Source organism: Perna viridis, chromosome 3 (assembly GCF_037379345.1).
Source record: "Perna viridis isolate PV_CMFRI_1.1 ecotype Kerala chromosome 3, ASM3737934v1, whole genome shotgun sequence".
Taxonomy (NCBI): Eukaryota; Metazoa; Mollusca; class Bivalvia; order Mytilida; family Mytilidae; genus Perna; species Perna viridis.
Genome location: NC_142447.1, coordinates 40,194,157 through 40,266,245, shown reverse-complemented (window position 1 = coordinate 40,266,245; position 72,089 = coordinate 40,194,157). Strand labels below are relative to the sequence as shown.

At 32.0% G+C, this 72,089-nt stretch overlaps 6 protein-coding genes and 1 long non-coding RNA gene across 18 annotated transcripts in view; 3 read left to right on the top strand and 4 right to left on the bottom strand.

Annotated features, from left to right (window-relative positions):
• Window positions 1–6,729, bottom strand: part of LOC148622242 (uncharacterized) — a 6,895-nt gene extending 166 nt beyond the window's left edge. The window contains exons 1-5 of the mRNA XM_088571949.1: window positions 6,502–6,729; window positions 2,157–2,784; window positions 1,603–1,671; window positions 893–1,099; window positions 1–269 (exon numbers count right to left, since the gene is read on the bottom strand). The exon at window positions 1–269 is cut by the window's left edge and continues 166 nt beyond it. Of these exons, the coding sequence (XP_088428075.1) occupies window positions 61–269; window positions 893–1,099; window positions 1,603–1,671; window positions 2,157–2,784; window positions 6,502–6,567 (1,179 nt within the window). The 5' untranslated portion in view covers window positions 6,568–6,729 and the 3' untranslated portion in view covers window positions 1–60. The remainder of the gene's footprint in view (window positions 270–892; window positions 1,100–1,602; window positions 1,672–2,156; window positions 2,785–6,501) is intronic.
• An 876-nt stretch (window positions 6,730–7,605) lies between these two features.
• On the bottom strand, window positions 7,606–14,654 carry LOC148622241 (uncharacterized). Of its 2 annotated transcripts, XR_015920609.1 has the most exons (7): window positions 13,962–14,654; window positions 13,523–13,634; window positions 13,135–13,232; window positions 12,651–12,708; window positions 12,344–12,499; window positions 11,290–11,438; window positions 7,606–9,613 (listed from the first exon to the last, which is right to left on the bottom strand). It is a non-coding gene; the product is annotated as an uncharacterized LOC148622241 (long non-coding RNA). The 2 variants fall into 2 exon arrangements; XR_015920610.1 differs by lacking the exon at window positions 13,523–13,634 and having other exon boundaries at window positions 7,607–9,613.
• A 270-nt stretch (window positions 14,655–14,924) lies between these two features.
• Window positions 14,925–23,111, top strand: LOC148622240 (interferon-induced protein 44-like). Of its 2 annotated transcripts, XM_088571948.1 has the most exons (5): window positions 18,602–18,619; window positions 20,432–20,483; window positions 21,515–21,727; window positions 22,113–22,255; window positions 22,972–23,111. In XM_088571948.1, the coding sequence occupies exons 2-4, from the start codon at window positions 20,436–20,438 to the stop codon at window positions 22,206–22,208; spliced, it is 357 nt and encodes a 118-aa protein (XP_088428074.1). In that variant the 5' UTR covers window positions 18,602–18,619; window positions 20,432–20,435; the 3' UTR covers window positions 22,209–22,255; window positions 22,972–23,111. The 2 variants fall into 2 exon arrangements, with proteins under 2 accessions (XP_088428073.1, XP_088428074.1); XM_088571947.1 differs by lacking the exons at window positions 21,515–21,727; window positions 22,113–22,255; window positions 22,972–23,111 and adding exons at window positions 14,925–14,995; window positions 16,531–17,056 and having other exon boundaries at window positions 18,604–18,619; window positions 20,432–20,454.
• LOC148622239 (interferon-induced protein 44-like) lies at window positions 22,984–23,938 on the top strand. Its single transcript, XM_088571944.1, has 2 exons — window positions 22,984–23,149; window positions 23,452–23,938. Exons 1-2 carry the CDS (start codon window positions 22,984–22,986, stop codon window positions 23,742–23,744), a joined length of 459 nt encoding a protein of 152 aa, XP_088428070.1. The 3' UTR covers window positions 23,745–23,938.
• Window positions 23,939–25,956: 2,018 nt separating this feature from the next.
• LOC148622238 (uncharacterized) lies at window positions 25,957–47,699 on the top strand. 9 transcript variants are annotated; one of them, XR_015920608.1, is made up of 23 exons: window positions 25,957–26,014; window positions 26,532–26,602; window positions 27,514–27,599; window positions 27,807–27,844; window positions 28,269–28,851; window positions 29,177–29,250; window positions 29,873–29,944; window positions 30,159–30,299; window positions 30,717–30,839; window positions 31,154–31,225; window positions 31,926–32,059; window positions 32,271–32,372; window positions 32,636–32,722; window positions 33,279–33,392; window positions 33,689–33,869; window positions 34,355–34,501; window positions 35,572–35,657; window positions 36,468–36,538; window positions 36,920–37,026; window positions 37,614–37,755; window positions 38,362–38,448; window positions 38,640–38,793; window positions 47,376–47,699. XR_015920608.1 is itself a non-coding variant. In XM_088571934.1 (22 exons), exons 2-22 carry the CDS (start codon window positions 26,579–26,581, stop codon window positions 38,641–38,643), a joined length of 2,475 nt encoding a protein of 824 aa, XP_088428060.1. In that variant the 5' UTR covers window positions 25,957–26,014; window positions 26,532–26,578; the 3' UTR covers window positions 38,644–38,937. The 9 variants fall into 9 exon arrangements, 8 of the variants coding, with proteins under 8 accessions (XP_088428060.1, XP_088428068.1, XP_088428063.1 ...); XM_088571934.1 differs by lacking the exon at window positions 47,376–47,699 and having other exon boundaries at window positions 38,640–38,937; XM_088571937.1 differs by lacking the exon at window positions 47,376–47,699 and having other exon boundaries at window positions 25,966–26,014; window positions 27,421–27,599; window positions 38,640–38,937.
• LOC148622237 (uncharacterized) lies at window positions 41,822–49,215 on the bottom strand. The gene is made up of 3 exons (XM_088571943.1): window positions 48,440–49,215; window positions 47,166–47,255; window positions 41,822–44,256 (listed from the first exon to the last, which is right to left on the bottom strand). Exons 1-3 carry the CDS (start codon window positions 48,921–48,923, stop codon window positions 44,093–44,095), a joined length of 738 nt encoding a protein of 245 aa, XP_088428069.1. The 5' UTR covers window positions 48,924–49,215; the 3' UTR covers window positions 41,822–44,092.
• Window positions 49,216–54,082: 4,867 nt separating this feature from the next.
• Window positions 54,083–68,356, bottom strand: LOC148622236 (F-box/LRR-repeat protein 6-like). 2 transcript variants are annotated; one of them, XM_088571932.1, is made up of 10 exons: window positions 68,120–68,356; window positions 63,845–64,026; window positions 62,291–62,467; window positions 60,346–60,661; window positions 59,730–59,846; window positions 58,842–59,003; window positions 57,593–57,693; window positions 56,853–57,015; window positions 55,881–56,020; window positions 54,083–55,460 (listed from the first exon to the last, which is right to left on the bottom strand). In XM_088571932.1, exons 2-10 carry the CDS (start codon window positions 63,985–63,987, stop codon window positions 55,328–55,330), a joined length of 1,452 nt encoding a protein of 483 aa, XP_088428058.1. In that variant the 5' UTR covers window positions 63,988–64,026; window positions 68,120–68,356; the 3' UTR covers window positions 54,083–55,327. The 2 variants fall into 2 exon arrangements, with proteins under 2 accessions (XP_088428058.1, XP_088428059.1); XM_088571933.1 differs by lacking the exon at window positions 68,120–68,356 and adding an exon at window positions 66,327–66,459.
• Window positions 68,357–72,089: the final 3,733 nt, after the last annotated feature.

Genomic DNA, 72,089 nt, shown 5'->3' with positions numbered 1-72,089 from the left:
TTGAAAAAAAAGCACATTGAACTAAGTAAAATATCGAATTTGTAACGGATTTAGGGTAAACTATTCGAAATTGTTTATAAATTGAATTAATTGATCCACAGCCGTTGAAGTTAATTCATTTTGTATTATTCCATTCGCAGAAAGAAAACTGATGTCTACTATAACTCCAAGTCTTTTAAATTCCGGGGCAGCAAGCATTTTTTTCGCTTCATGGCTGGATTGTAATTCCCTCTTTGGGTGTAAAGCTACAAGAGCTATGTCCGGAGAAGCTGAAAAAATAATTTCGACTACATTTTACTTACTATATTAGTTAATTGTGAGAGTTGATGCATCATATATATATCGCTCACATGTATTGGTTTACAAAAAGACACACATAAGCCTAACTTTGTTCTTGTAGAAAGAAAAAGGGCTCACAAATATTATTTATATTTAGATTTGGTTATCAAAACGCGCAGTTATTTTCTATCCACATAGCGAGGACATTACTATATTGATTTATATCAACAATTAGCTGCTAACATTCTTTTCTTGAGTTTTTATGAGCAACTCGGCGGGTGTTTCTAGAAAAGCAGAGGACGCTTACCCTACCGGTGCACCTGGTCCATGATCCCAGTTTTTAGTGGAGTCCGAGTTGCCCATTGGCATTTGTTATTTTGTATGTATTTTTTTTTACTTTCTTTATATTCTTTGTTGTGTATATCTGTTTTCCATGTCTGGTCTTTGTCCCTGTATTATATTCTTTTGATTACTGCTATAACCTTGGTTCCCTTGATTACTCTTTCACTAGTACATAAATAAATACTAGTTCGAGAACAAATAAAAGTCCTCTATGTTCAAACGTTGTAACGTTGACGACTTTTGTCTAGAAAACTAAATATAAAATCTATACCATCTAGTCCACTTAGAGCACCTTTAGCATCGTCTGTGACTCTTGACAGGTGATAGAAGATAACAATTAAGGGAATATCTTTGCTTCGAGACGACTCTGGTATGATTACTAAATCAATGTTTGATAACTTCTCTTGCAGTAAAGATACTATGCCGGAAATGGCCTGGTCGGATTGTGGGTTTTTTAAGACACAACGAAAGGCAATCTCTGTAATGAACGTAAAGCTTGTCTTTAAACTAATAACTTTATTTAAAAAATATAATTTGATTTACTGTTACCCAAGACTTCCTACACCGAAAGCGTAAATATGGGTAACAACAAAATTATCAAACACTAATCCATTATCAAGTCAAGTCCACAATAAATTCGTTAATCAAGGATTTTTGCTTTTTGGTATCTTTAACACGGTTGAAATAGTTACATTTGGAAAACTGTTTCTATCAGAAAGACTATTAACTGGCTATTTTAATTGACGTGCATTTTGGCTGTTTTAGTTGTTCTCGCCTGTATAATTCATAATATGGCAAAAATTATCTTGCACAAAATAAATAAAACAAAATTGTTGTTTTATTATTGTTTTGTCCATTAACGCATATCATTCTTGCCTTTTTTAAGTCTTCATAGTCGAACTATTATTGCTAATGGATGAGATTTTCAACTATTTCAGTTTTCCAAACAAATTTACCATACTTAATAATGGTGTTACTTACTTCTTTGAACTTTTTGTTTTGACTTTTCCTTTTCGGTTCTCAGTGCATTTAATTCTGCATTTACAGAGTCTGTATAAGAAAATCGATATCAGTTATAAAATGAATGGTATATAAGTATCATGTATTTTATGTAGGCTTTGGTCTTTTTAACAATATTAAGCCTGCTAAAGCATAAACGTTTTTTGATCAATATGATATCCACTTAGAAAATTATGTTTTCCATAGTCTGTCATCAGTCACCTCAGAAGTGAGTGATTAAATGTTACACAAGTATGTATCCATTCTGAATAATGTTTAAATAACGTCCTTTTTTCATTTGTGTATTTTAGATTTTTTGTTTTCTTTTGATTGCATTACGATATGGATGCTTTTTACACGTTTTTTATTGTGTTTCATCTCATAATTAATCATACTTTTAACAATGTAGACTTAACTCATTCGGAGCACTCTGGTTAGTAGCATTAAAACCTTACAAGAGTGTAACCGAGAATAAAGAAAAAATATCTTGTAATGGTTGGACAGACAGATACAAATTTATGTAATAGGAATCGTACTTTCCAAGTACTCATACTGGGTTTCCTTCAACGCTAAGTCAGTTTCATACTTATTCAATCTGATTTTCATATCTTCGGTTTTGGCCTCAGCGTTTTTATATTTTGAAAGGAGTTCCTGATAGCGGGTCTTTTCATTTTGGACAATCGTTTCCAATTCTAACTGTTTTTCTTGCAATTTTTCTTGCAATTTTTCTTGCAATTTTTTGTTTTCACACCGTAAATTGGACAAATCTAGACGAAGTCGGTCTGTTTCTGCCGATTGTTCTTCAATCATCCCAAGACTTAATTTACTTTTGTCTTTTAATTGATCTATGTTCATTTCTAAATCCTTATGTTGTGTTTCTTTTACTTGTATTTCTTTTGATATTTCATAACTGGTAAGTATGGCACTCCTTATTGTTCCGTCGCTTTCTACAGTATCTGTTATTAAAGCAGTAGATAAAGAACTTCTGTTTTGAAGATGAAATCCTTTAGAATTCAAATTAGGGTTTTGGATATTGCCTTCCCTACTAAGTATCATCTCTCGAAAATGTTCTTTTTCCTTCTTTATTGTATGTACTTCTTTTTCTATGTTCTCAATCATAATGGTCGAATCCTTCAGTTTGCACTTTGCACTTTCAACCATAGACTACAAAATATTCAATTCAATAGTGCCGCGGACAGGTATCAATAAATGCTTTAGTTTTCGACTTTAATTGGCCTAGAGAGTATACAGTTATATCATTTGTTACTGGAATGAAAAAAATTGCCACATTTTTCTTTCAAAAGCATACTTATCTAAGTGAAACACGGTATAGTTTTCTGCTATAATGCATTCTTTGAAGGCCAACGATATACTTTAACGGGTGGTTTAACTGATATCGCGCATCGATGAGAAAAATGCACTAAAGAACTTATTTCCGACAAAAGTTTCGAGTATTTTATCACTCACCAAAAATGTCCTGCTTCTGAATATGGTTGCATTTCCGTGCATTTTCAATAAATGAAAAATAATGACACACCAAAATATGTAAGAATGAATATCTTAATATTCTGTACTGAATGAGAAATAAAAAAACACATCGTTATCAATCGATCTACAAGGATAGCTTTAAAAGATTAGCTTAAAGTTGCAAATTTTGACGTATATTAACCACTTTTTTTCCAAAAATTGTATTACCGGAATCGTTTTTTAGGACAACCTTTCCAGGTTCCGGACAGCTGTTATAACAGAAAAGCATGCATATAATCGAAAATAGCTTATTTTATGACGTGATCGATATGTTAAAATTATTCATGCATATACATTTAATGATAATTGTACACATTTTTCTGCTGTACAATAATGAATTTTTAATAAAGATCGTTGTAAAATAAAAGCAAAGAGGTAATGAATGGAATAAGGTAATATCCATAATCCACGGTAAATTCTAGATCAACAAAGCACCATAAATTTAAAAAAAATAATAAGAATTAAAAAGTAATCAAGGGAACCAAAGTTATAGCGCAAATCAAAAGACATACACAACAAAGAACATAAAACAACTAAAATCATACATTCAAAACACTTTTGCAAAAGCCATTCCTGACATACATTTCTTTGTCCAGAAGTGTCTGGGTTTTACACATGGGTTTTGTACTCGTGCTTCCGATTTTAGTGAAACATAAATATGTATGCATATGCTTCAAAATTCATAGTATTTGTATTATCAATTTATCACAAAATATATTTTTTTTAATCCAGCCGTGTGAAAAACGTCTAAGTCACTATATCCTTATTTCTTATTTCAGAATTTTTTTTCCCCAAAAGTACTTTCGATACTATATATGTATCTGTGTACTAACGACAGTACATAAACTAGACATGTTACCCAATTCTGTTTTATATATTAGTACAATTTTAGTATACTGAAACTTCAAGATCATTTTCCAAAGCTTCCGTTGCAGATAGATTCGAAAACGTTGTATAATTTTTTTTTATTCAGTATAGAATATGAAGATATGCATTGTAGTATTTTGGGTTGTGTCATTATTTCACAGGTATTAAAAATGCACTATAGAGGTTGAAATAAATTATAAAATGAATATATGTATGCTCATTCAGTCAGGTTCATGTTTAATTAATTCCCCATTTATCTTCCGTATTGATGACTTTAATCTTGTTGTACAATCTGTTGATTCTTTTGTGCATTTTTAAAATTCTACACTAAATCTTTATATTTTTCCCGATGCCTACAATACTTGAATTCAATTAAATTTCCAGTGAAAGTGTATTGGGTTCGACTGACTTTTCAGCTCTCTTCTAATTTATACAAATAAGCTGAAAATTCAAAGACTAAGTAATTAATCTTACAATTGGTATTACTGTATATCATCTAAGCCCATTGAAATTTTAAAATCCTTAACAGTCTGCTGCACTACAATGCAGTGATAACTAAAGAAAATCATAACCGGCTCTTGTGAAATGATGAATCGCGTCCTGATGGAGAACATGCCGTCGTTATAAACTGGATCAATTTCGAGATCGGTTTATTTGATATTGGTGAAAGGTAAACGGTCGTACAGGCTCAAGTCAGACTCTATAGTCCTGAATACTCCAAAATTGCAAAACTGGTTCTTGATCAGTTAAAAATAATAATTTAAATAGAGAATAGTTTGAATATTATCAATACAGAGCTTCGTGGGGCGCAGCACATCGAACTTTGGTGGCAAGTGTTTACACAATATTAGTATCTGACACACTAACGCATATGGATTTACAGTTAATCATGATCACAAGAACAAGTTTTTTCACAATATAACATAAAATTTTAATTTCAATAGAAGCTGGGAAAAGTTCTGCTTCAAGTGTGCTAATCCAAATTTTCGATCCGGATACATCTCTGTGCAGATATAACTTTGGTACCATATTATTTATATAAATCCTAATTATATGAAAAGCCATGTAATACCCCTTGCGAAAAGTTATCTCCATCAAACATAAACAAAAGCATACAGCCTGCCTTTATTATTGGTCAGCATTTATGGAATACCAAATTACAGAACAGAGAAACGTTCAACTTTCTAAAAGCATGCAGTTTGAGATGTAAGTAAATAAGATGCGTAGTAATATCAATGGTGCAAACCCAAGGACATTTTTGACATGACATTATCAGGAATAACAAAATATTTCAAGAATTACAAAGGATGTTTATCCTGTCGGTGCACTTGGTCCATACTCCAAGGATTTTGTGGAGTCTTATGTATAAGATTGCTTATTCATTCTTGTTAATTTGTATTGTTTATATGGTGTTTTCTGCTGTCCAGTTGTCTTTGTCTCCGGATCATGAATATCATGGTATCCATCTGCGCCATAAAAAACTGAAAACTGATCTTTTCGCCCCGTGTAGGTCCGGGTGTTAAAAGAATAGGCCTGCAGCAGCGCTAAGCTTGTCGTGAAAGGCGACTAAATAGCGCTCAGAACCCTAGCCAAGGGCTAGGGCGCTCTGCCCACAGAGCAACTGGAATGGGGTACCCCTGGCGTGTTACATGCTGGGGTTGTCAGGCTATAATGCGGAAAACCTGACCGCAAACCATAGTGGTGCACCGTGTTGGGAAAGATGCCACGTTCCTCGCATGTTAAAGAAACCTACTGTGGTATTCTCCCGGAGTAGGAACCATATGGCTCCACCACAGGAGGCTAAATTGCCCGACCCTACCCACCTCTCCCTATTTCCAGTGGCAATCAAAATTTGTCGACCCCATTATCTTTGTGTCCCATCCCTTTTTCATTTTATCATCATTTCATGTTCATTTTATCATCCATTTCATGTTCATCGTCTGAATATAGCTGAAATATTGCTGCTTGGACGTTCAACCCCAACAATCAATCAATCAATCTAATTTATTCAACGGGTCATAGTTTTCCTTTCCTCGTTTGTCTACCCGGGACTTGACTTTTTATGAGCAACTCGGCGGGTGTTTCTAGAAAAGCAGAGGACCCTTACCCTACCGGTGCACCTGGTCCATGCTCCCAGAGTCAGAGTTGCTCATTTGCTTTTGTTACTTTTTTTGTATGGTTTTAGTTACTTTTATGTTCTTTGTTGTGTATCAATGTATGTCTGTTTTCCATGTCTGGTCTTTGTCCCTGGATTACATTCTTTTGATAACCGCTATAACCTTGGTTCCCTTGATTACTCCTTCGTTCAAATCATGGTCTCTTTACTTTTTACTTGCAAACCACGAGAAGAAAAACGTACAACATAAAATGTAAACAAACATAAATACGAACAGCACTAAGTATCAAAACTGTGAAATTTTAAAATATTTAAAAACTAGTCTATAAAAGATAAACATGAACGCATTCATCAAAAATAACATAACGTACTTCTAAGTTATCTATTGCAGCATTGATTCTCCCCTCCCTGTCATCTTTGGCATTATTTTGTCCCATTACCAGCTCTGAACGTCTTTTTTTACATAAATATCCGTTTCAAACTACATACAATTTCCAAAAAGTAGACGTTTAAAAGAACATCCGCTTCGGTAAAACTAGCGACAAGTAATCGACGGCGTCGATTGTGAAGCGGAAGTCATTATTGCCCGCATGCGCTAAACTTACTTTCAATTTTGATTTAAAAGGAACTAATTACCACAAAATAATTAGAAAGGAACTGAATACCACAAAATAATTTCAGAGGAAAATAACGTACAAAAATGCGATATGATATGGAGAAAAATGTCATGTCATAATTCACACTGGCATATATATTTTTTACATGTACAAAATGTACGAAAACTATACTTTTTGTCAAACATGTTTTATCTTTTAGAATTTATATTTATTAATAATTTAATCTTGTTTATGAAACTAATGTCAACATTTAACAGACACCTGAGAATATTGGCAAACACATGTTGTCTAATTTTTTATAGTTAACTTTTGACTTTTGAGTAGCAACATACCAGCAAAACCAGCCTATGGAGTATATGTGTCTCAACTGATGCATTACTTAAGAGTTTAAGTTCTAAGAACATTGATTTTGTTGAGAGAGAAATTATGCTTTCTTAAAAGTTGCTTAGACAGGGTATGAATCAGTCAAATTAAAGTCAGCATTCGAGAAATGTCATGTTGCCATCATGACTAAAGCATTTCAGAAATTGTATCTGATATTCTTCCTTGCTCAGCCTTTAGTAACTTTTCACCTTTACTGGACTGAGCAAAGACATTGCCAATACCTTTCTGATTTCACTCCTTTTATTTAGTGGCATTTGTGCTGTATCTTTTTGTGTTAGTTTCAACTGCTGTTAATGTCTTGATTTTATGAGTCCTTGTTTCGCTTGGTTTTGATTGGTACTGCCTTCTAGTATTAACTTTTCTATGAAGAACTTTTGATTGACCTTTGTTTTTATGTCCATGGTGCTAGGCAAAGGAGCATAATGTTGAACTCATGTCTATCCCAAACTTTCATGCTATGCGAATATAAAAAGAACAGAAATACTGTGTACGAATACTAATTTTATTCACTCTTCATTGGTTTTTATTTTGGTACAAATGAGTAACGAACAGGAAAATATATATATGCATTTTATGCATAAAAAAAATCATTACCTACAATAAGATAGCAATTGGCCTGAAAAAACTCTGTGTTATTATCTTTTGAATGCATTTTCCTGCATATCTTTGAATATTGTACAATTAATTTCTAAAATTTCATAACATTGTTAAATTGTAGAAAAGACTAATTCTAGCAAATGGTACGATAACTGATGACCTTAAGGAACCAAATAATACAATTCAATAAACATAAATGTGATTCCTACAGAAGAAAGATACTAAATATGATAACATCTCTTTAAAAGGATAAAGTTTGATCAATGAACACAGGGATTAAATTTGTGAAATTAGTATTTCATAAAATTTAAAACCATGGGGCAACCAAAAAACTATTATAACTTTAATACTGAAACCCTTTTTATTAATTATAAAGCTTGACTATAGCTAATTGTAAATAATGTTCAAAATAAATTAGCGCGAAAATCTCATCAATGCCTTTTTTTTTTATCAAAATAACAAAATGTATTAAAAAATTGTTGCTACTAATGCATAGAGGCAAACAAAACTCTATAGTTTATTAATTTTCAGTTCAAATCCATGTTGAAATACTTTTAACACAAACAGTCTGTTGATGGTTTGTTAACAATCACTATTCATGTAGAAACTCATAATCTCAAGGACTCATATTGAAAATCTGTAAATGCATGTTTTTGATAACAGCTTTAAATAAGTACAATTCATAAACAATGGGAATGGGGAATGTGTCTAAAAGGCAACAACCCAATCAGAACCTTAGATACCTCCCTCTCAATACCCCACATCACAACACTTGCACTTTTTTGAAAACGCAAGCCTGACCCTCTCAAAATGTGACAAGATAAATGGAAAGTAAATTATATCCAGCTGTTACAGTTAACTAATCATTCAACAAAGTTTGAAGAAAAAACATTCAACAAATGAAGGCACTCTCCAGGCAACAACACACTATTACACACTTAAGGATGGACAGGCTCTTCTATGCATGGGGTATAACTATCTATATTGTGATTCACAAACAATACACACATAATCATTTCTTGGCACTTTGTTCAGTCCAATGCATTTGAAGTGCAGCCATCGGCCACACACTGCACCCATGCATCTTTAATTGGCTTTTGACAATCAAGCATGTCACAAATTGTCGTCTGTGCCTTTGGTTTTCTAGATGTTTTTATGATTTTCTTTGTGACATATTCTCTGATTACCAGAGCAGCCTTTTGGGTCAATTGCATTGGTTGAATACCCTTGGTTAAAGCTAGTGCATTATGAAACATAAATTGTACAATTAATATAGCAAGACATTCTCTTCGGATTAATTCAGGTCTGAAGCTGTCAGTGGTTGCGTTTAGTACTGTGTTCATTGTTAATTGTTTTTATGCTTAATTTGTTATATTCCATACTTATACATTTGACTCAGCCTTTTTCTGAATTGATTGATTGCTTAATGTTCAGTGACAGGTCAGATGCATATTAAGGACAAGATCATAAACATAATAAATGAATACTAACCAACACACTGAGCCAGTTCTTAATGGGAAGGGCACAATTAAAAAATCAATATGGTGAAGAATGTTAATAGTTATGTACATTATTATGTCCTCTGTCCTTAACCTAAAATTTAACAGGACTAAACATCTAAGTCAAAATATCAAACCTATTGTACACAGATTTTTGTTGGGGCATTCTTTGTTTCATTGTTCCATACTCTACACAAAACACTAATAAACTGGCACCCAAGAAGAATTTATCTGCATGTGTAAATCATATCATGGTTATATTTACCATAAGTATAAACAGTCCACAGCTATGGCCATCTTTTTTTTGACTAGATTTTAAATTTCCACTCTTCCAATTAGCATCAATATCATCTTTTATTTTCTCACCTCTTATTTTCATGTAGTTCCTGCAAAATGTTCTTGTTAGTTATAATACAAATGCAAGTACATGAAAATGAAAAAAATGAAATAAATGTCTCAGTACAAATGACACCTTTAATGCTTGTTATGCTGAAAATTGGTCTGTCACTTGTCAGTTTTGTCCATCTCTGGTCATTATTTGCTACCTGTGTGGTTCAACTGGAACTTGTGTGGTTCAACTGGAACGAATCAGGAACCAAAGCACATTCATCCTACAGCCTGTAGATTGTGAAGGCTACTGAAGCCAAATAAAATGTGTTACGGTCACGAGTTGTGAAAAAATGAGGATTTTTTCCAATTTTTTGCCTCTGTCCTAAAACCGGTAGTAGTCAATACAAGGGATTGACATCCAAATGGTGGCAACAAAAATCACTCTTATTTAGTTTCCAGGCAAAATAGAGTACTACAGATCAATTCTGCTCTGGCAAGGGGCCAAGAAATGAACCCTACCACCAACAAAATCTCATTTTTTTTTCGACAGTGGAAACTTGTGACCTCCTCTTTTAGCTTTCAAGTCTTTATTTATTAACAAACTATATATCAGATAGCCTCATTTTAAAGCACAGTCACACTGCTAGCAGATGGTCACAAAATGCACTTTCCTAAACTAAGATTTACATTGCCAGAAGCGATAAAGCAGAACCAGGTCCAATCCCGAACAGATCCAGGCGTAGCATGACAAGGGTTAAGTTGCAACCACTGCAAAGCTTGGGAAAAGGGCTTTCAAAATCAGTATACTAAAGGTAGGATGATCATTAATTTTTTTTCTCAGATATTTAGCTTGAATAAATAATAATATTGAAAATCCACATTTTTACATTGCCTGCTATCTGAAGCATGGAGACAAATTAATCACACAATATTCATACACTTTGTACTAAATTACAAATACACATTCTCAGCTTTATTATGATTAATGTGATCAACATACAAACATCATATGCACTTACATTATACAATGCATAGAACTAGTCTTGTGTGTTCTTGATACTACATTGAAAGAGGGATGTGGCTGTTGACCCAAAAGTGTTAGGTGAGAACCAACTAAGACTGTCATTCATATGTTACATATCTGTGCTACAGTAGATGTGATATGCCTGATCACATGGACATATTTTTACAAAACTTATAGAGACCAAAATTCATGAAAATTTGTATGTCTTTAATGTGATATTCAATTCAGCATAGTTTCAAGAAAATTGGTGTCATTTTTTACAAGGGCCTAATGGGCAACAGTACAGCATAATCAGTCCTGTATTAGATGCATGCCTGTTTAAAAAGTAAGTATCCCTCAAACAGTTGGTAGAACATAAAATAAACAAATATAATAGTATATTATATATTTTAAAGATAAAATTTATGAGATCCTTATTCAAAATCCATTAAGAGTTACCTTCTATATCTAAATAAAACACTTTACATAATGAAAATTAATTATGTTTTAATTCAGAACATGTATCAGTTGCATTAAAGATTATTTAAATTTTCACATGTTTTTCATTTTTTTCAATGGATAATTCATTATTTCCCTTAGTTTTTTTGGTTCATAATTCATGGAAAACATTGGTAAAATGCACTTATATGAGGGTGTTGTGTTAAAGGAAATGCATAATAAAGATTTATTTGATTTTCATTCATTTTCACTGATAATTAATTGAATTACCTCCAATGTTGTACATATTTGTCATTGTTCCCATTCATGGAATCCAGTATTGATACTGATTTACATGGAATATTTGCTGCCAGTAATATCCAGTGGTTTTGACACTTGTTGATTGGCACGAAAATGCAAGTGTATCTTGCGAATTTAACCTACAAGAACCAAATATAATTCAGCATGTGTGTTATAAATGCAAAACAACATGAAACTTTAACATTGAATTTTCAACAGACCATGACTGTGGAGTTTATTCCTAAAATTGGCATGAATTTGTGATGAAATGATGGTAATGCATCTGCACACCAAATATCATTGACCGAGCATAAGGGGTTCAAGTTGAAATTAACTTATCAGAAAACATAAGTGAAGTTTGTAGGTGCTGTCATCGCTGGAATAGAAAACATAAGTTTTGCCTTCCATGACTTCCGTTGCACTTAACCAGTAACTGTTACATACAAAATATTTTTCTTTGTTTCATTTGGTAACTGGCAGTTAATATATCTGCATAACTCGTAGTCATTATCTTAAAATTTTAAAATAATACATGTTGTAAAAATGAAATACTTACCTTACTGTAAAACCAAGTATCGAACCGTTTTGGCTCCCAAAGGACTGCCATATATGATGGCAGAGCGAAAATATGACCCTCTTGTTCTAAATTGTTTTCACTTTTTAAAAACACGATAAAATTTTGATCTTTCTCCTTATTATTAATTTTCTACATTTCATTCAGAAAATAACACGACACACAATTTCGCTACATTTTTTTTTGAAAGCCACTAAGTTATCAGTATTTGGCCAATGGGGAAACAGAATTGCGATCAGGTAACTTGCGTTTCCATGGAAGAGCGTCTTTAAGGTCAAAGGGTAAAAATTGAAAATATAACAACTGCATCAGACAGAAATGATTCTGCATAAACACATAACCTTTGCAGCCAAAAGTATAAAGATTTATAAGTCCTACTTCTACATATCACTGCACTCCTTTCAGAAAGATTTCCTCTGCTGAATATATACTACGAATGTAACACTACTCTGCAAGGGAATATACATTTACCTTATCATTAAGCCAACTGGAGCCTTGTAATGTGCTCAGATCTTTCCCCTCTAAAGTTTCACCACCAACATCATACCTAACTGATCTGTTTTTTGTACAACATGTATGGGGAGGTTTTTAGAAGTCCATCACATTTCAAGTCTTTTATGAAATTCCCTAAAAACAAATCAGAATAACTATAAATGAAGGATATAAGTGAAATTAATGGTTCAAATTTACATTGAAGATAATTTGTTAATTTTTCTGAAACAAATCTTAATGCAAATAAAACAACAAAGTATAAGAGCTTATAAATGACATACATCACCTCTGTATCTTACATTCTACATCTTCAAGATTACATTCCTGGTGTGTATCATTTATGTCTAGAAAGGAAATAAAAATCATTATCAATATCATGTAACCGGTTACTTATTCATCATACATACATCATTTTGCAGTATATGAACAGAACAGTGACATTCTAATAAAAAAATTGCAACAAATGATCAAAATTACTTTTCATTGTTGAGTTAAAACATAAACAGCCACTGAACAGATGAAAACATAACCCATTTCACAAATTTAAGGAGTCAAGAATCCAAGATATCCTATAAAATATTGGATATTCTTAACCCGTATCTTTCTTCACTAATGCTTTTCAAAACATGTCTACCGCAATATTTTATGCAATATTATATTAATGTCATATGACAAAAATGTGCTACCAAATTCACTCCAAACAATTGCTGAAATACCTTTTAAAGATAAATTTGGCAATAAAAAAAAATTAGAAGTTTTATAGTTCTCACCTTGATTTGTAAGACACTTCATAAGATCCTCAAAAGCATTTATAGCAAGTTCATCTGTTCTTTTTGGTCTACTTCAAGTTGAAAAAATCCCTCATCCACTGAAATATAAATCACACATCTTTAGATAGATAATACATTTTTGTCACAGTATTACATATTACATACCTTCTACTTCTTCAGGTTCACATGTAAGTAGTAGCCAGATTATTAGTTATTTTTAGTACGAAAACATTCGTACAAATCAAGACTCAGCTTTTTACTAGACAAACTGTGCTGGACTAGCTCAAAAAAGCAATAACCCAAAGAAAGGCAAGTTACCACACTCAGAAACAATTTTTTACTTTAATCAGTCATCACTTCACCTCACAAAGCTGCATGCAGAACCTACCATTTTTAAAGTCTTTGGTGTGATGAGGTCTGATATCAAACCAACGATCTCCACATTTATGGCATTGCCTATCACTTCACCAATGATTTTCCACACTTAGCAGGGTAGGCCACTACCAATAAACAGAGTGCATCCTCTTATGATATCAAGTTGATTGAAATTAAAAGTAACTCTCTTATATTTGAACAAATATTTTTAGTTAATACATTGCTTGTTTATAATTATGATAAAACAACTTTATAGACATTTAAAATTAAAAATCTTATACTGATGATATACATGTACTGGTACTGAAAAAAAATATTTATAAAGTGATAAAATACCTAAAACAAGAAAAAATACACACTGTATATAAGAAATGAGTACTTACTATATGCACTACTGTTTGATTACAAAATCTTTGTATCAGTTTATGCATAAAGGATAAATATTGTCTTACCAACGATGAAGAAAGGGGTATCCTGTACAGGAATGTGTGAGCCATGAGTGACAGCACCATCATCTTCCCAGCGCACAAAATGCTGCACTAAGCATTGTTCTGAAATAAAATTAAACAATGAGAGAATTACAAATAAACATATGTATTTGGATTTAAGTATCATCTCAGTTATGTTTTCAAAAATGCTACATCTTTTTGACCTTTCTATTTTCCCTCCCTTCCACCTTCAACCATCAAAAAGAGATTAGTCAGAACAATCAACACCAATGTTCATTTACAAAATAAATCACAGCAATAGATCTTCTGACAAAAATAAATTGCACATTGAGAAGAAAATATGGAAAAGGATATTTATTTACAAAACAATATGCCTCAACATTAAGGGAAAATTTTCCCAAACTTTTGGTAGTTCTTGGTTCTGCATAAGTTGTGGAGGTAGCTAAAGAAAATTCCTCCACAACCGAATTAGCCGTCTCCAGATCTTTCACCCATCCATAGTAAGGGTTTGTGTGTTTAATGAACAAGTCGCATCATGGAATGTCCTCATCAATGGTATCACCAGTGGCAGTGCTGGACATACCCTTTAAAAAAACTTTAAATGTATATACAAGTGTTGTTAAACGAAGAGTTGAATCTGTACATGAATGAACATCTATTATGTTGCTCCCATAAATCTCTGTCGGAGGGGAAAATGATATTCACAATTCAGTCAAATAAATTTCAAGTTGGAAATTCACAACCCAAATGTATTTAATGAAAATGATGGTCACCCATTATTATCTTTTGATCCTTCTCATTAAATATAAAAAATAATTGGGTATAAAAGCCGTCAAACTTACTTGTTTGGTTTTTTTTTTACAATTAAATTGCCCGCTTCTTAAAGTTCTTCATGCAGTCAAAGTGAAAATAGCTTTCGAACATGCGCAATGATAATTATAATATTCCCTACAAACTCGGTTCCATTTCCGCATCACGTCACAATCGACCCTTCTTTGCATAACGAAAGTAGGAAGTTATATACCGATGGTTGAAAGGTGCGTATAAAATACCACTGTCCTTGTTTTACACCTTTAAATTGGAAAGTGGGGTATGAAAGTGGGGATACATTTGTATATATTGATAGGGTGTCCATTCTATTCCTTCCAATTGTGCACTCCTTATATTTGATTTTGATGTGAATGTTTTTGAGGTCGCACATTAGCAAAATATGGACTTTGTCATTCCCTGACACTGGGTTACCCATCTCGTATCTGTAACTGCTTTTGCATCACTGAATGGAATCCATTGATATTTTCACGGAATCTTTTTTTTCATATTCTCATTTTGCACCTTCAAATTTATATTATATTTTTTTTATTTTATTTTTTATTTATTTATTTTTATTAGTTTTTAAATAATGCAGTGGTAAAGTAGGCTTAATGTCATTATATCTAAAAATATATTACAATGATGAGTGTTTTCTAATATTAAAAATGATTTTTTAATATTACAAATTCATTTTTTAATATTATAAATTCTATTTCTAATGTTACAAAACCCATTTTTAATATTAAAAAAATCATTTTTTATATTAAAAAATCAATTGAATTTCTAATATTCCAAATTGATTTTTTTAATATTAGAAATTGATTTTCTAATACTAGAAAATGGATTTCTTGTACTCAAATTGCGTTTTTTTTTAATATTAGAAAATCATTTTTAATATTAAAAAATGTGACTGGTTTTGCAATATTGCAAAGTGATTTTTTTAATATTACAAATTCATTTTCTTATATATACAAATTCAATTTGTAATATCACAAAATGTGTGATATTTTATAATATTACTAAACAAGGAAATTGTAATATGAGAAAATGAATTTTAATATTACAAAATGAATTTCTAATATTAAAAAAATATTTTCTAATATAAAAAAATGGTCAGAATCAATATAGGGTTTCATATAGGAAAACATGGAATTGTCATCTATGAATGTGGGGACATGGTGGGAGCCATCTCTTATCTGTTACTTCTTCTTTTATTTTTCTAATTTTGGTTATATTTTAAAACCAAATATCACTTTTTTAAATTCCACGTATAACTGGGTACGGGAGCAAACAATTAAAAAAACGGCACTGACACAATCATATGCACTTTCTTTGTAGTTTTACCTAATTCCACAGGGTTTCCCCAACTATTATCAGAATAACGACCAAAAGCACTTACCTACTTACACCCGATTTCACGATATTTTTGTGGTAAACGGCAAATAGCCCAAAGTTAGATACGGCAATAAGAAATTTCACACCCACAGATCACTACACTGTGAAAGGGTAAGTGTGGGTGTGCTACGACTGTATAACGTCCTAAATTTTTGACAAAGTCGTGTCAGATCCCAGTAGTGTCGTGACTGCTTTGTGTAAGGTACTAAACTGCATATGAAGAAAAAACGGAAACAAGGACATATCAGGTGAAGAGTTTCTTCTAGATCCAAAGTTTGTTTTTCGTTCAAATATGAAAAAAAATTCCACTCTTTATACAAGTACATATAGTTATTGAAAATAACCTTTTTCTATATATTTGTCTTAGATGGCGAACGAATTAACATTCCGTGAACAAGTATTGATTTCAGCGTGGATTGGGGGAAGAAAAAAGAGATATACGCGTTTGTTTTCCGCCTCCGAACAGGAATGCTCTGCTGCAACTTTTCACCAAAATTGTAATAACAAGGGCCCGACGTTGACACTTGTGTTCCACAGTAACGGCAATGTTTATGGTGGATATGCACGAGTTAGCTGGATGCCTGGTAGTGGTGAATCTGTCTATGACGCCGACGCATTCTTGTTTGTTCTTGAAAGAGGAACGATGCAAAACGCGGGTAAATTTTCTGTTAGAATTCCTGAAAATGCACTTATGATGAACACTACATGTGGACCCGTTTTTGGAAATGGACCAGACCTCATGGTATTCAAAGATACTATCACAAAGGGGACGACTGGCTTACCTCTTAATAGCGCAATGACTCCTGAAAGTTATCAGTGGAGCCAAGAAACCGCAACAGCTTTGACAAATGGGACGTTTGAGGCTTTGGATGTGCAGGTGTACGCAGTAGAAGGTATAAATGAATTATAATCACACAAGTCCACCGACGAGACCTCTACATCTCCCCGCCTCATAAGAGAGGTTTATCAAGATCTTTATAGGTTGATAGATATTTTAATAGTAGGTTACTATCAACCATAAAAAACGAAACATTATAACGTTGCAATGGAATGGTTTTGTTTCCTGTGATGTAACTAAATATATTTTGTAAGCAATGAATATAACGAAAAAATATGCACTACATGTTACAAGTCGAAGAGCACTTTTTTGAAAAGTACAAAGTAATAAATATTAAGGATGAACTGAAAGTTTTTAAGACAAAAATATCAAGAAGCTGTATATCCAAATAGAAAAGCAAAGTAACAATGTCGATAAAAAGTTTATTTGTTGGAACCTTTAGATAGTTTTTATCATGGCATCATTTAAGTAATACATCGAAATATCTAGGCAGTAAAAGGCATTTAAAAGTCAATATATCAATTTCATTCATTGAACTTTAAAACATAAAGCTGTACAAAAAATCTTAAATAATATTAACTGTATCAGAAACTTTAACATTTTAAAATAATGTATCAGATCGCAAATTAAACGATGTATTTGGCTGCGCATATTGTTTGTACTTGCCCTTAATGTACAAAGATCGTCATTTTGTATCATCCGAAGCATTGTCTCGTCCTTCATTTTATCTCTATTCATGGAGAATGCACTAACCAATGTTTATGCATATGTATTATATTTAGCCACGTCAATTCTATTTAAAGAAGATTTCCATTTTGTAATTCACGTTGTGTTTGAAATATGTTTTCGATTGAGCTGAATAATGTAGTTAACGATTGAGCCTGATATCGCTGTTCAATATGATGACGACCATTCTTTACTGATCATTATAAAGATTAGACTGGAGGAGATGATTCATTCATTTAGATAAAAAAATTCAAATTCACATTTATTTCTTATTCGGAGACAGTCACAGACCACCTAACTAGTCTTAACTTTACATTCAGTTGTTGCAGTGTAGAAGTATAAGTACATGTACATAGATTGTACATGAAATATGCATTTTGCAAGAGTTTTCGTTATTAATTTGGTTGATTTAAGGAGGCAGACCTAAGGTAAGGGACTCAACTCTTACAAATAATTGGAACGTTTATATTAAGCATTTTACTTCAATCTCATGTAAGCACCAAAGTAACTTGGATTAATTTCATTCTGTTTCAAATGAAAGCTTGGAAGGCTTTGGTGAAATTGAATATGATACAAACATAACCTTAATTTTATGAATTTTGTCCCTTACCCTAAGTCTACCTCCTTAATTGAGAAATGAATGAGTGCCCCCCCCCCCCTACAAAAAAAAATACACATCTGTGGTCAGAAAGAACCATAGTTACATAACAATATAGTGTGTTTAGATTGAAAAAACACATCGATTGTTTGGTGGGGTTTCTGCACAACTAATATTTGGGAGTATTTGAATTTGATATGGCTTTGTACTTAAATGCAATAACGATATCATGCATAAAATCATTTATGACAAATACTTTCCTTTGATTAATTTAACAGATGTAACAGAAGAAACCTTAAGGCTAAAAACCACTAATTCCACTTCCCATAGGCTTCTATGCTAATTTCACAATATTCAATGGCTTCTCTGGACTTTACCTTAACTTTAACCTGCAGATGACTATATATCAGCATGATTCTACATATGTCAGCTCACAATCCTCAGAATGGCATGTGGGGTTAGCAGACTTGCAGTGCAGTACTGGTCACCGGAAGTGAAGTGTCTATAAATAGCATGGGAAATCCCAGTGTTTTCACAAGATAAGGGTATATTTAGAAATCATTATGGAGATTAGGCTTCACATCACAAGAAGCAAAATGCACATATAAAATGTACAGAAATGTTTTTCCTTTCAGAAACTGTTTAAATTTTTTAAATGAGATGAGAACTTTTTTCACAGCACTATGAGGAACAGGGGTAATTTCTGCGTAGGACTATTTTTGCGTACGTTCCGAATGCTCATTGGTTGAATTGGTGGTCTGTAACCTAAAGAGTCACTTTCTGTCTTAGAAAAAATAAATAACTACACAAGTATCTTCCTATACACATACTGAATGCATTTGCAAAGTTTCAGTGAAATGTGACAAGCACTTTTTTAAATATTTGATTTTTAAATATAGGGTAACCAAGTTGCGCGAGCAAAAAAGTGACAATATTCTACCATACTTAAATGCATTTAATATTTGCAAAGAACTTTTTCTGACTTTTCAAATAAAAAAAATCAATCACAACTTGTTTTCTTACAATATTAATAAAGAGATAGCCTTTAAAAGTAGTCATTTTCTGAAAAATTAGTCTATTTTTAAAAATTTATGTCTGACATGCCTCCCCCTTTTTCTTGATCACATGTCAAAAACCCTAATTCTTTAAATTTTCGCAAAAGGTGATATCTTTGGCTTTAAATTTGTAAATACAGTGTTTTCACAATAAAACATGACAAGTAAAGGGCACCTAAAGCAAAAAAAGTACTCAAAACTGCATTTTCCATGTTGTCATAGGGAAATGCTTATATGTCCTTAACCGCAGTAATGAAAGTGAGTTTTTCCTCATTTCTAATCAAATTTTTGCTCAAATTTACACAAAACTTGATTTCAAGTGCTGATTACCACCATATTTAAGTAAATATAGCCCTCAAAGTTAAATATTTGATATTTTCATTAAATTTTCTACACTTTTCACAAGATAGGACATAAAATTCAGCCAAAAAGACCAATTTTCCATAATTTGGACCAATAACTTAAAAAAATGCATATTTTGAAGGATTTTTGTAGTGTATTCCTCTCATAGCAAAGTTTACAAGATCTCCAAGTAGTTTAAAGCTATTCCAAGAAACTTATCATTTTGCCATGTCCTCTGCTTAAGGCTAAAAACCACTAATTCCACTTCCCATAGGCTTCTATGCTAATTTCACAATATTCAATGGCTTCTCTGGACTTTACCTTAACTTTAACCTGCAGATGACTATATATCAGCATGATTCTACATATGTCAGCTCACAATCCTCAGAATGGCATGTGGGGTTAGCAGACTTGCAGTGCAGTACTGGTCACCGGAAGTGAAGTGTCTATAAATAGCATGGGAAATCCCAGTGTTTTCACAAGATAAGGGTATATTTAGAAATCATTATGGAGATTAGGCTTCACATCACAAGAAGCAAAATGCACATATAAAATGTACAGAAATGTTTTTCCTTTCAGAAACTGTTTAAATTTTTTAAATGAGATGAGAACTTTTTTCACAGCACTATGAGGAACAGGGGTAATTTCTGCGTAGGACTATTTTTGCGTACGTTCCGAATGCTCATTGGTTGAATTGGTGGTCTGTAACCTAAATGGTGAGACCTTGGAGAGAACTTGATTTTCCTGTTTGGAACGCCGAGGTAACAATTTATTTAGCAGTATTGAAACCCTTACTAAAACAATGTTTTTTTTATTATTACTTTCGTTCTTCAATTAATCTCTGATCCTTTCGAAGGGAAATGTGATCAGGTCATGGAAAAAAACATCAACGATCAATGTGTGATGATAGACCCCATACCCTCAGGATATTTTGTTTTACTTGACTCGGAAAACTCTAATTCGAAGAACGGTTTGTCCATAACCTCGAAGTATAAAAGCCGTGGTTGGCTCCTGTACGATTCCTTAAATAGAAAAATAAGTATTCTGTACATTTTATCATGGCATTAACAAAGTAGTTGTATCTGTCATTACTCAAAGGTGGTCAAACAAGGTTTAGGCGCAAAAACCTCTATTAACTTCTAAAATTCTGAAAAAGGTCACGGTATATATTTTTTTTCGTAAATAGTGTTACAGGTATCATCTACATTAATATTTTAGAATCAAACAGCGAAATAAAAAAAATGAATTTTTTTCTATAATGACATTTGTAACACTCTGATCTGCTCATAAATCCTTGTACTTTTGCTACGGTTATTTTACTCCTTTGTGGAATAATTTTCCAAAAAAAGCGATATATCCCGCCTTATAATAAAATCAGGTCTTCTTGGAAATTTCAGAATATTTTTTGTAGAACGTCATCTGACATTTTCCAGCATCCAGGTAACAATTGCCTAATGTAACCTAAATGTGCAAAATGTAATGAAGTATGACTCCGCATCATTTAGATATGATATTTGTATGTTTCTACTTACAAAATTATATTGTTAACAAAAATGATTGAATCGATTTATCATATGATTAATATTTGTACATAATCACGCAAATTACATTTTATTTAGACTATCATGCAAATGATTATCAATGAAATCTAGTAGCTAGAAAAATCAAATTTCCAAGATCTTTATGATGAAGGACTGTTGTTGATTTAACCAGGCATGATCCATCTTCAGCAATGTACATATCACCTTTTGTTTAGTAATCAAGTAATTTATTAAATATTTGTTTTATTCAGTTGCTTCAGAGTATCAAAAAAGAAATCGACGAATACTGGCCACTTAAAGAAATGGGAGTCGCCGAAAATGCTATTCAATATGTCAATATACTGTTAATTGGTCCTGTTGGTGCAGGAAAGTCAAGTTTCTTTAACACCATTAATTCCTTCTTCCGTGGAAGACTCTCGATTCAAGCACGTGCAGGCAGTTCTGATACGAGTCTTACAAAAGCGGTGAGCTGCTTTATTTCTTGTAACACCATTTTGACACACGCTAGATATGGCATTGGTTGTTTTAAACATATTCACACATGTTGTTTTTCACCTTAACTTTACGATAAACTTAACGCATTATTTGATTGTGAATTCCAGTCTCTATTTAAGTTTGATGATATCTTGTGAGTGCTTCATTCATGTTCAGTCATTGTAATTCGCGCCACCTTCGTTTAAATAATTAGCCCGTATTTCAAAAAGCAACGCATTTCATTTGATATTTTTTTGAAATACAACCTACTCGAGGCACCTGAATTGTAACAAGTCTATAACTTTTTACCAAAACCAAATGATTTCTTTTACTTGCTTAATTTTGGTGAAGTCTTTATCATATTCCTTTTTGTAGTTCAATGTTTATCCAATAGTCTCAAACGGGAAAAGATTGAAATTTAGAATATGTGACTGCAAAGGATTTGAAGATGCTCAAGGCGTAGAGAGCTGAATGATATAGAATGCATCCTTGATGGACATGTAAAGAATAAATACATGGTAAATGATACAGCTCTGTATATGTAAACTTTTCGAGATGATCTGTATTATTTTAATTCTAATTTTTCCTTTAAAGGAATATACTGATTAGAAGACACACATTCATTGCAGGTTGCTTTGTCCTATTGGGCATATAAATACATTTGCAAACTTCTTCAGTATAAGCACATTGTTTTGCATATGCATTATATTAACCATGACATGCGAGTTCTTTGGAAAACATTAAGTTCAAAGCCAAGGACTTTTTGATATTCAGAGGGGTCGCAATTTTGTAAACAAATTCGGAATATTTATTCACAGTTTTAGAGAAAATGTATTTGTTCAGGTTAAAGGAGAATACAATTATAGTTCATAATAAATGGGGTTGAATTCTAGTAGTCAAAAGTCATCCCCTATATTAAACTTTGAGTTGTCGAAGTTCGTTGAGATGAGAAATTATTATTATGCATAACGGAAAACTTATGTGAAGAGAGAATAAAGTAATTTATGATTATACATTTGTTTGTTTATGTATATGTATATACTTTTATATAAAAATTTCGGAAAGCCCAAAGTCTCTCAACTTTAACTTAAAACGTTCGATAATTTTCTTTTAAAACATTTAGCAAAATTTCCTGGTATGCGTTTATGTTGTTATGAAAGGAAAATTGGGGAAAAATTATAAACAACAACATAACACGACGTTTGAATAAGATGTTTTGACACCATACTTGTAGTTTACAGACAAAATGCATATCACTAAAGAAAATCCATACTACAGAAGGGACCCTAAGATGCATGACAGAATTCATTGTGTAGCTCTTGTTGTTGATGCTAATAACGATCCTGACTATCCTACGACAGAACACGTGCATGAACAAATAAAGAAAATACAAGATTTGATGAATCTCAAAGGTAAAATATTATTATTTTTTCAGAAATATGTAAAACAAGAACATTTTTGTACCTTTTACGTCTGTCCGTCTACGAAATCTTGACGTATCCTTGACAGAAATTGCATACGCCACTCTAATGAATACATTAAACTCTTAGAAAATATATGAAGTCTAATTGCCTTCAAACTATGCTGAATATGATACATTATAATCCATTAAAACTGAATGTGTGCTTCAAACAAAATACTATATTTCTTATTAATCTTGGATAAAAAAATTATAAGAGGTATTGCTTTGTTTATAATTTTTTGTATTATTTAGGCATTCCTCAGCTTATTTTGATGAACAAAATCGACGGTATATCTGAATCGGTTAAAGGAGATCTTTCCACAGTATTCCACAGTCAAGAAGTCAAGGAAAGAGCTGAAAAATTGGCGCATGCTCTTCGACTAACACCTTATACGGTTCTTCCAATAAAAAACATCGATCATGAACAGAAAATTACGACTAACATTAACATTCTCGCGCTTCACAATCTGCGACAAATGCTAAGAGCAGCAGACGATTATCTTCAAAACTATTTGGATGAATTCCTTGGGGATGAGTTAGACTAAATACAGAGACTGTGTGATATGTGGATGAATTTTCATACACCTTTTATAGAAATCTTAAGTGTAGCTCTGCCTTAAAGCCAGACAGAAGCTTATAATAAGTGATTTATGAATTTTTAAATACCAAATATGTTTTATTTGAAATCCTTGAGAAGGCCTCATACAAACTGTATTCAATTATAAAAATTTAAATGAAAGTTGTCCATTTGAGATATTAACACTTGGTTTTTAGACAGAACCATACTTAAATTTCATAATTCCTTTGTTCCTTTCTTTTAACTGGTATTTAAAATATCCGAATTTCAACGTATACTTATTATACATTCGAAAATAAAGGTATCGTTTTGATCAACATCAGCAAAATTCTATACGAAAAAAAATAATGAAAAAAATACTGTCTTATTTAAAAAATCAATCATTTCCTATTAATCTCCTACAGTTACAATAACACAATTTGCCTGTTAAATTTTCAACTATAAACAAACATCACAGTACTAACAAAAAGAGGCATACCTCTTAACCCTCGAAGTTCAGATAACAGTAACAAATAAACTGGCACCATAGTTAAAAAATCATGGATGCAGTCTATGGTTATTCAAGAGCCTATATAAGAACAAGAAATTGACTCATTGTCTTGATGGGTAAAAGCAGCTAAGTATTCAGTAGAACGGTCATATTTTAAACCTGCAACACTGGAGGACTGATAGACCTAAGTCTGTATTCATTGGCAAAGACGCTTCAAAGTGTATTTGCTCCCTTCATGAGAAATGTATTGTCCCAGTGTACAAAGCCTTTAACAAAACTGAATTTGTACTACTAATGTTGAATAAAAAACAAATCATACAAATCATATAGATATTGCAACACTGTACCCAGTTTTCAAAGAATAATTATACATCGCATCTAGCCCGAAGTACTTGAGACAAAGGATACTACAGACACTGCCTCATAATTTTACCTACACTAAGAGATCAATGGTAAAGAAAAAACTATTGACCAAACTATACGGCAAATGACTTTTGATTCCGTATCCTCCACTTTCCTTTCATCTGTGGCAATATCCTTCAAGGACCTGCATATGGGGTATTCATATCACAACTCATACGCTATGCCAGAATTTGTATTTGCTACTTTCATGAGAAATGTGTTGTCCCAGTGTACAAAGCCTTTAACAAAACTGGATTTGTACTACTAATGCAGACTTTTAGTACCGCGCACGACTTCTAACAATAAGGCTTTTGGAACAGGATTATGTTATTACAAGATTGAAATCATCACCACAGACGTTTTATGGAGCGTTACAGTGTATCTATATGCACCATGAGAATCGACTTGTTCAACGTGTCGTAGTTTTCCTTTCCTCATCCGTCTACATAGGACTTGACTTTTTATGAGCAGCTCGGAACTAACCCTACAGGTGCACCTGCTCCATGCCCCCAATTTTTGGTGGAGTCCGAGTTGCTCATGTACTTTTGTTGCTTTGTACATATTATTCTGGTTATTTTATGTTCTTTGTTGTGTGTGTCTGTTTTCCATGTCTAATCTATGTCCCTGGATTACATTCTTTTGATTTCCGCTAGAATATTGGTTCCCTTGATTACCCTTTCTCATCAGCAGCATTAGAATCAAATATTTGGAAAGTTTATTTCTTAATCGTAATAGTAGCACAGCAGAATACATTTGTTTTTTTCAACCCTCAATGTGGCAATTTCTTACGCACCTGTCATCTAGATAGTACGATAAATGACGTACAAAACATAAAACATGTAGGATTACAATTACCAAAAGATAAACAAAATATATAAACTTTTTGCAAAAGAGATATTAATGTATTCGGCACTATATATTTGTACTGGTAATATTTGTTTATAAGATCAACATAATTTCTTTTGCAGTCATGAAATTATGTGATATAACAATTCTTTTTCATAATTTATTCATGAATGTATGGAAATAATTCGTTTAGTTTGAAAAAATATATCCCTATATCTTTAAATAAAATGCTTCAACACTAGTTATGTCAAGATGAAGTTCGGTGGCCTATCTCAATTTTAAAGCAGTCTAACACAATCAGTTCAACGTACCAATATTTATAATGTTGGTGCCTTAAATTTTGAAATGGTTGCCCTCTTTCATATTTCACTAAAATTCGAAGAAATATTTTGAAAAGCTTGTGAGTAAACCATATATAATAAGCTATGACGTCACGTATAAAGTTTATAAACTATTTTAGGAAATAGGAAGTATAACTTAAAAACGTTATGAATGTAATTGTAAGTTATTTTCTTCTATAAGATATGTAATTGCAAATTTACATGTGGGTCTAAATGTACATATTAAATTCTTATGAAAACATATCGAAAAAAAGGCCAATTTGATAATAAGTTACTTATGATGGGGAATTAAATTTTCCACAAAAACGAAAGTCAATTGTCATGACTCATGTTTATATTCAAATATTAAAGGAAAAGTGTAAATATGATATAGAGCAATCGACATAAGATAAGCTAAGCTACTTCGGCTGAGCAAACAGCAGAACTGAAATCAGACCACGCCATTATATGTTAAATCGTTGTTTTCTGTTTAAGTCATGTCTTACGCGTAATAATATTCATTATTTTAATTTTATTGACATGTTAATATAATTGAAATATTAACGCCATTTTATCGTTATAATTTAACATGGGGACTATTAGAACATTATATTATTTTTTTAATGCTTTCCTATATCATACATGTTCATATTATATAAATTTTTAGTAATTCTAAGTGATTCCTTTTTTATTCAAGTGACAGTTTTCCATTATTTAACTTGGAGCGGATGGAAATAAAATGAAATGACTTCCGTCATCGAAGAAACGGTAAACGTTTAATATATATATAAATAAAAACAAAATCACAAACGAGAAGACAGCGTTTTCATGGGTTTCAATATGACCTTTGACATCAAATCTTTAGTTAATCTTTCGGCAATTTTCTATACCAAAAAAAAACCAAATTATGTAAGTTCGGACACACCAAAATTAAAACAAATGAAAAACAAAACGTACAATAAAAAAGAATAAAAAACGAACCCTAGTCGAACTTAAGTGTTCCAGAAGGGTAAGAAGTCGTTGCTCAAGATAAAGTACGGTGGAAGACATCTATAAGTTTTAAACGTGCAATTGGGGGACGCTAATCATAGTAAAACACTATAATGAAAATTCTATTGGTCAGTAATATCATGGTGATGACAATAGTACTTAAGTACTCCTCCGTCTAAGAATCAGGCAAAATGTGTATAAGGTGTGGCACAGGAAGAAAAAATACACAGAGATTTTATTGCATTATCCAAGTATTTATACCTCGAAACCCCAAGAAATCACTGTCAAAGTATTTTTAAAGTTTGCCTTTTTAAAACATTGATAGGTCAAATTTAGTTTAAATTCACTAAAATTTTCCTGCACGTTTTCCTTATATAATCAGTCAAAACATATCTATGTCACAGATGCTTCGGGATAAATTTAAATAGCTGTTCAGTTGTTTTCTAGATGTATTGAATATATTTAAGGCAAAAAAAAAGAATTGAAAATTATGATGTGCCATCCATTGCCTGATTCTTACACAGAATGTATTTAATAGTATAATATGAATAAGTCATCGAAAAGAATGATCTTAATGTGCAATTATTTAAATTTAGTCAAAATATTGGCAGACACTATACATCAGTTATCAGATGATTTGACGTTTTTGGTCACTCGTCAGTTGGGGAATAATGTGCCTTCTTTTAAAGATTGAAAATATCAGCGTGATGCTGGACGATGTAAATGATAAGCATCAACAGATAAAAAACAGAATTGAGTCCTCTAATACAACTAGGTTAGTATTGTACCCATACATTATGGATTAGTAATATTATCTATATAAATATGGTTAAATTTAACCTCGGGAATATTTGTGACAGTATAATGTATGATTCTAATTTGAAACCATTTTGTTTTAAGAGAGTAGTAATTGTCTTATTTATAGTGTTTAATAATCATTTTATTTTATTCTATTTCCTTTGAACTTTGATATGTATTTCAGAAATAGCATGCTGTCTATGGGAACAGAGAAAATAAAAGGTTTGTTAATGTTGTTTTTTTATAATCAATTGCATGTTTATCTTTTTGTTTTTTATTGAAAAGATCGTAGATGAATTTTTATGATTTGGATACCTCATAGACTGGAACGTTACATTTACTAACGATCGTCGATCACTTGTCTGGTAGAGTAGACTTCACATTCGGTATTTGTAGATATGATACCTCTATAACCTATAAAGACGTGTTTTACTTGACTTTACAGTTAGTTATTTTCTTATGCATTAAAAAGCTTTCATTTTTTCGATTTATGAAATGAAATAGAAATTTTATTTTCGGGTATTTAAAAAAATAAATTGAGATTTATAATTGAACAAAATATGTTCTTCTCCACAAACACGTCAACACAATCCTGCATGACGATTCTCAACACAATTGGGTGTTCAATTTTTATTCTAATGAACAGATTTTGAAAAATGCGTTGCAAAGATAGAGGAAAGAAAACGACGCAACTCGACCACACTTAAATCATTCCTAAGTATAATGAAGTCAATATCAGATAAAGTTGATACACTTGCTATGCAAATCCACATTCCTGAAGACACTATATGTATTGAAAAGCAAGAAAACGACAATAAACCATCTTATGATCGTAGAAAAGAAATAACTAAGCAAAAAGAAACAATTGAGAAAAGAGAAAATACTCAGATTCATTCATTGGAAACGAGAATGGTGACGAAAAGCCTCAAGTTGGGAAATGATATCAAGAAACTTTCACCAAAACCAACATCACCACCGAAAAAGTCAGTTAATAACAGTCAAAGAAGAATCCTCAAGCTACAAATTGATACATCCTTACTTCCTCCGATTAAAAGGTCTGTTGATGGATTTAAACGACGGACTACCCATGATAATTATGACAATAGGGGTTGTTTCTTCAAGAAAGCTGAATGTTTCCAAGGTAACGTAGTAGACTCTGCCTTACAGACACCGGACAACCAAACCTTAGAAGATCCTCCTAATATTGTAGTTGTGGAACCTAGTGGCAGGTATCATTATGTTATCTAAAGATTGGTTTTATTTAAATTTATCTTTTTTTTAATAATAAATCTTTAAGTATTAATCATAAGATATAAATGATTTACTAGTATATTGAAAGATTTCAAGTCTTTCTAGTTGTTTATAACGTTTAAACGTAAGCCTTCTTCGTGATACAAAACTTTTTAAAGCTGTACAGGAACTTGTCAACACCTAGACATCATAAGTAGTCGTCAATATCAAGTATTTTATATAGAATTCATAATAATTATCATTTTGAAAGATTCGAGCAACTATACTTTGCACTCGTCATGCTAATGTTCCCCGTGTTTCCAGTTCATCCAAGGACAATATTCCTGGGGCAAGGATGCCGTCAAGGATGATGACGATGGCTGATATTGCTGAAAGAGGTGGGTTGTTCATCAATAATAAAACTATCATAAGACGCTTAATGTACATTCGTTATATTATTCATTTATAATGCTAAACTTGATTCGATTAACTGTTGAAAGGATTATTTTAAGGCAAGTTTTGTCGATCTCCGTCTTTATGCTAGCAAACATGAGCATCTCGAAGGGTAATGTTTATGCAAAAAATTTATGCATCAATAATAAAACTATCATAAGACGCTTAATGTACATTCGTTATATTATTCATTTATAATGCTAAACTTGATTCGATTAACTGTTGAAAGGATTATTTTAAGGCAAGTTTTGTCGATCTCCGTCTTTATGCTAGCAAACATGAGCATCTCGAAGGGTAATGTTTATGCAAAAAATTACGATGCACTTTTTAAATGCCTCGAGTTTAAATGGGTGTTTAACTGCTTATTTTCTCTGTTCTATTTCGTTTTTAATTTCAGTATATATCATGACTTTCTTTTTAGTTGTGCATGTTTTTTGTTTATTTCCGTTTTCTACTATTTTTCCAAGTTTTTTTTAACCATAAAAAATTAACCATCAATGTATATATCATATCCAGTATCTAAAAAATATCTTTGTAGGTTCCACGTAAGACACATTTTTTTTTCAGACTTTGAAGGTAAAAAACAAGTTCGAAGTCTGATGGAGTGGCATCAAGTTTTCCTAATGAATGAATTGCAAGGTATCCTTATTTAATTGTTATTGTTATCAATAACAACACAGAGTTCTTTGAATTGTATTGTTGTACATGCCATTTTTATTTCAAACACTAGAATTTATCGATCAAAGAACCCACTTCTTTTCGTTTCATCATAATATATGGACAATTACCTGATTAAATTCAATATGAACTTAACCTTAAAGCAGTATTCTGCTATTTTAATTTATCATTTCAGTTGCTTTTGGAGGACTTGTGAATTCATTGACACAAAGCGGCGGACGTGGCCATTATTACATGTTGTTGTTAGATGTCTCCGACAGCATGCGTGGGGAAAAATTCTCCACTATGTTGAAGATAACTAAAAGCTACTTAGACGGTTCGTGACCCTTCAATAAAAAAAAACGCTTTTGCTCTTGTGTGCGATTTTATATTTAAACAAAATAAATGTCCATCACGTTCATTTGTAATAGTTTATCATTCAAGATTTTATCATGCTCAAGTAGACAATGATCTGAATATAGATCGGATTCAACAGTGTTTGAATTTGTGATTTCATACATTTTGTTTCAGTTTGATTGCCCATGCATGTCCTCTTCTTTTATTCTTCAGTTCATAATAAGTTTTTACGAGAACATTGAAACTTACTATTGCGTGACTTGAGTCATAATTAAATAATGATCAAAATCAGAGAATGCTTAGTAATTGCTTACCAAATAAAAACACGAACTAAATCTGATAAGATACATTGCAACATGTGTCAGAACTACTTTTGTCATTTACGTTTTTTATTCAGGTCTACAGCAAGTCTTCTCACGAGTGGGTATTCAAGACAATGTAGGATTGGCCTGTTTTGGAGATGAAACAAAGTTGATATTAAAACCAACTATTGATTATAACCAAATCAGAACAGCAATCGGTAACATATTAACTAAAGATTTATGTATATCGGTTAAATCAACATTTTGCAGCTGAAACATATTGCTAAATAGATCCAATAGAATGCAGTAGAATCCAAACTGTAATACAAAACAGCACATAAATTCCCAACATTTATTTTTAGGATTTGATTAAAGATATTTAAACACAATGTAATATATCTGCTGCGAATTAGGTTCTTATGGTGATGATGAGAGCTTAATCCATAAAACACGTGTACAGCATACCGAAATGTGCAATTTTCATATGATTGGTATTTTTAACCTAGGTACTAATTCAGATTTTTTTCTCTAGACAAGTTAAAACCTAGTGGTCCCTCACCTCTAGCAGCGGGGCTTCTAATGGCATTATCCGGTGTTTCCCATAGTAAGTACTTCATTTTGATACTTCATATTTGATTAGTTATATGTCTGTTGTTCAAATCATACCTCTGTTCTGATGGCCCTTAGAACTTAGAATCATATATCTGATTACAGATTTAAAGTTTTTTTAAGTCATGTTGTCTTAGTATTTACTGGTGTCTTCTCGAGTTTTCAAGGCTTTCGTGGCACTGCGCCTTAAAAGTGATTAAAATTGTATTATGAAGTATATGTTATAACATTCCTTTTTACTACTATTCGTTATGTTTGTTCCATTGTTACAGTCATGGATTGACATCATATCACTCTTTCAGCATTTCAGGTTGATTCACGCACTTGGATATAAAATGATTCATATATTCAGGGATATTTTGTGGAAGATTAATAAAAAAAAACATGATTCTAGCGGAAAACATAAGAATGCAATCCAGGGATAAAGACTAGACAAGGAAAACACACACAACAAAGAACATGAAATAACCAAAATAATACATAAAAAGAAACAATAGTAAATTTGCAACTTGGACTCCACTAAAAACTGGGAGCATGGACCAGGTAGAACTATTGTAGTTGCTTGAAAAAATACTTCATACTATTGCTCTAATCAATTTTGTAATTGGTTTAAAAAACAATTGAAAGTTGGTAGTACAGTACTGTGAAAAATAGTTTTCCTTCCTAATTTACATAAGTAACGTATGTTGTTTTAGGTAGTTCAACAATATCTAATCATGATTTTCAAGCAAGGATTATTGTGGTCACCGATGGCTTACCAACCAGAGTTGAAGCACCGAATGAAGAAGATAGAGATGTTTCTAAGGAACTTGCTGTCTCATTTTTATTGGTAATATTTTGTATTTCAATATGTTATGCTATGTTCAGATAACGCATCCATTAAATACCATTGATGTTAAAGCTGTACGTTTACATTTTTCTCTGGAAACAATGTGTCTAACTGAAAGACATGTCCTTTTTGCAAAATGATGAAAATATCTATATACCGATAACAAAGGTTGTCTACGACTAAATACTTTTTATATGTCTTTAAATTGTAGGGTAACAAAGACAGAGATGATGAAATAAATAAAGTGGTATCAGATATTTCTAACAGGGGGATAAGAGTATTCTGTGTACCTCTTGGTATAGTCACAACAGATGTAAGTTTTATTGACACTGCCACACCAATAACTCGAAATGTATAAACCGATAACTTGTTTATAAATTAGAACATTGGAACTATCTAACATTTCACTCTGAAAATGATGCGGAGGTTTTGTTAAGAACATTTTTAGTTTTTCAGAAATGTTTATGATTATCTATTTGTGATCTTCTGAATTTTTCGTAGTCATTTGATACGAAATATGTTATTTCATCTCAGATGACACCGTACTCATTTTTTATGGGATGTAATTTTGTGTAGGTATTAAAAAGGGTGGCAGAAAATACTTGTGGAAAGATCATACCTCCAGATGAGATCCACCGTATGTGTAGACATACTGAAATTTTGGTAAGATTATGATTTGTATCAACAATAATACCACAGATAGTATTATTGCAGTAGACTGAATGTAGAATGAAAAGAAAATAAACGGTTATGAATTTAGAATATTGTAGGCTATCTTTGTGAACGTTAAACATTAAGATGGTATCCATACATCATCGGCTTTTTATTCAAATACCCAATATGAACAGTCCACATTAGATGAGCGACTTTGGTCACCGAAACACTACTATTTTGTAACACATATTGGCTTATACACCTGCTTTAACGAAATCAATGGTAACTAATATTGTCATAATTAATAAATTGGAGGACTAAAAATACACGCAACATACTCTTTGTATTGCTTATCTGGAGACGAGGGTCTAAAACTACAATGGCTAATGATAAAGATTTATTTCTCTGCCATTTGTTAATTAACATGGCAGAAATAAAAAGCAGGAATATACGTTGTCAATTGATTTGTCCAGTTCAATTCATTCAAAAGGCCTGGAATCTCTTATTGCCCAGTCCCATCAGTACGCAGTGAGTAATTACTTTCAGTCTCTTCTTTAACTTTCAGCAAAATTCATCGGAAATAGCACATCAGCTCCAATGTTCTGCAGATGTAGATAGAAACATGGTCAAGTCAACAATACTTGCTGCTGATAGTGAACTTCAGATTTTAAATACTTATGTATGTTTAAAAACATTATATTCTGGAGTACCGGTTGGTGTGTTTGATCACGTTTAAACAATTGTAATTTATATACTACTTTAGTGTTTATATTTTTATATATTTAAATCGAGGGTATTTTGTTTTCTTATGTATTTTCTCCATCATAGTCATGCTTTTTGATTTCTTTTTTTCCTTAATCTTGCATTGACGATGTTTTCAAAAGAATTGTTTGGATTAGCCAGTTTATTTTGTTTTAAATCTTTCTTCTCTCTATTCAAAAATATTTTTTTTCTATTACGAAGTTCATGTTTTAGGATGATGTAACAGATAATGTAATGTTACTGTTAGACCCAAGGAGTCAGTATCCCGGAAAGTTTAGAAATCCGATAAATCCTTCTATACGACTTGGGACTCGAGTAAGACGAGGACCAAACTGGCATTGGAAAAATCAGGACTCAAATATGGCAGGAACAGTAATAGGCGAGGACAATGACGGTAATACATATAAGTACTTACCAATACAATATTAATGCCAATATAGCGTAATTGGATATTGTCTTGAAAGATTATAGAAAAAGGAAAAATACATAAACTGCGAGAAAATGTGTCACTTTACATCGTACTTCCTGTGTTTTTGATTCTAATTCTGCTGACAAGAAGCAAAGCCTTGGAGAAATGCACAGAATACCGGAATTTGCAATAACAGTATGAGTGGTATTTTTGCATTTCATTAAATATTTCATGTATTAAGCTATGAATATTGATTTTCTACTAGTCTTATTAATGTGTAACTGTTAAGTGGCTATGATATGGTTTCTTTAACCGACTGTGAAGTTATGTTGTGGTATTTCACGTGGAATGAAAACAATCCGAAGTTTGAGTTCGTACAAAAACGTAAGACTACTAACAAGATGATATTCCTCTTTATATGTATAAACAAAACACTGATCACAACAATTCAAGTTATTTTTGTCTAATAGGAGGAATGATATGGGTAGAATGGGATAGTGGTAATCAAAACCGTTACACCTATGATGACAGAAGACATTTATATGATATAAAACCTGTTAACGAACCTCGGCGACTTATAGATGAGATAATCGCTGTTGGTTGTAAAGTCAAGAGAGGTAACTCTTAGTTTCACATTATGTGCTACAGATTATGTTGTCTGTTTTTAACTTACGTCTGGTTTGTTAACGACGGGACAAAAGAAACAATCTTTCAGTCACTACTCATATTCTAATGTTAAATTGGCAATTATTAGAATACTGGTAGACTGTACAATAAAATGATTTTATGTAGAAAGAGTAATCAAGGGAACCTAATCTAAAGAATGTAACCCAGGGACAAAGACCAGACATGAAAAACAGAAATACACAACAAAGAACATAAAGTAACTAAAATCATAGATACAAAGAAACAAAAGCGAATGAGCAACTCGGACTCCACTAAAAACTGGGAGCATGGACCAGGTGCACCGGCAGGGTAAGCGTCCTCTGTTTTTTCTAGAAACACCCGCCGAGTTGCTCATAAAAAGTCAAGTCCAGGGTAGACAAACCAGGAAAGGAAAACTATGACCCGTTGAATAAATCAGTTTTCATGGTGCAGATGTATACACCATAACGAGTTCATGATGACGACCATAAAACTTCTGTAGTGATGACTTCAATCTTGTAGCAACATTACCCTGTTCCAGAAGCCTTTAGAGTTTTAGCGCGATACAAAAAGTCTGCGTAGTTTATACACAGACTGCAACGGTAGTTGATAAATAAAGCATCTTTGAGTCGTGAAGTCCAGGCAACATTACCAAACCCTCAAGTAGTATTTATGTTCTGAAAGGAAACTCCATATACAGGAGCAGACGGATGCTTAGACAAATAAATAAAAGAATGACAATACTGAATGATAAGTGGCTTCATGAGTTTTCCTCTTATGTCGAATTGTAGATGAAGATATTATTCAGGTTTATTATATAGTCTGTGGTGTCTTTGTTCTCATTTTTTTTCTTTGATAGATGCCATGTATTATATAACTGTGTAGTGTTTTGTTCAATTGCAACACATCATCTTTAATCATATAATAATCACAGGGTACTTATTAATGAAAACTTGTGAAAAAAATGCATATAAAAATTTTCGATATAAAACTTAAAGCAAAATTATAACTTATGAACGTATTTGCTACAAAAATGTATTAGGTAAGGACTGGAAGTTTGGAGATCAAGATGGCGGACGTGGCAGTAGGGGATCTGTATTGCGTGTTGAATCTAATGGCAAAGTTGTTGTAAGTTAAACTTAGGCTACAGGAGAAATTACAACTAATATGGTGAGATTACAGCGAAATTAATAAAATATAATTTGTTAAATAAGTAAGACTTAAATGACAAGCCTGTTCATATTTGAAGGTTATAGGTCTATGCAAATAAGTCTAAGCTGATGTAATCATCTCGCTAAAACCTCTTGCCTTCTCAAGGTAAATTACGATTAAAACATTTTCGCTACAAGATTACCTTGTCCTATTTTGTTGTCGAATTCAATTCATTTTAGAACTATAAACAAATAGGTCCATGTTGATTTGACATGTCTCCTATATTTATGGACCCGTACCTTTATTTATCAGTATTGTATAATGAAATGTACGGTAAGAAAAGTCTACTTTTTCATTTTTATTATTATTCCTCAAATCATAAGGTGCTTTAAAAATTCTTCTAATACATTATAAAGCTCATGTTTTGGGACAATGACATTTACATTTCAATCAAATGTCTTCCCCAATGTAATAATTTAAACCAGTACTATCGTTAAAAAAGATAGCCGACGCAGTGAAATTTTGTTCTTTTTACTTGTAAGTTTCTACATTTCATTCAAGAAAATCAGCACATGGTTTTTCCGAACGTCACTCAGTTATCAGTATTTGGCCAATCGGGGAAACAGAATTGCGATCAGGTGACTTGCGTTTCCATAGAAGAGCGTCCTTAAGATCAAAGGGTAAAAAGCGAAACTATACCAACTGCGTCGGAAAAAACGAATGCTTTAAGTAAGTTTGTTGGAAGTTAATTTAAGAATCAATCAGCATCTACCATTACGATTATAGGTTTACTGGGATCGAGGAAGACTTGGTGTGTATATGTTTGGTAGTGATGACATTTACGAGGTTGCAGTCTGGTATGTTTTAGCCTTTTTTAAACTGCTATTTAATAAATATATACGGGTTAGATATAGTATTTGAAGACAGAAATTTATGTTGATTACCAAACTTGTGTATAGTTATTATAAAAATCATTATTCCTCTTGGTTGTTTTGGGGAAATGGAAGTGTAATGGAAATGTAAAATTGTATGCCTGTTGTATTTCTTGATATTATATTTTACCTTATTTTCATTTCCCAAACCAATCAACGTCGCCTAAAACAACATGTCGTACCTATGTTAATTAGGCAACTGCTTTTAAATGAAATTATATACTTGCGAAACTATGCTTTTATCATGGTATAAAGGCTATATATAGGCATGTATTTTCCTCTTTTGGATACTTTCTTTTTGTACAGCGAACATGGAAGAACAATAGGATCTGAAGATGAAGATTGTGAGATTGAAGAAAAGGATAAGGATACATCTGAACTCCCTCTTATTATACCGTCTCATTCAAGAAAAAGTAAGTATAACTGTAATGTATCCATTTAAAGAATGAAATAAATTGATAATTCTTCAATATGCTATATTGTAAGATTACCAAAAAGTCGATAGAGAGATTTTAAAGATATTTACGGCAAGACAAAGACAAGAATATTTTATTTAAATTTAACCCCAGACACATGCGTGTACAAGAGGACATGATAAGATATTAAGGGTAAAAGTAAAGAAAGCTATTTTTAGCTTATGATCGTCTGTGCTGTGGTTGTTGAAATTAAATAGTTTTATTTATTTATTTATTTTTTTATTTTATTTTTTTAAGTTATTGTATTAATTATGAGATGATAGATACATGTTCTAACATAATGCAGTTGTTGTTCTGAAATGATGTTGAATTGTTGTTAAGAGGTTGAAATATCAAAAGGGAATTGAATTTTATGTTTTATGTATATACCTATAATATATTTGTATGTAATGATGATTTGTACAGTTTTATTTTTTTTAATCTTTTTTGTGTTTTTAAATGAGTTTGACTGAGACATTTTTCTGTTTGAATTTTAAACGAATATACTTTTATTCTAATATTCATCATCATCAATCCTCTTCCAGAAAAACCTGTAGCATTTAGTTGGAAATTTCAAGATAAAGATGAAAGTTGGATATCATATGACGATGAAACTAATGCTAAAATTGACCATGCATATTCTAGAAATCCTGAAGGAAAATGTATAATAGAAATAGACAAGACCATGTGAGTTGTTATTGTCGCTTTACTTTTAATAATGATTCTCTTGTAATTACTAACCCAAATGTCGGAAAAAAAATTACAAAATTTTGGATATTAATAAAAAAATGTGTAATTGAAATAGACAAGACCATGTGAGTTGCTTTTGTCCTTTAACGTTTATCTAATAAATATTCTCTTGTAATTTCTAAACCCAATGTTGAAAAAAAAGTGTGTTAATTTTGCAAAATTCAAAGTTCGTATGTGCATGATGACAGATGAAAGCCACTCCTATATTATTGTTGAGATTTTTAACATCCTTAAAAACTCTACTTAGGAGTCTCGCACGATGATTAATATACTTTCAATTCCTCAAAAACTACAGAAAATAATTTTGAAATTTTGGATGATTGTTGGCGAACATAATATGAAAAATTAATTTAATTTATTTTTGTTTATGTGGCTATTCCTTCACGAATAACTGTATTGTTAAATGTAGTCTAGTACCCACTTCAATGTTTGGTAATGCAATTAACTAATTTGATACAAATCTAGTTTTTTTTGTTTTTTTTGTTTTTTTTGTTCTTGTTTTTTGTTTTTTGTTTTTGTTTTTTATTATTTTTTTTTTTTTAGATTTTTGATAATGTTTACCAAAATGATACAAGAAAATCAAACAGACAAAACAACAATGCCTGTAAGACGAATTGCTAAACTTGGAAAGTAAGTATTAAAATTAAAACTTATTTTTTAACTTAAATGTTCTTTAGAAATTCTCTACTTTCTTTAATAAAAGATTTGTAGGAACTTTATATCCAAGAACACGATTCAATTCAAAACAGGTTTTTCTGCATACAAAAAATTTATAAATCAATGTATGTGTTCTATTGTATCTTTGTTTCTTTTGTTTTCAGATAGAAACAACAATAAGCTGTCGTCCTGTAATCAGATTCAGATATTAACATCTAATTTGAATAACTAAGTAGTGTTCAAATAATTAAAACATTAGTTCATGCTGACTTATAACCAGCAAATAATCCAAGCCTGTTGATATGGAAAACAGAAATTGTAAGCAGTAAAATCATTTGTTATAGGAGGGTTTAGGTAGGGTGTGGCATGTGTGGTTCCTCCAGAAAATTAACAAAGCACAAGTTGAAATGTGGGAATCAATGTCCATAGACGTGAAGTTATTAAAATATTTATAAGCATTGATTCTTTCATCATTTAATACATGTAAATCATCAAAACAATCCCGAAAAAACACTCAGCTTGGTGTCCTGCTGCCCTATCACTTGGAATCCTGGATCTTATTTTGTCCTGCTGCCCTATCACTTGGAATCCTGGATCTAATTTATCTATAAATTTTATCGTGACTATTCATTTAAGAAAGTAAACATTTTGTATTTTCCACCAAATGAACCACAAAAAAAATGTTCAATTATAAAGGTATAAGTACATACATATATTGTGATTTTGTTAACGTTCCATTCAAGTAAAAAAAAAGAAGGTGTAATTTTATAGAAATAGTTTCTTATTGCCAGCCAAAGAAAAACAGAAAACAAATTAAGGATTCTTCTGATACAATTTTTAAAAAATAACAAAAATATATAGCGGATAAATTGTATTGTAGAATAAAGGGCACCTTAACCTATAGTTGCACCTTAATACGACCGTAGGGGTCGAACCCAACAGTTAGGGCAAGTACGGACATGACATGCAAGGTTGATTTAACAATGCATTTGAATTGTGGTTATATGTTTCACACAGTAGGAGTTTCTGAAACAGAATGACAGTGTTCATAGAACTTTTAAATTTGTTACAATTTTCATAATATTCTTAATTCAAATATAGATCTCGAAAGAAGTTAAATAATTTTTCGGTTTTTTTTTAGCCCAAAGTCATTAGGCTAAAGCTTAATAAATTGGTTAAAGGACTAGGCATGACAAGACCCATATCTGCCCTCATGCCTCAAAACGAATTGGCATAACAAAACAATCAAAGAATTCATAGAATTCAATTTAAGTTACCACTAAGTTTAATATTGGACTGGAATTTTGACCAACATGAAAAAGGAGTTTAAATTGGAACATTTTACAATGCAGTAAGATAAAGCATATTAAAGAAACCATTTGAATTAATCATATATTGATAAGAAAAAGGCTATCATTAGGAATTTTTTTTTAAAATGCTTATTTCTGATCCCCATTTTAGTCTAATTATGAAACGATTATAACCCCAACCCCCAAAACAAATTGAAATCTTCAGTAAGTAATATGAAATCTGTGGATCTAAAGATCCATCGCTGTTAATCAATTATTGCGCCAAACAAAAGAATTTTTATGTTAAGTCCTTTTTAGACTACTTATTCCCAATTTTTGAAATTAGAGACTTATAAAGAAATTATACGCTTTTCATTATTGATTGAACAAGAGGATAGTGTAAGTTTCTTGTCTTTTTTTGGCCCAAATATTCCACATCCATCAAAATAACATTTATGATGGTATGGACCCGTGTACTTCGATTTTAGAGACACATATGCTTTTACTCAAGTTATTGTATAGCCAACAGGAAGATTTTTGTTTCTGGTACCGTATTCCTAAATAGTTCAAATAAGAACCTCTAAAATAAATCTCATATTATTTTTTGTGGTACAAGACATGAGGAACATTTATAGAAAACCAAAGTAATTGCTAGAGACACCAATTTCTAAAGATATTAACGAGGACCAGGAGTACACTGCAGTGCTATACCATTATACGTCCGCAGGTTTTTTATGCTTTTGTTTGTTTGTTTTTTTGTTTTGTTTTTTCGTGTGTTTTGTTTAAAAAGCACATACTTTAGAGGTGTTAATATTCATGTGACTTACAACCATGCCAATTAACAGCAGTAGAACTTGTCACCAAGGCCTAAAGACAGTGGCATACTTTTTTTTCTTGCAACTGTGTTCATTGTTTCTGTCCATAGTTTTAAGTGAGCTAAGTATCATTCATCTTTTTACAAGTATGGGCTAAAAAGGGGTCAGAAACAAGGAATTTCATGAAGTCCGGACAATAACGGTTACTGTGAATAGATCCCACAAGTTGTCATACACCAAAAGGAAGGCTGGGAAATTTTGGGGGTTATGATTTGGACCATTTAGGAATTAGTGGCAGAAGAGAGGAAAGAAACAAGCGCCTGTTTGATGTCACGACAATAACTTTAATAACTTAATCTGTAGATGGATCTCTTTGACATTATACCAAATGGTGCTATACCACAAAAGGCTATGATTGATTATGTGGGATATAACTTGAACCTTTTGTAAATGTGTGGCCAAAAAAGACGCCAGAAAACAAGCATTTTCATGATGTCTTGACAATAAGTTGAGTAAAAGTAAACTTGTCTCCTTGAAATTGTACTACAAGGTGCCATACAACAGAAAGGATCGCTGGGATCGATTTTGGGGGTTTGTGGTTTGAATTGAACAGAATTGAGGGGCCGGAAACAAGCATTTTTTCTGTTTTACTGATACTAAATAAAGTAAAAGTGAACGAATCTCTTTAAAATTGTACCACAAGGTACCAAACCCCACAAAGGAAGGCTTGGTTTGATTTTTGGGATTGTGCTTATAGAGGAATGAAGAGCCCAGAAAGAGGCTGCATTGATTCTGGTCAAATTCTTTTGCTGTGTCAAAATCCAGATTTGTACATAACTGAATGGTGTTCCACACTTGTCCAAACTGTTTCACTTTTACATTTCACGTACAATCTATATAAATTTTACCTCAAAAGCACAACCCCAAATGAAAAACTAAGAGTGGTTATGTGATCTATAACACTTTCTGAACAAGAAATAAGAGAGTTCGGTGGGTTTTTGACATGCATGAATCATCTCCTGTCTGATTTTTTATATAAAGACTGCTACTTAGGTGAATGCTAATGAAAGAATTACCCCAGGAATAAGAACAGAAGTAGAGGCACCATTCATCTTAAATATAGAGCAAGAACTTAAAACCAAAAAACTTCAGTTTATGTTTTAAATATGTGCTCATTGTACATAACATGTACCTTCCAAAAAATAACTCTGGCAAGCGAAGGTTTTTGTAACAAAACAGATAGTTAATATCAAGGTTTATTGCATTGCAATTGTCAAACATCAAAATATATAAACATTCTTATCATTTCAAAAGTACTATACACATACAATGGTTTTGTGGATAAATAAGCAACAAAGAGATTCCTATATACAATCAGATCTAAAAAAACCAGATAATTTGGGACTGTAATGTAGATATTAATAATTAAAAAGGTTGAAAAACTTGCCTTTTAAGAACTCTGTCAACAATCAATTTCGGCTGAAAACTCAGAAATACATGCATTATTGTAAACTGAAATTTCCATGGCAAGACCTGTAGGGCAAATATTAAATTGTCTTCTAATATTTTCTTTAAAGAACATTATTATATGATTTTAGAAAGATATAATATAATCTAAGAAAGAATCATGAATTTAAACTGTGGAAAAGTAAATTAGTCACAGAAACGACCAATAATATATGGCTGGAAAATTGCAACTTTATGGTATTAATAAGTTATAAAGACATATCCAACTGAACCTATGGTTGGAACTTTTTTCTAAAATAGTATTTCTATGTAAAAGCTATTAATGTAAAGATGCTGTACACACTAAAATATATATAAAAATAAACATTTCTTATTGATCAGTAATTGATGAAACAATGGCTGTTATTTTTTTTACATCAAAGCATCCATTCTAAACAGTGTAATGGTTTATAACATAACTACATATTATATATAATAAGACTGTAACAATACCCTTTGTACAATTAAAAGTGGGTAAACTTTATTTGATACAGGTCTAAATATACTTATTCTGACAAAATAGCAGCAATTCCTGAAATTGTACATCAATTCCTAGAACTGTAATGTTTTATGGTAATACCTGACATGATACAAAACGAATGCCTACAATGAGGAATAATTATGTCAACTGATATGATATAAATAAATTGAGATTTAACAGGTTTAAAAATCACAGAAAAAAATCACGTGAATAAAAATATCACATTCTCACAATAACTTACTAACAAATAGCACTCTGTACAATCACACAAGGAAAGATAACTCTATCTGAGATGATACAGTATTAACAGATCTTCAGGTTATGAGACAGCAAATAAATATGCATTCCTCCGGATGAAAAAATAAAATCAACAAAAAATGCACCAAATAAAGATCAATGAAAAAAATGTTACATGTATTTTCCATGATATTCTTATATTTTGGTGAAAATTCACTATGTTTTATTTACAGCCTTCCAAGATGAAGTTCTTTTATGGCAACTCAAATGTAATGGTTGCATGAACAATGGCGTTTCTGAATTAACACTTGTTAGAAGTAAATAAAATGTTCATCAAAGTAAACTTTTCCCACAGTGACAATATCAATTACAAAGTGGGTGTACCAAAGTCGCTTGAATACATGAAACAACCAAATCCAAGAAAAAAAATTTAAAAATGTATCATTACAGTGCAAATAAGCAAACAAAAAAAACCAAAAGAAACACATCATCTCTGACCAAAATTCAAACCATGCAAAAGTTACAGCAAATTATCCCATGAGTGGAAAATGCAAGAACATGTACAAATGTACCTTGAGCCTACAATTTAATAACACAATAATAGGTAGTTAACTTGACCTAAACTTTGGAACTTTTACTATAAACTTAAAAGAACATTTTTTTTATTAAAATAAATGGCTACAGTTAAATAATCAGTATACAGTATAATCAATGAAAGCAGTAACCCTGAATTAATAGCTTACACATGGTATGAATGTCAGAAAAAGCTTCTGGACACTATCAGATCACTTATAGTACAACTGGCACAAACTTGTTTAATAAATTGTCATGTACAAGTAGCTTGGGTTATAACTAAGTAACTTCATAGACTATCTCTTTGAAAAGAAACCTATATTATTGTCAAAAGCAGGTCATGTTTCAGAATATATATTAAAGCTTCTGCCAGCAAAACATGTAAACAGCTTACAGAAAATGGAAATTCATGTTGACCTTAATAAAAAAATCTCCCTACTATTCTGCCTTCATATTAAGTCATAGCCCTATGGCATATTTCAATTATATCCTAGTACAACAAAACAAAAACTGAGATTTCTTTTTTTAAACTGCTTTACTGGAGCAAAATACTGGGAATTTAAACCTGCATCCAGAGGTATCAAAACTAACGTTGCCCTTAAACAACCAAGCCATATTAAAACTTACAAAATCAGATTATGTACATATACCTATTACAGATGTGAACTAAACATAAAAAAACAGCTCTTGAAACCCTTTACATGGTGAAAGGTAAGTTAATCTCTGGTAACAGAAAAGGTAGGAATTTCATGTGTCACATTTCTTGATCTTTTCTTGATCATGGAAGGATCAAAACCTGGATGTCGCCTGGCATGTTTGTTTAGATGGTCACTCCTCATGAACCTCTTGTCACAAAGTGGACACTCAAATTTCTTCTCTCCTTCAAATGAAAAAGGTATCATTTACTAAATTACTAATATGGGGATTACATTTCTAAATATCTTTTCAAAAAGGTAAATACAAAAATTTTACTTTCAAGCATTTTCATGAATAATTACTTATCATGAAATTTGTGAACATAAATACATCACATAAATAAGTACAATAACAGCACTGAAACAGTTCCTATGTTTAAAGAAAGACTGTTTTAAACAATTTCAATTCTTTTTATATTTTTGTTCAAATCTATGATACGAGACTAAAATTAAAATTAATGTAAGTTCGTTTCCCCTTACCCTACTGATCCATAAAAAAATAATTTGATTGAAGATTCTCCAACAAGATATTTTTTAATTTTCAAAGCAACATTTTTCATTTCTTTGATTGTGGTTTTTACAGTATCATATGAACTTTAGGGAAACAAAATATTTTCCCTACCTACCTATCATAAGCTAGGAGCTTGGGTCGAATAAGGGGAAACTTAACATTATTTAAAGTTTGGCCTCAACATCTATAGAAAAGTTAAGTTTTTTTTCTTTCTATTGTTTTCCCTAATTCAATTTCAGTATTAACATAATCACAGCATATCTAAATTCACTAGTATTGCCACTAAATTATTCAATTAAATATGTTATTACATGTAGGGTGGCAAAAGTTTAATGTTTAAGCCTATTATATAAATAACATATAGCTAATAAGGTGATAGAGCAGTTTATTGCCCAGAGAAAATCATTTTTAACCCCAAGGAATACTGCTCTGTCACCATCTATGCTATATGTTATTAACTTAATTATACTGAATGTTAACAAGAGAGTAATAGATGAAAAAAAAATCTCCCTTTGGTATTAAACCAACCAAAATACAGCAAACTGATAATAATGTTGAATGATAACATATTTTCAATTGCAAACTTTCATTTTTTGTTACTTTCAAGCTTTTTTTTAAACCTTGTGAAACTGTTTTCAATTTCATAGGGAAAGACCAAGACCCCTATTATATTTTTATATTTATTTCTTTATAATAAACATGTAATTTGCACCTGCAAAAACATTCCAATATATTCATACTCAAGGTTCTCGATAAGGTGTGTATATGCGGCTTACAAGCAAGAAAAACTTGCTGGATGTGCCAACTTAAAACATTGTGAGTCCCCACAATGCCAGCTGTATCCTAAGTAATTTATTTAAAAATCATTAAAACTATCCAAAAAATTGTGGAAAAACTGTTTGTTCAACATTTTTTTGACAACCGAACAACCAGAAGTTTACAAAGATATTTACACATGATGTTCATCATACAATTTCTTTTACCAAGTATTTGATAAAATATTGTAACAAATAATTTTAAAATGAGTAAAACAAAATTTTCACTATGAAATCTGTTCAGAACTGGATTTTTTGTTACTTGTACATCGTTTCACTTTTGTAACATCTCAACTGCACAATCAAAACCAGAAATACTTCAGATAAATGTTATTTTACTTTACAGTTGGCTTTTTTCTTTGGGTCTTCATTTAATTAAGGCACTAAATTTATTGTTTGAATTAGGTTTAAACCAAATAATGTACAGGAACTTGATCTAGTTATGGCTCAGTCTAGGTGAAAGATGATTATCTCTTTACACACTCATAATCAGTAATTATGATTGACTTTAATTAGGTGTTACTTGTTTCTTTTATGTTTAACTGTGAATACTGCAACAGAGTTAGACCTAGTCACAAAGGGGGTCAGTCTAACTGATAGATTTTTACATAGTAATGGTGATTGTAGGGCTTGGGGTGACAGTTTGAGATTAGACAGAGGTCAAATTTATTAAAACTAATGTTTTAAGTCCAATTTTGAATTATTTGAGGAAAGGAAAGTTGCAATATTTTGTTGAAACATTTAATGTCTTCATATTAAAAGGAAAAGATTTATTTCATATATATGTACTGATGTATCAGAAGTGTCTTTATAATTAAATGAGGTGTTTTAACATATATTTTAATATACATGTATATGTATTAAGATACAATGTATATTTAGTATGAAAAAGAAATTAAAAGCCTTACATATAAATCAACAAAGCAGAAAGCTATTTGTGTAACAATTTATTAGGTCACAAGACCAGAATTTGCATGATCATGAACTAGCTTTGAAGCCACAACTGTACTGTAATGTGCATGACCAACAATTGTAGTGAGATATGGTTTGTACGATTGTACATGTATGTAGAATAAGTACTGATGTACACACTAGAGTAATGAATGTAGCTTTCGAACTGGTTTAAAACCAAAAAAAAGGGTGGAACCCACCAAGTTCATCTGGGACTCTCATTTCCAAAAAGTGATGAGACTCACCATGTAAATATCCTAGTGAAAATCCTGTTCATACTATAACTTGGTATGAAGTGATGGGTGGGAATTATCTGAACTATTCAATTGTCATATTTCATATTTACTGAATGCAAGCCATTTTATCAAGTTTTTCAAAGGGACATAACCCACCAACACCTGACAGTAAACATTTTTCTTTTAAACATTATAAATATTTACACTTCAGTAAGTAGCTAAATTGTTTGAAATAATTTATTCAAAAGTAACCAAGTATTTACCGCTGCTACAATAAGTCAAATATTTGAATTTCAAGTCCATTGCTCCAATCAGACAGTAAACTAGTCCGTCAGGTTGGAAGGTTACTTCCCTTTGCTCAAAATTTTAAAAAACAAAGTCAAAGTCGTGAATATGAAAAAAGCCTATTGGACACTTCACAATTAAATATTACTCTGGTAGTTACATTAAAAATATAATGCTTGCTGTTGTTGTTAAAAAGTTTAAACTTGTAAAAGTTGAAACATCAGAAAGAAATATAACCTCAGTTTAAATCCTTATCACCCTGTGATCAGTTGTTGCATTAAAAAAAAAATCAATACCTGTATGAGTTCTGATGTGTCTTGCCAATTCATCTGATCTTGCAAATCTTTTACCACATCCAGTCCATGTGCATAGGAATGGCCTCTCACCTGGCAATGAAAATTACATAGAAGATTATATTTTTTGTAAATGAACATGTTATCCCCTAGCATTCAAAAATTTCTTAAACTCTGGAACAAGGAGTTTACCCTCATTGTCTTCCATTGCAGATGACATTGATGAAGTTGTCTACGTAAACAACAGGAAATGGGTATGAGGAACATTTCTTGAACAGGATAAGCCATTCTGGCCTTTACACAGAAGTAACATAACCGAAATTCGACAATTAATCTACTGTTCCTATACATAGTGGCAGTCTGAATTTAGCATTAGAACATGCACTGGTGTCATCCTGTGTATCATCTATGAATATACTCTAACCCATCAAACGATCATGCAAATTCAAATACATGTTGCATGCTGCATCAATTTCTAAGAAATTATGCTGTTCCAATCAAATATGTGTTAGAAAGGGAATTTAATCATGCTGTCAATAAACATGCTATGTAACTTAAATCATACTTTTTTTGACATTCTTAAACCATATATACATTGTATGTAGCACAAAACAATTGAACAGATTTTAGAAAATCAATCTACATGTAGATCAGGACTGTAACCGGAATTTTTTTCAGGGAAGGGATTGGAACCAGTTATCTGGACAAAATTTTCAGCTTTTAACATGAAGTTGGAAACCCAAGGTTGACTATGCATAGTAACTGTACAAAGTGTAAACAGCAATGGGTTTCTGACAATGTCTCTAATAGAGCTCAACCACTTTTAAGCTAAATCAGATTGAGAATCGTTTTTAATTCATCTTTTTCACTTTCAAAGGTAGGGGAAGTCTTAATCTCCTGAACTCTCCTGAACATATATATGTAGAAAGAGGTAAAAAGATAGCTATTATTTGTAATTTCATTCAAGGAATCAAAGGGCATTTTATAAATTTTTAAATTGAAAAAAAAAATTAATTTGAAAATTATATTATACTTGTATATGGTTAAAAAATGAACTTTTCCAACTTAATTAGTACATGTACCATATCAGAATAAGATTGGGCTTTTTCTGATAAAATGAGAAACAATATTAATTTTTACTACCATTGTGGTTTTAAATTACACTGAGTCACTTAGAGTTACATCAATTAAAAATAATTATGAAGAAATACCATATATGAAAACAAAACTCGATACAATGTACATGTGGGTCACGCCCATCTGTACTAAATATATACCTGTGTGTGTTCGGAGATGAGCCTTTAAATGTGAACTTTTTCCATACACTTTATTGCAGCCTGAATAATAACACTTGTGTGCCTTTTTAGGAGAAACGATATCGTCATCGCAGTTATCTTCCATAACCCACGTCTCAACTGAGGTGGGCGTGGTCGCTTTCGCACGTTTTCGAGATCGTCGAATTTGGTCGTTTTTGCTATGGAAATTTTCATCTTGCTTCAAAGGTTGAAGTGGCAGAGACTTTGGAAATGACTTATGATAATCATGATCAGTATTTGCTTGACTGTAACTACCAAAATTAGATAATACGCTGGCGGCGGTTAACAAAGAACTATTGTCACTTCTCGTTACCAAGTCAACATCTGGGATATTTGAATCAGCTGTTCTTGTTCCTGGAGAATAAACTTTGCTCGACATAGCGACAAGACATTCCGCTGCAAGATTGTCATCAAAATGATCACTACATTTCTCTTCTAGTGTCATGATGAAAAGTTTCTATATAGTATGAACACCCATATACTATGATGTAAACAATGATCAACAATCACAGCCGAGTTGGGTGACTTAAATATTTTTGTATGATCAACCTTTCCTCGTTTTTTGTCTTCGTAATCGCATCTTACACACGTCCACGGAAGATAAGAGTTCTTAATTCTTCCAAAATATTTTCACACATATCATTTTCCACGATAGTTGTGCAATGTTTTCGTTTGTACGCTCACACAGTGCTACCGCGTGCAAGAGTGGGCGTGTCGCCTACCGGAACTGACGTAAAGTACCCTTTCATTCAATCCATTGGCGATTTTTCTTTGACCCGCGAAGTTCTAATATTGTGAAGGCATCGGACAAGGATTACTTGTAGGAGAGACATAAATAGAAATCGGTATATAGTTTATAATAAATTACATTTCTTTTATAACTGTAGTGCACATGGAACCTCTTATCATATATATCAGTACAAAATAGATCGACTCAGAGAGTTCTTCGTGATGTAATCACTTACAGGTCTGTGATTTGGTTTTGGTTGGCAAAAAATCCATTGAGTGGCATGGGGCATCAACTTTAAATCATCATAACTTTTTAATTTTTAAAGATAATTAAAAAATTCTTTTGGTTCCTAACATAGCCAATAAAATTATTTTTATCAATGGAATTTTTAAATAAATATTCAGTAATTAGACTGTGTGTACATAAAATTCTAATTATAATTTTATACAAAAATAGACTTTACATATAAAAATCACTACAAATTTATTTTTCAAGTAAAAGAGTTATAAATTCACATACATAATATGAATTATTTCATCTCAATGAAACATTTTACAGAACCAAAATTGGATATAAAATAACAAAGTTATAAAGTTTTCAAAATTTGGATTCTAATCATGAAATTGTCAATTGTTTATTAAGTTGTTTATTTGCCAACCAATTTGACACTTAGTGATATGCAAATTAATGAATATGACATCACTAATGAGATTGGCGAACTCTCCTATATCAATCATAAAAATCCATAAAAAGGGATTTTCATTTAACCAATTGATTGACTTTTCTTATCGACATTGTCGCATTTCATCCTTAAATATACTAAATCAGAGGTAAACAGGGGCGGATCCAGGATTCGAGTTGGGGGGGGGAGGGCATTAATTGAATTAAATGCCGTGCAAAGCCAGGCAAAAATTATTATGGGGAAAAACTTGTGAAAAATTTTTTCTTACCGATTTAGGGGGGGTACGCCCGGTAGGCCAGTCCTTGGATCCGCGCCTGGTAAATAGAACTCCTATAAAATATCGACAAAAAATACCGAAACATGAAAAAGGAGACATTTATAATCCAAGTACACGACCAGAACGCGAATCAAACAGGTAAACAGAGGCGATCTATATACTTGTACATGCAATAATGCACAGTGTAGATAAAGGGGGAAAATGCAATTAAATTGCATATAAAAACAGGAATTTAAGATCTCCTGTAGGCACTTGCAATATGAAATTCCATGCACTAAAAATCGTGAGTGACACCATTGATGTGCCCCGGAAGGGTAAGATAGTATCAGTTGTTCCCCAAGTGATGCCTCATGTTACATGTGAATATAACAATGATCGGTCAGTGTCAATCTGGTAAGACAAGATATGTCTCATCTGTGAAAATAGAAATGTTTCGATTTAATACTCATGTGTCATCTATTTATTGTAAGGTCTAGAAATGAAGCAGGTTATTTTAAAGTGTGCACCACGGGCATGAAGGTTATTTCAAATAGACCGAAAAAATATAACAGTCATTCCTTATAATTTTATTTAAGTACCAAATTCAACCAGTAAATCATTAAAAAAGTTTGATGACGTTACAGTCATTACAAAGGTTGGTATATGATAAACGAAATTTTTTATCCAATCAGAAACCGTGTTAGTTCTGAAATTAAATTACTATATAATAACTTCTGATATTTTATCGTCAGCCTTATGTACACTTAATTTTTAAAATACCAATTTCAAATTTACAAGTGACCATGACCACATATTAAAATTAAAAAAATCTTCGCAGAGCGCAGTATATAATACGACTGCGGTGGTCGAACCATGAACAGTAAGGGCAAGTGTGAACACATTATGTTTAACACATTTAAGCATAGGGACATATAATTCATTATGGACACAACAGCTGGTTTTTACACCATATTGCACAAAATTTGAAATTCAAATAAAAAATTTTAAAATCAGACAACAAATAAAAAAGACGATTTTTTTGGTGTGGTCTCTTTGAAACCTTATACCTGGAAAACCACAAGAGATCTGAAATCTGGGTGAAAATGCAGGCAGGTATTTTCATAAGAAATCCAATAAACAAATTTGAAATCGGACCAAAAATTAAAAAGTTGATTTTTTAAGGGGGTAGCCCCGTTGACCCCTTACAATTCAAAAACGATCTAATACGCATAAAATCTACTTGATACACTAGTTTACCAAAATTAAATAAGGAACACAATATTAAAGGAATGATAAAAAATCGAGAGGAAAAAAACTTCTACATGGGTCTTATTATAACACCTATTTTACCTTTTTTGGCCCCTTCTTCTAAAACGGTAGGGGCCATAAACTTCATATTAAATAGGAAGCTTTCTTTAGTGGATAATCAAATCATATCAAAATTTTATAACAATTGGTCCACCATAACTTAAGTTATCTCGATAACAAATTGTCTACGGACGACGACAGCGCAATGCCAATGGATTGCCATATAAAAATGTCATACATCAATCGATTTCTGAACATTTTATTTGACATTTATCAACAAATTATATTTATAAAACTGAGTTTTGATAAATAAAATCCAAGTCCATGTACCAGATACGCAGTTAGTCTGAACTGGAACTCTAGTCTCATATGCCAAATAAAATACGTGATACGACCGCAGAGGTCGAACCCTGAGCAGGCGTGGCAAGATGGACACACTATTCAAACTTCATACAGCTTTGAATTTTGTCATTTAACGGGGATAAAAAAATGACTACAACCGAAGTGATCACTTTTTGGCCCCTTCTAAGTCAAAACCTGCTAAATCAACTCAAAAATCCTGTGGGGATATGGCACCTTGTGGCACAATTTCAAAATGATCTGCGGAACAATATCATAGTCATTCCTACACTGAATGCTTATCTAAATAATGTCCAACCTTCCTTTGGGGATATGACATTTAAAAGAGATCCAGTCAATTTGACTCAAGTTATGATGCCCAGACATTAAAAGGCAACGTAATGCACGTTTTACTTTTCGTAGTCGTATAAAATGCATCGATCAATAATATGAACAATGGTCTTGATCATGATCATAACAACATTAAATGCTTCTCAGAACCATGCTTGATACGACCCCAGGTTGAACCCTTAACAGTCGGGACAAGTATAGCACAACATTTAAACCTAATATAGCTCTTAAATATAATTTGATCTGGATTTAATGTTGCCAAGAATTTGAATAAAATTGAAAATGGTCAAAGAACTTTAAAATTTGCTGTTAGACACAAGAAAAGAATAATTATACAAAAAAAATGGTCTGAAATATGAAGTGCAACAAGACACGCTTATTGCACGTAGACAAATGCACAGCCGCTGGTGAATTGAAGTTGCATTACATACAATATCTAACAGCCCTCCAAAGTTTCAACAGTCAAATCGCCGGTCTAAATGTGCGGACGAACGAACGTGCGCTCGGACAAACAAGAACCATCACGAAGTCCCTCTGTTGTATTGGGGATATAAATATAAAAGACGTCCTGTCCTTTCATTTGTAGACGCACATTCGTTCTTTTTTCAGGGAAATAAAATATTTGCATGGCACAGTTTGATACGGCCACAAACGATGAACCACTAACAGTTATTTAAAATTCCTTATGGGTACATTAACCTTAATATCCATTTATGGCATAAATTATTATAACACAATATACTTATACTAGAAAAGAAATGCTTCCTTTTTAGCCCCTTTATGACACTTAAATTCAAAATGGTTGGGGCCATTAATACTAAATTCAATACCAACCTTCCTCTTTTGGATTGTAGCCTTGTAAAATGTTATCAATTTCACGACCTTGTATTAATAGTGCACAAAAGCCAAGTGCCAATGGAAAACCAAGAGAGGGCACAGAGGACACAGCCGACAAATGAACAAAGGCAGGCCAATACTATTATACACAACATTTTTTCTGGGTCATCATCAACAAATCAAAGATAAGAAAGATTTTTTTTTATATTGGACTCTAAAAAAATCCAAGGTCATAAGTGTATCCTGTTGTTGGTTTCATTAAGTTTTATGTCTTGTTGTCTCAATATGTCAATTATTATGTCCTTTTCACACTTCATACCCGTAAGACACATTAATTTTCCTAGAATTTTGGTTCCCCTGATAACTCCTTCCTAGCAATTAAATTTTGATTATTATTTGTGTTGTCAGGGCCTTTCCAGGCTTACTTAAATGTGTGTTTACACTTATTGAAAACCTTTTGGTGACCCTTTATTTACTATTTTATAATAATTATACAATGGTGCATTTGTTGCATTTCACCATATCCACTACTTATTCTATTGTGTGAATTTTGCCAAAACCTTTGAAGATATTTTTTTTAAATCATATAATTTATAATTAATCATCAGTTATTAATATTATAGTTGACTGACACATACCAATTGAAATAATGACAAGTCTGACTCAAAGACAGAACTCTGATGTTGACATTTTTTAATTCAACAGGTGGGGAAAAATTTATTGTTATCACAAGATTCGGCATATCAAAGATTCAATCAAGAACTGTTTGCGAGCTAATTTTGGTTGTACCCCTCAACTGCAGTATGTAGCATGTTTAAGTTGAATTATCACTGTTAACATCCAGCAACCATTATTTCTTTCATGTAAACCTATAGATGATGCAAGACCAATTCTATCAGTTTCATTAAAATTCAATCATTGGCTTATGAGAAGCTTACAAAGTACATGGAGTGACAAACAAATGTTTGAAATGAATAGACAAGATAATCCCTTTGTACATATGTACAATTTTTGTTGAGGATATAATAAAAAAAGTTTAAACTTGGACCATTTTCAGCAGCAAGAAACTAATATACGAAGTAGCAATAAAATTTAACAAAGTGATAAAAATATTTTTAATTTACAAAATTTATATAGAAAATGACATAAAAGTTTACATTACGAAAAAAAACAATAACATATTTTAAACATAAGTTAAACAACACAAGTAATACAGGAAAACCTGTCTAAATGAACCCCTTTTGGACTGTAAAATTGTGTATGGTTTAAACAGGTGTTTGGTTTACCCAGTATCAAAATTTAAACTGATATGAAGCAATTTTAAATATAGTGTTTGATTTAGACAGGTTACACTGTATTATTCACAGTCATTATTGTAAAACATTTATTCCATTACAATAAGTGTAGCTGCTTGAAACAGTCATGACAATATTTCAATTTTATTAAACAGATGAAATCATGAAAACAATGAAGGAATAGATTGATGCTTACCCTACCAGTGCACCTGGTCCTTGCTCCCAGTTTTATGGAGTCCAAGTTGCTCATTTACTTTTGTTAATTTGTATGTATTAATTTAGTTACTTAATGTTCTTTGTTGGGATTATCTGTTTCCATGTCTGGTCTGTCCCTGGATTACATACTGTTGATTACTGCTAGAATCTTGGTTCCCTTGATTACCCTTTCAGACCAACCAATAATCAATGAATTATATAACTGATTGTCATTCCTATCTTCTCCACATTTCACACATGTATACACGTTCACAGGTATTCTAATTACGGTAGGTTTGGTATGAGATCCAGGTTCCTCTATTTCTGAACCAGAACCTTTAAATTCCATTCAAACTCTTACACTGATTCTTTATTGAGAACCTTTCATTTTTTTTTTCAAGTGGACATTTGAATTGTAATTTGAAAGAGTCCTGGACCTGTCACTCTTGAAAGCTAATTTGATGTCCTGTAAAGACAATTTTTATATTTCTGTTTACTTAATATGCTGCATAGAGTATGTATAAACTATAAAAATGTTTCCTGAATTATATTTATCTTAAATACTAAATGCATATAAAAAACTAATGGTGGATTCAAATTTTACTCGTGTATGTTAGGTATACAAATATATGCCTAAGTTTTGATAAACTTTCAACAGATGGAAGTTGGAAAACAATAACTAAGTTAAATCCCTACTTCTCTGGTTCTTGCAAAGGATATTTGCCAAAACAAAATCAATTGTTTTTTTCTGCCCATACTCCCTAGCTGCATTAAACAGATGAGAAGCTGCCCTCTTAAATATGAAATCATATCTGTATCAGAGCATCATTTTCCCTGAGGTTAAAGGTCAATCATGTCAAATATTTTTCAATTTATTTTTCAGGATCTTTATTTCTTCCCCTTTGTATGAGCGTTTGATTCCCCGAAACAAGTTCCTGCAGGATTCCAACTGGATATGCTTCAAATGTGGACTTTTATCAAGTAAAGACCTGGAGAAAGTAAAATAAAAGCTACTTTTCAAGAAATTCATTTGTACACATAGAAACAATGCTTATCCCTACAACAAACTGAATATTAAAACCACATGATTAAGCTGTACAAAATCTATAAATTTAGGCTCAAATGCCACAAACTATATCAAAAAAAGAATTTTATCTGAAGTATGAAGTTGATTGCATGTTTTTTATTTCCAATGCCATATTTATTTTTTTTCCCTTGAATAACAATTTTTCTGATTTCACTTAGACAGAGATTTCTTTTGATTTTACTTTAAGTATTTATTTTTCTTTTAATAATGGTCTACGTCACAGGCTTGTGAGAAGGTTGTGTTTTATAAAAACCCCATACATGAATATCAAATTAAGATATTTTGTGATTTGTCATTATTCCTGTATTTTTCTGACACTTACCTGAGATTTCTAGTAATGATATTGGACCCTGTTAATTGAATGTTTTCTAACAGTAAGACAGGTCCACTAGCTAAAGCCTCAACAGCAAGCTCTACATTTTGTGTCCATGACAAATCCACTACTCTGAGACTGTGTCTCCACTGAAAAATAAAAGTTCTTACAAAAGATAATTGTGTAAGGAAGAAACCATTATACAAGAGGAAATTAGAATTGTATTAATTATTTTGCACAGCAGGATGATATAGACAAGGAACTAAAAATTTGAAACTGGACTTATTTACAGTCCAAATCTAAGATTTAGCAAATCAAAGAACTTAGTGAATTTGAAATTTCATGAAATCAAACAGTTTTAAAAAAAAATAAAATTAAAAAGTTTAATTTAGATATGTTAGATATAAATAACGGAAAAGGTACCCCATTTCCAAAATCAAGATACAAAGAAAATGGTAGGTTCTGTATATCAAGAACCTCAGAAACTAAATTTTAGTTGAAACCAAACAAACTTTATTTTTCAACCATTTGTTCCCTGACTTGTTTCAAATTGAAACTAGGGCCCAAAAGCTGACATTTCAATAAACAGTAAGATTGAGTATTACATAGAACTCTCAAAGTTTCATTTTCTTTGAATTAAAAAAAAAATTAATTTGGTTCATAATTTGGACCAGGCCCAAAATCAATAAAGTGCTATAACAATGAAATGACAACCTCCTCTTTATACTTAAAAAGAATATTTATAATTGACCAATGGTGATTGAGAACACTGCTCAATTAGACCATTCATCAGGAAAAAATAAACACCAATTTGCACTGATATGGAATGCATGCATCTGACATGTAAAACCTGTAGCTGAAAGCTCTGACAGCTGATGTGTTGCCTGTTACTCAATTTATGACAATCAATTCTACACTAGGAACTTTACAAATACAAAACAGTTATCTCCTAAATGAACAGTCATCAGTTTTATAACATACCTTAAGAAATAATTCTAAATAAGAATCATCATACTGTGTAGAAGATAGACCTATATGCAAACTCTCTACATCAGCTGCTGGCATGTTGGACAAAACATTATAGGCTTCATTACATCTTCCTCGGATGTCTAAAACTTTCAGTTTGGGAGACTTGTGAAGAATCCTTAGAAAAATGCAGACCAAAAGTTTCAAAGAAGGAATACAAGTTCATTTTTTTGATAGCCAATAATTGACATATGACTAAAGATGCAGATGAAGTATTCATAAGATGGAATAAGAGATTAACAATACTAAAAATTCTTTGTATCATATTTATGGAATAAGATGCTTCGCTGGGAGCAGCTCCATATGATTGTATTGTATACAAGCATTTCATAAGGTTTCAGTTGATAGTTTATTTAGATATTGATAATTCTATGTGTGCATCATTGATTTCGACTTTGGAAGAATCTAATCATAGGCCCAATGAAATTGAAAAGACAGCCAAAATAAAAAATTATACAACTTTTGCATGCATCATATATTTGTCAGCACATAAGTATCTTCAATATACATGTAAACACTATTAAAGTAAGCCAAAATAGGAGGTATACATTCACAATATTTTCTTAGTTCAATTAATAAAATATTGAAAGATTGTTTTAGAATGACATGCTGAAACATTTCTCATTGTAAAATGGGTTTTACAAAACTTTAGGTCCCCAAAAACATACATCTTGATTATAATATTACAAGTTTACCTGTAGAGCACATCATAGACTGTAGTATTATGCATGTAATTCTTTCCACTGAGGTCAAAGATCCTCAACTCTTCAAGGTCAGGAAACCCAGGAGACATATCCTACATAAATAATATTGTTATGTTTGAATATGCATTTATAGGTATATAATTCCTACCTTGTTACATCAAACATTCTCAGTGTTCTCATTGGTCAAGCAGGTGAAGCAGAATTAACTTGTCTTGGCTCATTATTAATATGAGGCAGGTATAACCTGTCAGAGGATGAACTGGAATATACTGATATTTTTATGCCCTTAACTGTTTAAAACTTTTAAAAAAGTTTAACAAAATTTTAAGATGTGAGCTATTAAGTACCAGTCCATATAAAATACAGACACTGGCAATGGTAAAGTGAATCATGGTGTAGAAAAACCCACCAAACAAACGATGCTCTTTCAGTCTATATATTCTATACTTTCACTTAACGGTTATCATTTCTGCATTCAGATCTGCACTTTTTAGAAAATCACACAACTACCACTAAATAAACCAAATGAAATCAAATAAAGAACGATAACTCTTGCAAAGTGCCAATTTCATGTACAATCTACATAATTTTTATCTCAAGAGCGCAACAACCAAAGGAAAAACTAAGACTGGTTATGTGATCAGTAACAGTTTCTGAACAAGAAATAAAACTAAATTTGGTGGGTTTTTGATATACATGAATCACTTTTTGTCTGGTTTTAATAAAGACTGCTACTTCACATTTTGTTTTTGTTAAAGATACAAAAGTAAAGGGATCCTTACCCAGTAATACAAGCTTGCTTACTGACTGAAATTGGTACTTTCAGTGCTTCAAAGGTGATAGGTCAAATTCATATTAATTACCTTTATGAGGATTTGGTCCTCTATAAATCTAGTCTACATCATAGCCATGAATGATTTTTATTCTAATAAAACAGTTATTTACAACAAGTTTTCACATTTTCAAATGTACAACGAATAAATGTTTAGTTCAGACCATATGTCTTCCAAATTAATAAACATAATTCTTTTATCAATGACCTCAGTTGCTTGAAATGAGCATGTACATTGGAATACAACATATGGATATTTTCAGGATACCAAAAAAGTTTGATTGGATCATTTGAAATAGGTCCACAAGACATAGCTACATTTTGGTTACTATACTCATAACTGTAAGTTTATCTAAATTTAATTATCCTTGTGGTATCAAAGCCTTATAAGTCTGAAAAGGCCATTACCTTATCATCATCAGTCTTCGGAACACCTTTGTATCTATTGTTGCCCATTCTAAGAACCTTCAGTTTAGGACATGACCTGTGGAACTCCTCTAGATCCATAGTTATATATGTTGGTACATTGTCAATGTTGGATATATCTAAAACTGTCAACTTGGGACATTTCTGAAAGTTATTGAATATACTATTACATTGTTTTGATTAAAAAATAACATCACAACAATGAATATTTCAGTGGGGTTTCCTCTCCTTTGTAAATGTATAAACATTGTCTACAAATTAGTCACTGTCTTTTCAAGAAGTTCTGATTGACAGTTTGACAGCACACGAACATAAACTTGGGCTCATTTTGTAGATTATGGTTTTTTTTGTGGTTTAAGCATGATGCAATTCATACGGATCAGATGTCAATAAGTTGCATTTCTTAGCATACCAAAAATGATTTATCAGAGAAATACTGGTAGAATATTTAAAGGAAGTGAGCATGACATTATACATTTTTGGCAGGCAATAAAAATGCATGACACCAATAATTGCTTTTTAGCATTGCTTGTTACAACTAATAAGATAAACATGCATATTTAAGGAATTTTACTGATTTTTTTTTCAAATATACATGTAATACTACAAAGACTTATAAACAAATAAACTATTCATATTTCATTTTCTTAAGTGTAGAAGTTACATTATGATATCACATTCTCTTCTGATTTGGAACTTACTAAACACTGTACTTTAGGACCATCTACAGTTTTGAATTATAAACAAAATATATAAATAAACTTACAAAGAAAAGGACGGCTTTGAGTGAAAATATTAAAAACTTACTATTCAGGAAACAGAGAAATTTTATATTTTGCATTCTTAGATTTTGCAGCAGTTTAAACTTGCCATGATAGACTCCATCACTGTGATAAAGCCTAGAAGCTTATTGTTATGGCTTATATCTATACGCTTTAACTTAGCACATCTCTTCTGAATAAAGTCTTTCAAAGACACAGAGGTTATCTGAAATGATAGAGAAGTCTTCCAAAGACACATAGGTTATCTGAAATGATAGAGAAGTCTTCCAAAGACACATAGGTTATCTGAAACAAGTCAATTTTCATATTTTTGTCTCATGTGATAAGAAAGAAATGGCCACTAAGTGAAAGAATGAAAAAACACATCCCTCATCTTCAATTTCATGTCAAGTATCAATGTCCCCCAGCTGGAATTCTGTAGCCCGTAACCTAGTTGGTACCAACTTGGCAATTCAAAATTTACTCCCAAACACCTAACTTACAGAAGAGTGTGTATGGTATTGGAATTTATCTTTAAGGTACAATTACTATAGTGGGATTGTATTTTTTTTAGATTTTAATCCTCATATATCTTAGAATTTATATACCATGCAACACAAATGATGAAGATGATGAAGATAGTGTCTGTCACACTTAGTTGGTCAATATAAAATTTTTAAATGAAATGAATATGACAAAACTTAGCTATGTTGTGGTATACTCACACCAGTACCAGAAAAATCAATGTCTATCAGATAAGTACAATTCTCTGCAAGGGAAACAACTCCCTCTTGTTTTAACTTCTTACAATTTGACAGGTTTACACACTGTAGGTGTAAACAGTTCTCAGTCAATGTTTTAAAGGCATTTGGTAGAGTCCATCCAGATAAGTTTATATCTTCACACTGAGATAATCTATGTTCACTTAACCATCGCAAAGTTTCGTCTTTGGCCTTAATCCACCCATATGATAGGTCAACCTTTCTCCACAGTGAAGGATGTACTGCTAGATCTCTCCACTGAGTGCATACTTTCTGAGCCCTAAAAATACACATACATAATAACACTCATCATGTAACATTTATTAAGAGGAATATTGTGTTGTATGAAAACTACAAAAAGTACTAAATCAGGTCTTAAAAAAAATTCTAAAGAAAATATGAAGTTGCATGCATTGTTGTGCTAGGGATACCCCACTCATACAGGAAGTTGATACTGTGCAGCAATCAAAACTGCTTACAATGTTTGCCCTATCTACATAAAGCAACAAACCAAATTTGAAAACAATCCATCCATTGGAAGCTGAGATTTTTTACAAAAACATTCCCTGTCTTTCAACATTGTATATAGTGAAGTCCCATGAAACAGAGAGTTGGTATTGTACAGCAATTAAAATAGGGTACGTAAGTCTCATCATGCGAAACCATGGTTTCATGAGAATAAGTCCTCGTCTACTATTCAAATGCATGGAGATTCGTCATTAACATAACATTGAGTTCAAAATTAAAAGCAAAATATCTTCTTGTGTAAAAATACTGATAAAAAAAGACAAATATCTAGTTCTACAGGATGAAAATGTTAAGAAAAGCATAAAATAGAAGATTTTGCATTATAATGCGGCGTTTCAATTTCCCAGAAGTAAACAATAAATTGCAGATCAGTCTTTGGATTTCAATACATTCTACATTGGAAATTCCTGAAGCAAAACTGAAACTAGAATGAGACTTACAAGCCCTATTGCAAACAATGTATGCCTCATCTATCTAAAACCACACAACAAGTTAGATATCTATAAGGAGCTGAAATTTTTGTGATGAAAATTTTCTCTATCATTTCATATAGTGAAAAATAGCATAGTCCCACAAAACAAGAAGTCGATATCATACAGCAATCAAAATCCCATACTACATGAGCCTCATCTACATAGAGCCACACATAGAATTTGAGATCAATCAATTCATTGGGTGATGAGATAATTGTGACGAAATTTGGATGGACAAAGTGATACCACTCACTCATGGAGAGGGGATATAATAAACAGCTATGCCATCTGCCCAATATACACTCGTCCCTTTTCAGCTCATTTTCATACTTAAAGTTAATATTCATGATCAATTAATGTTGATTGACAGCACTGCTCACTTAGACTATCCCCCCCCCAAAAAAAATGGAATCAGCAATTTATATTTTGTTTAAGAAGAAGCTTCTTTTTAGCTCCTTATTTCTAATTTGTCCTAACCATTTAAAGGAATCAAAAGTTACCTCTTGTGATGTGGAATTTGTGGTACAATTTCAAAGAAATCCATACAATTTTACTCATTCTATTGTCAAGAAAGCAGAAAGCTGTTGCAAACATGGACAATTTACAAAAAAAATCAAAGTCTTCTAAAAAATTACATTTTTGGCCACTTTGATCCCTTGTTACTCAAAATTGAAAAATGCAGTTATGGAATTCCGATGAATCCAATGTAAAAATAAACACTTATTTTATCCATTTTTGGCCCTTTTTGCTGAACAGTAGGGACCAGTAACCCCATCTTATATAGCAAGCTTCCTCAACCAGCAAGTAACTAAACAAACAGCTTACATTCAGCACAATCACAAATCAAATCATGCTAATAAAAATAGATTTAAAAAGTTCTTTTTTTTTGTATTGTTCTATTAAAGTACCTGCACAAAAATGGTAATGGTCCAGCAATTTTCACTACATCTTGGAATATATGTAGCCATAGCTCTGTAGGTAAGGGAGGTAACTCTGTAGCTGTCATTTGTAATGTGATACCATTAGGTTTGTCTCCATTTTTATCTAACTTTGCTTTCTTTAAATCACTTTCTATTGTCTTCTCCCTACAAATTAACATCATAACAATGAATATATTACTAAAGAGCATTTTTACCTGCATAAAATATTATACTACATCATATCATGTATGTTTCATCATATACAAAGCAATCATGCTCAATCAGATTTTAATACAAATGAAATTTCATCAGATTTGAAACAAAGAAGTTTTCTAACATTTCTGGGCAGATATCTGACATGCACTGCCTTGACCACTGAGTCAATGTCCACACAAATGAGGATCATTTATGAAATAAATGCATGAATTTGAGTCTGCTTCCAAAACTGAGTTACTTGAATCTGAAGTTTAAGTTTAAAATTATATATACTACTATCACTGGCTATAGTGGGTGTTTTACATGGATGTTCAATCCTAGCCTACTATACATGTATACAACATACACATTTCCGATTTTATCAAAAGAAATTGTTATATAACTCAAGCTTGTAAGAACATTCACAAAATTTTTCAACCAGTACAAGGAACTCTTCTGAAACATAGATGTATTTGTAAAGCATTAATACTTGTGGGTATCTCCCACCCTTTATTTTATGGTAATATTCAGAAAGCATTGAAAGCTCAATACTCATCCAAAAAGTTTACTAAACCATTGAATAGACTCATTTGCAAGGGGTACCGAGTATATTTATGATATTGTTGTCAAATCATTAAAGATATCATTTTTTGGCATTAACATTGATTCACTCATAGGATCTTCACACAGAAATTAACACACTATATCTCAAGCAGTTTTTGGCAGGACATGTGACTGTGTTCTGTCCTTATTGTATGAATTATGATGTACCACAGTTCTCAACCCTGAATGGAAAGAATTGGGATTGATACTGCACACGATGAGAACATAACCTTATGTAGATTTAAACTACATGTAGTTGAGAGCTGGCATATCAGTTAACTGCAAGTAGTCCATTTGTGTAACATATAATCAGTTTCTTTATTTTTTTTAACTGATTTTGATGTAATTTATTGCATAATATTTTTCCACAGTGGCCCTCTGTATTTTTTGTTTGTTGTCACTTTAGTTTTGTTTTATTTTGCTTGAGTCTATAAAGGCCACTCTTTTGTTATACCTGTGTGAAAATTTTGAGGCCAGCTGCAGCCTGCACTCGTTCATTGAAGACCTATGGGTGACCTTGAGCTGACAATTTTCAACCTGTCGGGAATGTGTCTCTTTGACATATTCACCATATCCATTCTGGTTATACAATTTAGTATACTTGAATTAGTAGGCTGAGATTAGATGATCATAAATACCCTTCAAGTTATGGGAGAAAATATGCAAAATGTACATGTACATGTATCATAATCATCCTCATTTGACATATATGTACCTCTATTGTATAATCATTGGCTTACAAACCTTTCATCTTCGTCATCTAAGGGAAAAAAATCTGAGTCATCGGAATCATCTGATGGCCATTCTTCACCATTTCTACTGAAAAACAGTATCTGGTTCTTTGGGTCTTTTTTCACACCAAATATTCCTCTTTGTTGTCTTGACATGGTTCATACATGTATGTATCATCCAGGCATGCAAAATACCTAAAGGAGAATTAAGACAATAAAAGTGTAATAAGGCCAGAGACAAAAAAAACTTTTCTTTATGGTTATCCTACTTACCCTATTTTGTCTGCTTACCCTTGCACATTTAGTTGGTATTTTTATGAAATAGCATTTTACTATCATTTTTTAGTTCAGCACTATCAAAGTCAAGATATCCTTCAATAAGTGTCCATATAAAATAATTTTAATTTCACCTAAATGTACCTACCAACCCTATTTTTTCATCCAATGTCGCCTGAAACAGAAATTTTTTTCTTGGCAACGAATTTTTTTATTTGTTGGTTTGTTTGACCTGCATAAATTGGGGTTGGTCAATAAAAAAAAAATGGGTAACCAGAAATACATGCAAATATTTAATAAATACAAGTTGGTAGATTTTCTAAAAATCCATCATCAAACATCTCTCAAGCAGGAAAGTATAGTTCTAATGGTCATACATCCAACATGCATGACATGAACATGAAACTACACTATACAGCAATTACCATCAATTTAGAGTCTCATTCCAATTTTATTCTGTCCCAATAATTGTTAACTGGGCACACTGTGATGGCTCTCTTAAGTGGGTCCATTTAAAGTACATGCATTGTACAGAGGAGGAACACATATCTAAAATTGATGACTTCTAATGTCCATTGTCTGGGTTTGATTTTAACCATCTCCAAATGAGCATCCCATTGTGACTGTTGGGAATTTTTCAATGAATTGGGAATTGTCAAGACAGTATGAGTCCATACTTAAAAAGTCAATTTTAATGTGTAAGATCATTGCATTGAACACTCCCGAAGACATGCAAACTTGGTGATGCAAACTTCCAGTTTCAGTATATAGATTGGATATGAAAAGCCTGATTTTACAATTTTTTTCCCAAACTTGGGAATTTCCCTAGTCTAACAGGGGAATGGGGCTGCCAACAGGTAAATGAGGCCGCCATGCAGCCCAAAATATGATAGTAGCATCATCCCTAATTGTGTGTCGACTCAAGGAGCATTTTATAAATAACTTGACATTGTGACTGATATGCATGGACATTTACGAGATATAAATTGATTATTAAAACTTAAAAATACCAGTACCTGATTTCAATGAATCAAAGAAACTTGTATATTTAGCTCCATTTAAAAATCACATTATCCCTATGATGTTACATTTTATGTAAAACAACTACTATTCAAACCTCTTTTTGCCACTTTTAAAGATTGAAATCAATTAAATCATTTTCCTTTGTTCTATGAAGGTTTTGAAGTTTGAAGTTTCAAAATCATTCCTTTATCCATACGCCTGTGAAAAAATCATTGTATGCAGATTTAGTACTTGATTTTTCAAGGAACAGATATCCATGTGCTTCAGACTGTAAGTCTTAGGTGTGCAGACATAATGTACCAGACTGCTCTGTATACCATGTATCTTTCAATATAGATTTTTAAAAAATGTTGTGAATGCCGAAATCCTAGATATTCAGTTATGACAGTTTTCAAATTTTCAGTCTTTTATTCACGTTTTTCAAAACACACTAATTTTAATTTTTGTCTTTTGGCATAGCATTTTTGCACAGAAAGTAATACTTCTAAATTGAAAAAAAAAGAGAAAGCCTTGCAGTTTATATATGAAGACAATAAGAGTACATACAATGTATGATGAACTATTACATCGACCTAAAGTACCATCGCTTGAAATCAGAAGGATGCGTACAATGGCTATAGAGTGTTTTAAGATTTTAAACAAACTGTCATTGTCATGTTTACAAGATCTTGTTGTTTTTAAAAACTCAAATTATGATGTTAGATATTCAAATATTGTAGATATACCAAGAGTACAAAGAACAATCTATGGGAAATATGCTGCAGCTGCTTTATGGAATTACCTACCTGATGATTTTAGAAAAATATCAAATTTTAATCAATTTAAAAACATTATAAAATCTTGGGATGGAAAAAAACTGTAAATGCACAGCATGTGCTGACTGCATCTAGGTTATTTCGAGTATTTATATATATTTTATTTTGCTTTAATGCTTTTATATTGCTTTTATCACCTCAGTTTTAGTTGCTTTTAGTTCTAGTGCTATTTATTCATCTGCTTTCATTTTGCTTTGTTTGCCAGCTCTAATCATATATATGTATCTCTTGTATTGTCCATTATTTATTGGCATGCTTTGTTGTTATATTATGTAGGTCAAAAGCTCAATAGAGATTATGTTTATTATTATGTATTTCATGCTGTCTCTAAATAAAACTTATTTATTTATTTATTAAAGGTGTCATGAAATATATTTTTACCTATACATTCAAACCTCAGTAGTTCGAACTCCAAGGGACCATTGAAATGTGTTTGAGTTATCAGCAGTTCGAGAAATTGAAGTTCGTATATTTCCGGATTTTTTTTCGTTGCCGGTCCAAGTTCAGCTTTGTTGTTAGAAATTGCTTACTTCCTACGACGTTGTGTTAGTTCGTGGATTCTTTTCATTTGCTTTCGGAAGATTATGTTGATTTGTAGACATTAAAAATATGTTCGCCTTTAAAAACGTTCAGAGTTTGAGTTCCGTGGTCAACAATTCGTTTCCAGCCAATTTTCTTTCATGCTTTCATCATATTGACTTCGGAACATTCTCGAACTTCAATCAGGACTATGTTAAGATCAAAACTACTTAATTAGTGATGACTTAATATTACCTGTAACTAACTAAAATGACACTGATTAATGATTGGGTTTCAGTTTTTCACACCTTTTATTACCCAAGATTACAAAATGGTTGACGAGTTTGAGTTAGTAAGGGTTATTCTCTAAGATTTTTTACCGAACGGACCAACTAGTCAGTTTGAGTGTTCAAGAAATCGAAGTTTGAGAAATCCATGCATACATGTGAACCTACCGGCGGTAGTTCATTTCTACCCGAATTAGAACCCGCCTACCATTCTACCATTTAAACAGAAAATCTACCGCTTTCCGAAAATTATACCGTGAACAAATTTTGGACGCCATTTATTTTATTTACTGAACAAAAAAACCTGAGAGGATCGAATAATAACATTTCCGGTTGATCTCGGGCAGACAGGTAAACATGTTAATTAGGGTCATAAACAGTAATTTAGAGCCTTGGTGGTTATCGACGAGATGTAATTAAAGGTGTGATAATTACAGAGCAAACAGGAGATGATTGACGATTATCCAAAGTTTTAGTGGCACGCTCTTACATGATTAAACTATTTATTAGCGACAATTGGGACGCACTGTGTAAATACTGATGCAGGACATTTGATTTTTTTATGGTTATGGAAACACTGAAATTAGCTCAAAGTATGGCTTGTTTTTTATCTAAGTCAATGGAGGAACTATGTGTATTTTTCGATTTGGAGCACTCTCATGATCATCAACTGTCAAAATACCGAAAAGTAATATTTCATCTTCAGCACCTACTGCCAAGAAAGCAAAGCACTGTTCCAAATTCAATGCTGCATGGAAGTCAAAGTTAAAGTGGTGCCAAGCCAGTAATGACTATTTGAAATTAAATCATTTTGATGCATATTAATGCAATAGTAGCAATTGCACGTAGTGACAATATTTAAATGAATTTTTTTTAATTAATAGTAGCTATTTAGTAATGAAGACACTTTTAAATAGAAAGTTATTCATGTTTATGCTGTTCTTGTTATGTAAATATTGTCAATAATAAAATCATTAAAATGTCCAAGTATTACTCCATCAAAAGAGTTATTCTAATTATTCAAATGGGGTATTCAACATTTTTTCTCATGAAAACAGACTTAATACAAGGTTTTCCATAAGTTTGACATATATCTGATTCATTATGCAGCGAAAAAAACGATAAAAAACCTCCAGTTTTCAAACTAAATCTCCAGCTGAAAAAAAATGACATATCTCCAGTTTTTGAAGGAATTACTTTATCACATGTATGTCCATGGTTATTTATGTTGATTATACAGGAGAAAATTTTGGTACTTTGAATTGTGTTCGAGAAATCCCGGGTGTTCGAGCCATCCGAGTTCGAGCGAGTGAAGTTCGACTGTATCTATTATATATATATATACATTTTGTACAAGTAACTGTATACCTCCAATTCCAAATAAAGTACTAAAAATATCACTATCAGTGCTAGTTATCTGAAGTGTCGTGAGTTTCCACCAATCATCACTTTAGTATCTATTCACTCGCATGTAAAAACTTCTCTTTGTGAATTCTCGTATGTACGTTGTTTTTGTTTTTGTTTCTCAGAGCTGAGCTGGTTGCACAAGACGTCCTGGAGATAAATTATGCGGGGGATGGAACGCCATTGTCGACGCTTCATATAAACTACAGTAGATTCGTCCCACAAATAACTCGTCCAAAGATTCGGTACCTCGCTCGTTTTTACAATGTGATTAGGAAATCCTATTGTTAGGACTTAGAGATATACTGACGTTGTCCTTGCACGTTTACATTATACAATGCGATACAATTGTTCTACACCACATACCAGGAAATGACTTTCTTGTCTTGTATAAGAAATCCAACCTGTGATAAGGATACGCAAGTAGTTTTTTTTAGATTTCTACCGTACGTATCAAAATCCAATAGGTAGATGTAGTTTAAATAAACGTAAACACGAAATAGAGCTATATTATTCTAGCATAACTAAATAATATGTATAAATGTGGCTACATAGTATATGGTATTCAATTAATATAGCATCAGTGTTATGAATAAAAAGTAAAAAACAATAAAATTAAAATAAAGGATGAGGGGCTTATTTACAGTAGGTACTAAAACTCATAAACAAATAATTAATAAAAGATGAAAAAAATGACCTTCAGAAGTTTCAATAATACTCATTTTTTAAATCTATTTATTTATTTTATTACTAGAATTTATTTATTTATTTATTTTTGAATTTTACATTCTGAAATTGATTTTTTTTATAAAGTTGTGCTGTATAGTTTACCTAATACGGTATGACTGGATTATTTTAATATTCATTAGCTATAATATTCTTATTTAATAATTTAAAATAAAGCAAGGTTAAATACTAATAGAAAATCCTTTCTTAAAATTTATGACAATACTAAAAGCTGCTATTTATCATCTAAAAGAGACATAAAACGATTGTACTTAAGTTTGTCTAGGTGGGGATCATGACAATATAAGAGAAATTGTGCTGTACAGGCTTGTGCAGATAGAGCATTTCTGTACCCCATTTCCCTGTGCACCCAGAGTTATATGTACATGGCTTGTATACAGATATCATATCTGTTAATGCATGCCAAACTTAAACATATATCGGTTTCGATCTGTCATAATTTTTCTTTTGGATTTGCTTGAAATTGTTATAAAGAAGGAGCCTTTAAATGTATCACTGTGTCAGACGTAATTTTTCCCCATGCAATGCAAAGACCCATGCAGTTCCTAGACATTTTTAGAATTCTTCAGCAGAAGTATTGTACAATCTACTAATGGCTGAACCATGCGTTCCTTGGTCAGACTTTCCAGGAAGTCTATACTATTGACCATAAGAGTGCTTATTAGCATATCTCTATGTTTTTGTCTGGTATGTTCTAGTCTTTGGCAATTTAACAAGAAGTGCTTATAAACCTCTAGTTCTTTATCACATAATTTACAACTGATTTGATTTGACATTATCAAATTTATTCTGAATTTCTTGAACTTTATATGTTCCAGTCAGTATCAGTTGATTTCTTTTGCGAATACTCCATTGCAATCTTTCATACCATCTTTGAAGTATATGTATAGTGATCTTCGTTCGGGCTCGGTGTATCATTTTTCAACTTTTCCAGAAAGAAAAACAAGCCGTTCATTTATCCGTTCATTAAAAACTTTCATCGCCACTATACATCACCTCAAATGCACGATGTCGCCTTAAACGTTCTTCTTCCTTTCATACAAAAAACTCTTGGACTTCATCACATTCGAACTGAACTCTATCCTATACCTCTCACTCTATTAAGACTATTATCTGAATATAATAGCATTAAAACCTATGATTTTTTCAACACTGTATACTTCTATTCCCCATACTCAGTTAAAATCCCGAATTAAAAACATTATACATCGTTGTTTTTCCAAAAAAGATGGTACACCTAGATACAAATATATAGTTCTTGGTAGAGATTCCTCATACTTTGTAAGAAATAATTCAAAATCATCTTCCAAATATACAGAGGAAGATGTTTACAAAATGCTGGAATTTTTAATCGACAACATATTTGTCCAGTGTGGTGGACGTGTTTTTCAACAAACGGTCAGCATTCCCATGGGAACAAATTGAGCTCCTTTACTTGCTGACATATTCCTTCACTCTTATGAGGCTGACTTTATAGCTGATCTGACCAGAAAGAGAGAATACCGTTTGGCTAGATCCTTCAATCTCAGTTTCCGCTATATAGATGACGTATTATCTGTAAACAATCCTAATTTCGGGGATTTGATACATCGCATCTATCCAAAAGAACTTGAGATAAAGGATACTACAGACACTGTGAAGTCAGCCTCATATCTTGACCTACACTTAGAAATCGATGGTAAAAGAAAACTATTGACCAAACTTTACGACAAACGTGATGACTTTTCATTCAGAATTGTCAACTTTCTTTTCATCTGTGGCAACATCCCTTCAGCACCTGCGTATGGAGGGTTCATATCACAACTCATACGTTATGCCAGAACTTGCCGAAACTACGCAGACTTTTTGTATCGCACTAGAACTCCTTCTGGAACAGGGTTATGTTGCTACAAGATTGAAGTCATCACTACAGAAGTTTTATGGTCGTCATCATGGAACTCGTGGATCGTTATGATGTATCCATCTGCACCATGAAAACTTATTTATTCAACGGGTCATAGTTTTCCTTTCCTCGTTTGTCTACCCCGGACTTGACTTTTTATGAGCAACTCGGCGGGTGTTTCTAGAAAAGCAGAGGACGCTTACCCTACCGGTGCACCTGGTCCATGCTCCCAGATTTTAGTGGAGTCCGAGTTGCTCATTTGCTTTTGTTACCTTGTATGTATGATTTTAGTTACTTTATGTTCTTTGTTGTGTATGTCTGTTTTCCATATGTGGTCTTTGTCCCTGGATTACATTCTTCTGATTACCGCTATAACCTTGGTTCCCTTGATTACTCCTTCACAAAACAACTCCTGACACTCCTGTTTCTGAACCTAGCTCATCATTATACAGACTTGTGGCCATCATTTTGGATATTGGTTTCCACGTTCAATTTAAACCAGTTTGTGTATAGATGCAATTAATTTGGCTAACATCCTCGATCACAAAAACGTCACCAACAAAACTTCCCTGTATTTCAAAGACAAATTAATACCGATGACTTCATATTCCTATACTTCACCAACCGCACCCAAAATTTTCAATTATAAAAGGCTATTGCAGGAGGTTTAAACATCATCGAAAACGAATCTCTACGTAAGGTCCTTTCTAAAGGTCCCAAGAACCGTGAACCATGAGCTTCAAAATTGGAATTTTAACTTTAAAGTCATTATGAACGCCGTGGATGACTACGCCAGAAAATGGATAACACGAGAACAAGAAGACATTGATTCTCTGTCAGAGTGGGTAAAAAGGCTTTAAGCTATGAGGTCTTTAATTTTGAGGCGTATGAGAGTTTTAAGTAGGTCAATGAGTGTCAAGTCAACACTGCATCAATTTTCAAAGACCCCGATGTAGCAAAACATTGTCTACTATACACGACAAATATATTGTCGTACAAACAGACAAAGCCAAAAAAAACCCATTGTTTTTGTCAGCAAAACGTATTACATCCAATGTCTACTATCAGAGGTAGATGTAGAAAATAAAAGTAGTAATAAGACCTAAACTGCTTCCACATCCTCTATAGAAGAGATAGTGGAAAACCATAAATCTGTGCTATCCTCTTTTGGTACCTCTACCAAACACGATGAATGTGATCTACCGTCTATGCACTGAATTCCTAAACTCCACAAGAATCCATACAAACAACGCTGTATAGCTGGATCTGCAAAATGTACCACCAAACCTCTTTCAAAACTTTTAA

Bases quoted from the DNA above. Each gene is read 5' to 3' on its own strand.
- LOC148622238 (XM_088571934.1), top strand. From the start codon at position 26,579: ATGACTTCCGTCATCGAAGAAACG. The intron at 28,852-29,176 runs GTATCATTATGT...CCGTGTTTCCAG, and splicing joins GTTGTGGAACCTAGTGGCAG to TTCATCCAAGGACAATATTC. The intron at 30,300-30,716 runs GTTCGTGACCCT...TTTTTTATTCAG, and splicing joins AACTAAAAGCTACTTAGACG to GTCTACAGCAAGTCTTCTCA.
- LOC148622239 (XM_088571944.1), top strand. From the start codon at position 22,984: ATGCATATCACTAAAGAAAATCCATACTACAGAAGGGACCCTAAGATG. The intron at 23,150-23,451 runs GTAAAATATTAT...TGTATTATTTAG, and splicing joins AGATTTGATGAATCTCAAAG to GCATTCCTCAGCTTATTTTG.
- LOC148622240 (XM_088571947.1), top strand. From the start codon at position 16,531: ATGGCGAACGAATTAACATTCCGTGAACAAGTATTGATTTCAGCGTGG.
- LOC148622236 (XM_088571932.1), bottom strand. From the start codon at position 63,987: ATGTCAAGACAACAAAGAGGAATATTTGGTGTGAAAAAAGACCCAAAG. The intron at 59,004-59,729 runs GCAAGTTTAAAC...AATAACTTTCAG, and splicing joins CAGTGATGGAGTCTATCATG to AAATGTCCCAAGTTGACAGT. The intron at 57,694-58,841 runs GTAATGGCCTTT...TTATTTATGTAG, and splicing joins CGAAGACTGATGATGATAAG to GATATGTCTCCTGGGTTTCC.
- LOC148622237 (XM_088571943.1), bottom strand. From the start codon at position 48,923: ATGACACTAGAAGAGAAATGTAGTGATCATTTTGATGACAATCTTGCA. The intron at 47,256-48,439 runs GTATATATTTAG...TTTCATTGCCAG, and splicing joins TCATCTCCGAACACACACAG to GTGAGAGGCCATTCCTATGC. The intron at 44,257-47,165 runs GTATTGATTTTT...TTTCATTTGAAG, and splicing joins ACACATCAGAACTCATACAG to GAGAGAAGAAATTTGAGTGT.